The following is a 59,032-nucleotide window of genomic DNA, read 5'->3' on the forward strand; positions in this document are numbered from 1 at the left end:
CTGTAACACTGGATAGGAAAAAGATCCTTTGTCAATAAGATGACTTACCTCATGTATAAGAACTGTTGCTCCCTGATATGCAGCTATCAGTTCAGGACAGGGCTTAGTGTCACCAGAGTAGAGAAGCTTCCAACCTGGAATAGTTTGTTTTTTATCAGTAAAGACCTGGAATAGTTTTTCCAACGGTGTTGACTCTATCTGCTGCCTTCAGGACAACACCAAATGCCTGTGGAAAATGCACAACAGGCACACTGACCAGAGACCCCAAACCTGCTTCATCAAGAACCTTCTTCAAGTTCTTTAGGAGCTCAAAGCTCATACCAGAGTCAACTGGACTGCTAGGTCTCTTCCAAAAGCTCTGCATGGGGCTGCCTCTTGCAAACAAGGTTGTCTCAATATTTTGCACTGCAACACCTTGTCCAGCTCTGCTATTTAAGTTTTCAACATCAGTTCCTGAAGCGAAGTTATTTTGATTAGATTCAAGAGCCTCCTTGAAGGCATCCAACGAAGCTTCTGTTGTGTGCCTGCAGTCAAGGAACTGCACATCTAGATCCTCAAGTTATTGGTATGCATCCACAAATCTTTTAAGCTGCCTTGGCCCAATAACAAGTAATGGTTCATGAGCAACTTCCTTAACAACTCTCGACGAAGAGCAAGTATTCTTGCTAGACTAGTATGATGATCAGCATGAATATGAGAAATCCAAATAAATTTCAATCTTCTCACAGCATTGCCAGCACCCTTTACACCATATCTGTACACGAGTTTCATAGGACATCTCTATCTATTAAAAAAGAAACAAAAGAAAATATAATAGTAGGTGTTGCTGCCTGGAATGGCATGTACGCCTACATCAGTAGGCAAATGAAACATTATAGAGAATAGGAATCACCACCTCTTTAGTTGACCCAGTGTCCCTTCACGGCTTCACCAGTCCAACAGTAAACTTCCTTTTGAGAAAAGATTAATATAGACTGAACTAACATTGCGGTATTTGGATGGCTGTGAAGAACCGGTTCCCAGAAGAATAATTTCCATGTCCTCTCGTGTGATATTCTCCAGATAACTAGGAACAGTTTGATCATTCTTAATTTCATCCATGCCAGTGGCATCAAGACATGGGATCTACTCCCTTGTTGTCATTTCACCTCTTTCTTCTGATATCTTATCAGGTTTAGATGCATTCTCGTTTATCCATGGTTCTTCAATCATAACTACATCATCCTGCACAGGTGACAGTCTTTTTGATTCTTGGGACTTGCGCCATATCTGGCTAATTTGTTCTGCAGCATCTGTGATCTCAGGAATCTCTGAGATAAGTTCATCAATGATCTCTGACGGTGTCAATGAGCTTGGAATTACAGATTTATCCAACCCAAGCTGTGCATAAGGGCGCAAAGTAAACTGTAGTAGCATACAAAGATAGGGGTATAAGTTAGAAGGAAAAAGTATGTAATATTAAATAAACAAACACATGTGATATGTTTATGAATTTTTAACACAAGTTACACAACAAAGAGTAAGGTTTTTGATCCAAAATGACCACAAATAACCTGAAAAATGGAGTTATCTCCCAAAAAGTGATCAGAAGAATTAACCAACGGTTACTGCCTGTTACTTCACCCTCTTAGTGAAAGCCAGTTAACAATGGCTAGTTACTCATTCTGTATTAACCCTCTTAACAAAGGCAGCAATACTGGCAAATTACTCTATTATGAAATGATTAGGCTGGTACTTCACCAATAGTAGCACAATTCTCATCATGGTGGCAATGCTTAAACAAAGTTCATAAGAAAATATACAAAGGAAATTTATGACTGTACGTGTCAAGAATCAAGACTCATAATTAGCTACAAGTGTTATATGTAACACAACACAAAAGAGTTAAAGTATATTGTAATAACGAATAAACTTTAAGATTCTTGAAACAAATTGAACCTCAAACTAGGGATAAAATCATAAAAATGCTGATGTTTATGTATTCTGAGCATAGAGGGGCCAAGAAGTGCTTAATCCAAAGGAGATTTGCAGATCAATTAGAAGATCGAGCTAATTAGTATGAATCTCCAGAATTTAACAGTTCACTAATTTCATACCTTTAGAAGATTTTCAGCAGAAATGCCTTCACAAAGCTTTGGAACAGAACCCTGGAAAGAAGAAATCAACTGCTCAATAGCCCTGAACATGTTAAAAGTAACGATCAACTCCTAACCATACAACGTAATCCGGGAACCAGTTTGGTATGGTAATCTTACTTAAATGAGAAACCACATAATTACCTCATTTAAAGCAAAAGTGTCTGGTTCAAAGTTGTTAAGGTGCTGAAGAGACCAAAAACCAGGAGCTGGAAAGAACTGAGGACACAGGTAATTAAGCCTTGCTGAAACTCTTGCACTAGATTTTAGAATTGGAACTTCCAAGTTCTTTCTGCAAATAGGAATAAGAAACCCCATAACAAGTTTGCAAAGGAAAAAATGATGATTACTTGCAACGAATTTGATTAGTAATACTGAAAAATGAATAAGTTCTCACATTTCATGTCCAGCGATGAAAATGTTGGGCCCCACCAAATCTGTTCATCCATTTCTGGTAATAAGGAGTCTTTGTAACAAAAGATGGACTCAGGTGAATTACACAATTTACAGATTTAACACCATCCATTTTGTCATCCAGAGAATCAGCATAGTAAGAACTTAGAGAATGTAAAGACAACAACTCTTGTAAATGAGATAATGTAGGGCAGCCGACAAGGGGTACAATTGGGCCAGGAACCGAAGGACCAAGCACATCACTTGGATGAACCTGCATAACCAGGCAAATGAAGCCATATGTTAGAAAAAAATATAATTTGAACATTGGCTGAACAACCATGTACTGGTATGTCCTTCATGTGTGTGCAAGTGCCAGGATATTAACAATAGTTTGATCTAACCCACCATAATATTTTGACGATCTGACATGACTGAGTTCCCGAGTTGTAGTTCACGATATTTTGGACCAGGTTTCAATCCAAGGGCCACAGCTTTTGCTGGGTCAAACTTCCCCTTATTTCAGGCAACTCACAAACATAAATTACAGAAACATCACCAGGCTTCAAAACTGGTAGAACTTTTCTATATGGACTTTTTGGATGTGGCAAAAAGGGTTTTGTAAACTGATCCTTTTTCTCCTGCAGACCTACAGAAGGATTCAATAAAGTGGAATCTTCACTCATGACTTGATGCCCTTCAAAGCAACTTGAACATAGGAGAACTGCAGATATCTTAACAACCTCATCATCAATGAGAACAATGGGGCCTGTAAACTTCCCCATATCAGAAACTGCAGCTCCTTTGGCACTTGGTGCTGGCCCGAAACTACGGGTGTGAACCATGGCAGCATTTGGAATAAATGAACGCATAGCATCAACTAAATATTTGAGATCAGAGGGGCCCCATATGTTAACCTTCAAAACAACAAAGCCATAGGTTATAGTTCTATGATTGCATATAAAGCATAGTACCCAATATTTGTTCCAAAGAATGGTTCAGAAAAAGCTAAATAATACACAAGTTAGAAGTTAGAATGATGATGGGTATTTTATGCATCTCAATTTAAGTTAACTTACAGACATTCATTCCTCTCCCATGCAAGCCAAAGTCAGTAGAAGACCTGTGATAGTACAAGATTACAGGTAAGGAACTATCCGGATAATCATGTTTTACTTCCAACTAAATGTGAAACAAAATATGAATATTTAATTAAATAAAATATGCATATTGAGGCTACAGTTTTTTCTGCTTTATTTGAGACTTAATCATGAGAAAGAACCCAGCCTAAGGTTCTTCTAAGTGCAATGTGGAACCTGAGGAGCATATTGGTCTGCTTTTAATCTGTAAATTGGACCCATTATATCAATCATAGCAAAAGTGAGGCCTTTAAATCCAGCGTGTGGTGGAATTAATAGAAGCTTGCATTGTAGGTCTATCCATATAGCAACTTCCTTCCAGATACTTGAGAAGCCCTTTGGGAGAGCCCAATGTCATATGGAACCCAATAGTAGAGAGATTACACTAGTAGATAACTGGCTTGAAGAAGGGTTACTTATTGAAGGGAGACAAACATACTCTATTTAAAACAGAAATTTGTTATTTTCCTGTCTAAGATTTATAACTCTTTTCCATCCATTACCTCTCAAAAAAAATCTGAATATCCAGAGAGGGAAAGAAAAGGAAACATGTAGATGGAGAAATCCCAATATTTTTTGGACAGTCATAGCAAGCAAATATGGGCATGACGCATGGGTGAGAATTCCTACCAACAACAAAATTTTGCGGTTCTATGATTCATTGTTCCATCTTCAGTTCTCCTTGGATTTTAATATGCATATTTCTTTTGTGGTGGACCAGGGAACAAGCTATGACTTTTAGAAGATAAAAGGTGCCTTTGCCAACACTTCAGCTAGCGTTTATTCTTTCCTATTTTTGTACCACATGACCATAGATAGAAGTGAGTCAGTCCAGGAAATACTTTGAATTGTAGCCATGAAGTATAATGGACCCTCTTTTCAGGCTTCATATGAATGATTAAGAAACTGACTCCTCATGGACTTCTTGGTTTGACTGCAACAAGTTCTAATATGCACGGAGATAATAGAAAGGTGTGGAGCATCGATCCAGAAGGAACTTCTCCTATTAAATCATGCTATCTAACTCTTATTGGTGGGAGAAGCTGTCTTTCAGTCTTCCCATGGAGTTGATATCAACGCTGAGATACCTGCTGAAATATCTTTCATGCTATCTAACTCTTATTGGTGGAAAAACATATTCTTCCCATTGAAATGGATGATATGGTCCATATGGAAACCAACAATACAACTAAGATATCCTTTTTTCTTTTTTGGATGGTGTTTGTGGATAGGGAAAATCTATGATGCGGAAAAAACATGGTATGGGAAGAGTTTTGACCAATCAAAACCCACCCATGAATTTTGATAAATAAAACCTTGATTGCTACCACGTTTATGATTCTAGTTGACTGGTCAGAAAATTTTCAGATACCATATCTTTCCCATATCATAGTCAAACCCTTGTGGATAAATCTCTAACAACAGGTCATCTCACATCCGGGAAGAGAGATTCATAGAATATGTGCTCATTATTCCACTCCTATCTTACCTTCTCCTTGCTTGCAACTATTCTATACATATATGTGAACCTTGTATAAAACCTTTTTTGGGGGACAAGTAGTCATCATGAGAAACAAGCCTTCATTTGTTCAAGAATGTACAGCAAAGAGCTTTAGTAGGAAAGGCTGTATCCTCTAAAACTTCGCTCCCATTGGATCTGTTGGATATTTGGAAGGAAAGGAGCACTTGTGTTTGTAAAGGCAAGATCCATTGATGATAAGGTTACAGAGAAAGTTGAGCACATATGCAATTTTGGTTCTCCATTTTGAAGGACTTCAGATTCCAGAGGCCTGAGTCTCAAAAAATTGTAACAATCCGCACAGTATCATATTTTCTTAAAATGATGTTAAGCTTTACATAAAAATTGATATGGCACTGAATAGAATGGAATGACAGAACAAAATTCATGCAGTCAACCCCATACAATTGGGACAAGGCTTAGATAATGGTGATGATGATGAGACAGCTGTACATGCTTGTACATTAAGGACATAAGAAAATCTGAAGATTCTTAGTTATGCCCTTCTTCTGAGTACAATAAAGAATTCTGATCAGATAATGAAGTAAAATACATCATAGAAAGCTCATTTGTACTGACCTGGAAGTCCACCTGCAGTTTCTGAGCATACGCTGGAAAGGAACATGTGATCAATCTGAAGACATTAAGAGAACACTATCAGGACGCATTTCCACAATTTATTAAGAAAAGCTTCTATCAATACAAGAAGGAACAGTGAGCAAACAAAAGATATACCATACCTTTGAGGCTTTGATAACTTAATCTTATGCTCAGTACAGAACCGCTGCAACCCCTGGAACAAGAAGAAACCATTCAGAAATAGAACATCATTACAAGGTTCTTGCAGAGTTATAGTCAATACCAGCTTTTGAAATGCTTAGAGGTTAAAACTTTCTTGAATAATTTTGATTTTTGAATAAGCCGTTTGGTGAAACGAACGTATTAAATAAAAGAGAAGAAATGATAACCTACATTTCTTCTAGTACAAGAGAAAAGAGCTACACAAAATGGAGCACAGCCTCTCAATTCCTTGCAGATAATTTGTAACTAACAATTTACTACTATGGGGAAGAAGAAGTGGAGCTGGTGAGAAATGAGATTTCTTAGATAAAGGAGGAAGACAAGAACAATTTTTTTTATGATTTTCCACCTCAACAGAATTTAGGAATTTGTCATCATGATATAAAAGACTAAAAGTAGAGCCGATTCCTAGTTTTTCCTCGTTGAAAAAGAAAAAAAAAAAAGGAAAAGAAAATCTTAGTGTTTCTTCAACATACCTCTACTGCATTAAATATAAATCTCGGCTTGTCAAAAAATAGTAGAACTGATGGCTATGTATCCTGAGTATCCATCCCAGTACCTAAAATCTGTGAAAATAAAAACCAGAGATGGCTAGATAAGAATTAAAAGCAAGGAAAAGGATAAGGAAAAGAGCAAACCATTAGCACAGCCAAGGATACAGGTCCTTCGTTTCTACAAATAAAACGGAAATATTGAACAATTTCCAGAGACCAATTATTATGACATAAGGTTTGAAAATTTTGGAAATAAACGCAAGCCCAGATGCCATGAACCAAGACCAGAGAAATACCAAACTCAAAATATGAGAACTTTTCATAAAACAAGTATTCTCTCTGTTCTTAGCCTCTCGGAGGGTACTATTGCCTCTAGTCCTGGGCGGAGGAACCTTTCGTTCTCTTCTGATAGAAGAAGAGGAGACAGTGACGAGATAGAGAGGTTTTTGAAGGGTTTTGGGCTTGCGCAGAAAAGAAGAAGAGAATGAAAGCTTGAAGGGAAAGGAAAGAGGAGATGAGTAACCGCTCGGAAAGAAAAGTCTGAATGTTCCAATTTGAGACATTAATCCATCATTTTCCAATTGGGTGGGGCGTTTTCAGCGAGTTGGGCGTGAACCCGCCAACTAGAAAACACCATGTCATCAACTTAAAAAGTAAGGAAATTTGTGTAAAACTCACCATCAATTTTCATCATTTCTCTCAAAGTCTTAAATTCAATACATCATTTCATCATTTCTCTTAAAGTCTTAAATTCAATACATCATTTCATCGTTTCTCTAAAACTCACCGCGTGCCACTAACTTGACGTTAAACAGATTATCGGATATATTATCATTTTAACTTTCATAGAAAAAAAAGTTTAAAAAAAAAATTAATATAAAATATATAAAAAAAATTATAAAAAATTATAAATAAAATAAAAAAATATTTTCAAATTATAAAAACTATAGAAATTGAAAAATAAAATCAAAAAATAAAAATTGTAAAAAAAACATAAAAAAATTATAAAAAACCACAAAAATTGTAAATAAATAACAAAAATAGAAGAAACTTTATAGATTGTAGAAAATAGGAAAATATAAAATAACAGAAATTATAAAAACACTGAAAATTATAACAAAACACTAAAAATGCAAAAAAAAAAACAAGAAAATTGAAAATTGAAAAAGACTATTTTTCTTCTAATTCATTATTCAAGGGTAATTTGATAATGAAAATAAGGTGAGTTTAAGAAAATAAAAATTTACACATGATGAATTTTAGACATTTTAAAAAATTGTGATGAATTTAAGAGAAATATTAAAAAAATCATGATAAATTTTGGACAATTTCTCAAAAAATAATTAACATTAACAGCAATTACATGTTAAGTGGAGCAATCCAATTGAACCAGCGCCTCCTGTAACCACAGTCCGACTTATTTTAATTTGCCGAACAATTTCCACCTGATTGGGAGCAACGATGGCGAGGGGATCGAATTCGATTGTTCACAGTTGGATCAGTTCTTTCAAGCTGCTGGGTACCTCGAATCCAACGAATCACAGTCCACGCTGACGATATTGGCACGGCTCAATCAGCGACTGCAATTCCCAATAGGAAAGGCGCTTCAGAGAGCTGCGTTTCACTTCAACAAGGAAGCTCTCCGTTCACTTCTTTTTTTTATCAGATTCATACAAAAACTCGTATCTTTCGAGTATAACTTAAACCCTTTAAAGAGAGAAACTAAAAAAGAAACAATTAAGTTAATCCAAAACATTGCTTTCTTTCTATCCCTTATTTAGCTAAAATATCAAACTATTTTAACTCTCCGTTCGTTTTTCACCGGCTCCAACCTGATCAACTGTTCACTGCAATCAATATCCCCTTAGATCTTTGGAAGTTTATAAAAGAAGCAAAAAAAAAACGATCACATTATAAGAAAATTAAAAACCCATAAGAAATCCAATAACAAAAAGAAAATAAAAAAGAAGATGAAATTTAGGTAAAAAAAAAAAAAGAAAAAGGCGATGGGAGTGACTGGAGTCAAAGTAGTGAATCGATATAAGAGAAGGGAAATCTGAACCTCGTCTTTACCCACAATGAACCGGTGTCTTCGGTGGAATGTTGGAGCCAAAAATGAAAGACGAGAGAGAGGGAGACGACGGACAACGATGAACCCAAAAAGTGAACCGAATCGAGAAAATCGAATAGGAAAATGTGGTTAATCAACCAATCGGTTCAGTTTCGGTTTGGTATTTTTAAAAAATTGAAGCATTGGTTCAGTTCTTGGTTAATTTATAAAAAAACCGGAGATTAGTCGAACCGACCAGTATATATATTCGTATGTATATTATATATATATTTTTAATACATATCACATATTTTCTATATATATATATATAAATATATATTCATTATATATACATATATATAAATATATACATATATTGTATTTATAATAATTTATTTATAAATATATTATATATTTTTATAATATTTATAATATATTATATATCATTTATATTTATAATATAATATTATATATCTATAAAATATATATTATAAATATAAAAAACTGAAAAACCAAAGAATTGAACCAGTCAAAAATTGAAACTGACAGACTGGTTAACTAGTGGTACTGGTTTGGTTTGCAAAAATTGCCCATGCTTCGGTTAACCGAACCGTGGACACCCCTACTAATGGTTGTAGAGATGCCGCAATGTGGTTGTTTCATTAGAATTTCATTGGCAAGCTTGAGTTCTACACTTTGGTAATGGAACCGATTGACGTTGATTGATAACTTCTTATTGATTTCTTACCGTCGCCGGTGGAAGTCACGTTCATGGACGTCGGTGTGCAATGAGATCACCGGTCGGAAGCTTCTGGATTAGGGCTCGACAGAGGAGAGAAGAACATGGGAGGGAGTTCGAAAATCCCAAAATGATTCAAAAAATTGGTTTTGTCCTTTTGTGTCCGGTTCAACCAAATTGCTTCACCTAACGATAGAATTCCATTAACGTTAATCATATTTTAAGTTGATGACGTGGTCATTTTTGATTGGCAGGTTAATGGTTGTGAACTCGTTTTCAGCCCTAAAAGCGTTAGAACATGGAGAGAGAGTGTGTGTGTGTTCCACACAGTATAGAGTACTTGACCAACACTAAGAGGGTGTTTGGAACCGTGGGCATTTATTCAATAAACGCTGCCAGCCTGCCACATAGGCGCCATTTCAGCAATTCCCCTCTCATGCCCTTCTGTCCACATCGAGAATAGAAAAATGTGACTTTAGTTTTTGTGCACGCCTACCGCTTGGGGAAATTATTTTTTAAAGCTTCCCCCAACGATTAGGCGTTTTTTCACTGTAATGCTAATGTGGTGCCTAGTGGCACCAAGTTGTCATAAACTATTGTAATCATTACCTTTATCGGTTTTGCAAGCAAATAAAGTACAAACATTGAATGGAAAAAACACCCACGGTTCCAAACACATACTAATTTGTGGGCATGTATGGATGGATCGTTTATTTGTACTTTTTTGCTTTAAACGTTTATTTATACTTTTTTCACTTTAAATGTTTTTTGTTTTTGTTGTTTGGTTGGTTTCATTTTAAATGTTTTTTACTCTCAACCTCATATTATCCATTAAAGTGTGCCACATCAACATTTGGTTTCAAAAAATGATGGGGCATTGGGGGAAACAAGAATTTAGTGTTTCCCCAAAAGCCCCATGCACAAAATTCAAAGTGTTTCAGTTTTTTACCATTCTATTTGATAAACGGTGAAAGTGTGAAACCAAACAATTGTTTCATTTTGTTTTATATGCAATAAACGCCAATGCTTATGTGACACTAATGTGGTGGCATTTTTTCAATAAACGACCATGAAACCAAACACAACATAAGTATATGTTTGGCATGGCTTCAATTTATTAAATAAACATTTGTATTTGATTTGTCATTAAAACCGAGAAAGTGATTGATAAATGTTTTTCTAAGATTTATTAATAATTAGACACCAGTAGGCACTACATCAGCAAAACAGTGAATAAACACTTAGAGGGTATTTGGAACCGTGGGTGTTTATTAAATAAATGATATCACATAGGCGCCATTTCAGCATTTCCCCACATAGGGACTTGCAAAAGTAGGCTTTGATTTATGTATGCGCCTACCATTGGGGGAAGCTTCATTTTAGCGCTTCCCCCCAATGATTAGGTGTTTATTCACTGTTTTGTTGATGAGGCACCTAATGGCACCTAAGTGTCAATAAATGGGTTCATTATTGTTTTTTTCGGTTTTCCAAATAAATCAATTACAAAACGTTTAGTCAATAAATGCTCACGATTCCAAACTCATACTTAACTATTGTGGGAAGTGTTAAAATAAACCTTTCCCCAATGGTTGGTACACACATGAATTAAGACCAACTTTTATCAATACTTATACATATAAATCTACATAATGAGATAAATACTGATTTGATGATGACATGACACCATTTATCAAATGAACAGAAACACTGCAACAACCGTGGATGGGTGGTCCACAATTCCAAACCATCGATGATGCCTCCAATTTTAAACCGATCCATTTGGTGGCCACAACTCACAAGCCGTTTGATCAACAGCCTTAAATGAAATTTGAGCCATATCAAACGGACGTATGATGCTTGGAAGTTTCCTTCAGTTTTAGCCTGTGATTGACGTGGAAAGCCACGTATATATGAATTTCAACCCTCGGCAGCCTGTTGGGCCCTTATCAGGTTGCCTGATTTGAATAATTTCAACAATTGGGCTTGGGCTAAGATTTGACAAATTCCCAATCGAATTCAACCCTGTAGCCGTAATTGGGATACTGCTAATTAGGGTTGTTCATGGGTCGGGTTGGGTCGGTTTACTACAATTCTTCTAACCGACCCGACTTGGTCGGGTTACCTGACATAGAAACCGAAACCAACCCAGTGTTAAGCAAACCCGACCTGGTCAATTTGAGTTGGGTTGGGTCGATTTGGGTCGGTTTCGGTTCTAAGTTCATCCCTGTGATAAAATCTTGCTAATTTTAAAAACATTCATAAATTGAACATCATTTCAACCATCTCCTATGATAAAATTTAAATGAAAAGTTAATCACAAAAGTTGTTCATTAATCACTATTGACTAATCCAAAGTTTCTTGCAACCATTCAAAAACTAGGTGGCCTAATGGGCTTTGGAACTTCATGTTTGAACTAAGTCGGTTCGGTTCGGGTCAATTTTGTTTTTCTTGTGTGAAAACCGAAACCGACCCAAATCATCGATTTAGGAATTTGCACAACTCGAAACCGACCCGTGCTGATGAAAACCTGACCGACTCGGGTTGAGTCAGTTCGGGTTAGTCAGTTTGGTCGGGTTGGGCCTTCTTATGAACAACCCTACTGCTAATTATGACCCCCAAAGAGGGGCTCCTAACACTCAACATTTTCCCTCGGCCCCACAGGCATCCCACACCACATCCCAATCATGTATTGGGAACATCTCCCAATAACAATTATGGAAGACCGGATCTGCTCCTCACACCTGGTGCCTCACAGGCGCCTCACACTCATATTCTATCATGCATTGGGAACATTTTAAGTACTTATTAGTTATTATTCACGAGAGATGTTCCCAATACACAGTGGATGTGCCTGTGAGGCACCCATTTGTGAGGAGCAGATCCCATCATGTTTCCAATGCACATTGAAATGTGCATCTAAGGTGCAGGTGCAAACTCCCGTGCATTGTAAACTTTCCTGTATTTGTGAAGGGGATATGTTTTCAGTGGGAAGAAAATGTACCTTGTAATGCTAGTGGGGTGCAGATGTGGATATTCCACAGCATGCACCCCACTAGGGAGTTCAAAGTCAGCCCTCACAAGATTGCCCCCCACAATGTCCCACAGCATATCCCCATCGTGTAACAGGAACATCTCTCGATGATATACTAGAAATGATGATGTCATCATCGGGAGATGTTCCCAATACAAGGGGGGAATGTGTTGTGGGGGGGGGGGAGGGGGAAGGTGATTTGGTCTCCCCACTAGGGGACGCCCCATAGCACATCCTCACTTTGTATTGGGAACACCTTACGATGACAAGTATAAGAAATGATGAGACATCATCAGAAGATGTTTCCAATACAAGGTTGGGATGTGCTGTGGGGCATTGTGGGGCGCAGATGTGAACTCAAAGCCTGCCTATAGATGATTTGAATCCACATGTCCCTCATTGTATACTTGCTACAAGTAAATTGGAAGGCCTTAATAGATGGTGCGATGGAGTGTCAATCATATTAAAATTTAGGGTTGCAAATGGATTGAATCCAATTGGATAAAAGTAGATCTATGACTTGTTTATATTTGAAATCCAATAATATCATATCTTTGTATTTATATCATCTTTAAATCTAATTTGGACAGCAATTGGATATACTATAAATAAATTAGGGAAAATTCCTAATCAGTATCTTGAATTTTGGGGGTTGTTTTAAGTCAGTCCCCAAATTTTAAAACATGTCTCTGTAATATCTGTAACTTTCAGAATGTGTTTGATGGGTCCCTATCGTTAACGTTAGTGAAATGGCATAAATACCCATCAGGTGTCATCTAATTTTTTTTATTTGTCACTTTCACATAAACCGGTTTAAATAAAACTCTTTCCGTTTAAATCTTGGTTCTAATAAATTATGTTGTCGTTTCACCTTGATTCTAAGCAATCTTATTTTCTGGCTTATGGAATGATAGATTACTGGTTATTACCGATGATAAATCTTTGAACGAACAACAGCATAATCAATTTAATCTAAGTCCTATCCACGGAAGTGTTGTTAATCGTAGCAATATTTTTCTTCACCCGCTTCATATTTCCAACCTTTGGGTTAAAATTGAGGGTGGTGTCGCATCCCCGAATAAGCGGAATCCTCACAAATAGGCGTCTCACAGGCACATCTATCGTGCACCGGCAACATCTCTTGTGAATAAAGACTAATAACTACGGGAGATGTTCTCAATGCATGGTAGGATGTGCGTGTGAGGTGCCAGGTGTGAGGAGCAGATCCGGTCTCATCCCTGAAACAAGGAAGCAGCATAGTCATAGGAGCAGGTGGCAACTTCTTCATAATCAGAGGTGCCGAGCTAGAGAAGGTGCTAATTCCCATAGATTTGAACACTACAACGGCCGTTAGATTGGTGGGCCTCTGGATGACAACTACCGGACACAATAATGTTGTCACCACGGTTTTTAAAAATGAACCGGTGGTCAAACCGGTCAGGGGTCTGGTTACCGGTTAGAACAGTCAGACCGTTCAACCCGAATGGTCGGCCCGTTTTGACAAAAAAATAAAAAATTGGAAAACAGTCAACCGTTCGAACGATTAACCGGCTGGTTCAGCGGTTTGCTAACCAAAATCAACAGTTTTGAGGGAAAAAGCGGTTTTGGAGGAAAACGGAACCAGTCAGGTAACTGGTTCCCGATTTTTCCGGTCCGGTCTGGTTTTGAAAACAGTGGTTGTCACCACCTGGACTTTACATATGTTGTTCACGCAATAATGCAAATGGTTGTTCACATATCCAAATGGATGGTCCAACCATCCAGTCCGAACGGATGATTCGTTCTGACAAAAAATTAAAAAAATGATCAAAAACCATTATTCGGGTTGATAGTTCGCTGATTCAACTGCTTGGATTAGTGGTTTGCTGACCAAATCAACGGTTTTGACTAAAAAGAGGTTTTGAGGAAAAACGAAACTGATCAAATGACCGGTTTCCGATTTTTCCACTCCAGTCCGGTTTTGAAAACATTGTATCAAAAGGAAGGAAATGTCGTGAAATACATCACCCGATCCAAAGGAACAACAAAGGTGGGTAGATAAAATAGCCCAGACTTAATTGACATTTGGACTTGACATGTCTGTGAACAACCACCTGCTCCCATTCTTCATGCAGACAAAATAGCCCAGACGCTACTCCTTTGATTATTTGAAACTTTTGACCCTAATCGAGTTTGGCCTTTGGTTGGTTGAAGATGAACTGTCTAGGCTCTCATTGGGCATGTAATCATTTACCAATAAGAGCTCTCATTTACGTTGACAATTAGGGGTGTCAATTGGATTGGATTTGGTCCAATCCGATTCAGTCCAATGTGAATTCATTATAAATGGGCAAGTCCAATCCAATCCAATAAATATTTTGGACCGATCCAATTTGTTCAAAAATGTTTTAATTTAGATTGATTTTAACCCAAACCTAGTCCATTGATGCTTATATTCTTATCTTCTATCAATGGACCAGATATTGTCTAAATCCAACCCAATCCAATATAAATTCATTATAGATGGACCAGGTCCAATGCAATTCAATAAATACTTTGGACCATTCCAGACTGGTCCAATTCAATATATCTTTTTGGTTCTTCCAATCCATCCAAATTGATTTTGGTTTGGACGGGGTCCAATCCAAAACCAGTCCATTAACACCCCTACTTTGGTTAATATATATTATATTTATCTCAATCTTTTAAAACCCAATTTTCTATATGGATTCAGACCATAAGCATTAATCCTAGGTAGATAAATTGATAAATCATAACCTAAGTCTGTTTAATTTGCTAAGGGATTTGTGTTATCTATATTTATATATACATATTAAGTAGATGCGTGCCACAATCAAAGCCTAAGCTTTCTCCTTTATCATGACCGAGAACTCTCAGCCCCTCTTCATTTTAGCCTTTCTTGCTTTCTCATGAAGCCACCTCATCAATCTCTTCTCCCTCTCTCATTTTGACGTGTCAAGAGGCTTGGCCCATCCTTCTTTCCTCTACTTTTATCCCTTTAAACATCTCTTCCTAAAACCATTCCTAAAATTTCTCTCTACCAAAATCTAATCTAATTATCCAAATGACACCGCTATTCCCCACTTTCTCCTAAATTATCTCTAATTCCTATTTATCTTATCCCCTACTTTTTATCTATATCTATCAAAAGAAAGTTTGAATTAAAAAAATTAAGAATTATTTAAATATTATAATAAAATTATGTAATAACTTTAAAATATTTATTAAAAATACAAAAAATTACCATAGATTTAAGGAAAAATTCCCAATAGGTACCCTATACTTTAGGCTGAGTACCAATTTAGTACCTGAACTTTAAAATGTGACAATCTAGTACCCGGACTTTCATTTTGCGATGATTCGACGTTAACCAGCTGTTAAGTGGCATGCAAAAAGACAAAAATGCCCTTCAAGTATCATCTAATTTTCTTTATCAACCATCCAGTAAAACCAGACCGACAATGTCGCCTATTCATCGTCTCACCTCTTCTCTTCGACGGAAAAACCTTTTCAAACAGTTTTCTCATGCTATCTCTTCACAGAGAATGATAATTTCTGGTTTTGGTTTAGGTACAGGGATTTCGCTCTTTGTTCTTTCAGTTATTTTGCTCAGCAATCCATTTATTAAGGGCTCTGTGTTCAACCCAATATTTCAAGGGTTTAACAACATCACAGGTAATTCTTCTCTTATTTTGTGGTCATTCTCGTTTTCAAACATTCCTACTCTTTCTTCTTTATCTTCTCCTTCTTCTTCTTCTCCTTCAGCATCCGAAAACTCCACTGATGTATTACAGACGGGTGTTTCCTTAATCCATGTACCCGCCTTACACTGGTAACCCTCCTTCAGGAGGCAGCAATGGTGGTGGTCTTATTGCCTAATTGAGATGATTCATTTTCATCCATCAGAAATTGGTCAAATAACATAAAATTCGATAATCAATTATGCACTTTCCCAGAAAAAGTTACCAACAAAACAGGAATCAATAAAACTTAAACAAAGTCACTAAAACGAAGGATGATGCCATGAAAAAGAAAATTGTCAGTCACTTGAATCGTATCGGAACCGTAATCGTGAAACACAATAAATGACAAGATACTCATATGAGGGATGAAATGATTACATGATTTAGCCAATTTGTAGAACGTCGCAGCTTTTTCGTATAAATCTGCGGCATTTTCGTATTTATTGCCGAACAAATTCCAGCTACCGATCTTCTTCTCTGTTTTTTTCTCAAACTCCTCTCCTTTTACAATTTGATCATCTCCCTTCCCAATGTCCTCCGCCATTTTCTTTCTGATCTCTCGTGTCCCAACTCGCAAAAGCGAGAAGGAGATGGCAGTAGAACGAATGTGGGCTGTGATGTCCATTTATTAGAGAGAGACGACGAGAACATTTCTTTAAAAGGCTGTGACGGGTCCTCTTCGGAGGACGAAAAATCCTCCACCTTCAACCAGTCCGACATGCTCGATCAACGCGTTGAAACTAGGGTTGTGCTTGGATGTTCTTGGTAGGTTGGTATACGTTAGATTAAAGAACCCAGTAGAAAATGCTTGCTGTCCAGTGCTTGGAGGTTTGCTGGAGCTTGAAGTAGCTGTTTACTTCTTTTATTTTATTGAGAAAGAAGATGATGAACAGTGTCTAAGGGTAATTTTGATATTTTAAAAGTCTTAAATCTAGTATGAAGTCACATGGTATACATAACTAACGGTCATTAAGGGTAGATACTAGATTGTCGCAAACTGAAAGTTTGGGTACTAGATTGTCGCATTTTAAAGTTCGAGTACTAAATTAGCACTCGGCCTAAAGTACAAGGTACCTATCGGGAACTTTCCCTAGATTTAATAATATTCATATTATTAATAATTTTATACTTTTATGAAATTCAAAACGAAATTATGTACTAACAATATAAATTGTTAAATTTAAATATTATTCAAATAATAAAAATTTAAAATAAAAAAATATTATTTAAAAATTTCAATAAATAAATAACAAAATATTAAAATAGATAAATATTATATAACAAAATATTTAATATAGTGTAATCGCTCTAAAATAAATAAATTTAAATAATGAAAAATTTTAAATATTTACATTTTATTTAAATATTTAAATAACTAAATATTTTAAATAATAAAATGTTTAACATAACTAAATTTTAAATAGCTAAAATAACGAAATTATGTAATAAACTTAAAAATTTTATTAAAAGTGGGAAATTGTTATAATATATTTCATAATATTTGAATTAATAATAATTTTATATTTTACAAAATTATGTAATAATAGTATAACATAATTTTATGGATTATGAAATTCAACAAATAAGTAACTAAATAATGATATTATTTAAATAGATAAATAATATTGTAAATAACTAATTTTAAATAATAAATAAATCATATTTTAAATATCATTTAAAAGCAAATAAAATAGATTGAATAAAGAAATTATGTAATAACCTTAAAAATGTTATCAAAATCTTGGAAGCCATAGACTGTTTGGCTGAAAGCACATATTTCCGCGCAAAGTTGAGACGAAAAAAGGCGAGAAACTCCAATTCTAATTTCCCGAAATAAGCTTGAATCGAGCTTCTTGTATCTTTTTGGGGTACAGTCTTTTAGCGGCTAGATCATTCTCCAACCAAACAGAAGAATATGAAAATGTGTACTACCAGGCTTCTAGGCAGCCGACAGCCCACATTGAAAGACGCACCAAATGGGGCCTATGTTATTATTAGTAAGCACTTGGGTAGTTCAGCTTGCCGAGCAAATCAATTTTTTGAATTTTAATCTTTAGGTTACACTGCTTTTGTATATATTAAACGTTTTAGTTTTCTGACTATCATTGGAACTTTGTTTGGTTTGAAAGAAAAGAGAAGGGGAGGGAAGGTTTCCCTAGAAGGAAGGATGCTCTACCCCTAACCTTCTATCCCTTGCCCTTGGGAAAGACCAAAAATGGTGATAGCCAAAATTTTCTCAATTTTCTTCCTGATAAAAGCCTTGCAAATATAAACTACAAACTATTCTCCTGCAATTTATAATCTTATGGTACGAACATGGTGATCAAGGGCCAAGCTGGGCTTAGCTATAGACTTGGGCATAGGTTTGGGCCTGATTTCGAGTCTGTGTATTATATAAAATATTATATATATATATATTATGCCATATATTATATATAAAATCTATTTTATACATTATATAAATATAAAATATTACATATAATATGAATTATAGGTTTGATATTATAATATTTATATATAAAATATACAATATAACATAAAATAATATATATTAATATGTATAAAATATATGTAAACTGGGTTGGGTGTGAAGTATTGAGCCCAAAAATTTACATGCCTAATACAAGTTTAGTCCAGATTGGGCTAAGCACAAAACCTAAGCCCAAACCCAGAATTTTGAGGCTGAAAGTGATCACCCATTCACCCCTAGGTAACGTGACTTATTTCTAAATTTAAACATTTTAGACCATGTAAAATTTTGATGTGGGAGGGGGGGGGGGTTATATTTAGGGGTGAACAAACGGTTTTGTTTGGTTTAAAACTGAAATTTCCAAAACCAAACTAATATAATTGGAAATCGAACCGAAACCAAAGCTTGGTTAAACCGAACAAATCGAACCAAATTTTGTTTTTTTGTTTTTTTCGGTTAATTCGATTGTTTCAATTAAATTGAACTTCAAATAGGTGGGTCATTTATAAAGACCTGTTATAACTTCAAAAAATTGAACATAAATATCAATTTGCAAAGAATCGTTATCAGTATTCATTGCTTTATAATTTCTATGATATGAGGAAATAATTAGAAATTTAGAAAATTACTAATATCAACTTTTTGATTAATTCTCAGTTTGACAGCTGAACTGGGAAGAGAGGAAGACGAACTGACGAAGGGGAAGGGGATTTGCATTTTTTTGAATACGCTAGTGCGCCCATTTTATTAAGATTTAGGAAATCACTAATTTACGTATAAAAGTTTGATTTTTTTATTAACCTAACTGCTAAATACAATAATTAAAACCGAAACCAAACTTCTAAGAAATTGATGTTTGTAACCGAACTGAACTGAATACTCAAATTAACCAACCTAAAAAGCACCGAACCCAAAATTTCGGTTTAGTTATTCGGTTTTAACTGAAGTATGCTCACCCCTAGATATATTCTCGGAGGGAGAAGAGAGCATGTGACTCTAGACAATGGGCTCTCAGATTGAGGATTGGCTGGAAGGTGCATGCACCGACTACATATTCCTACATTTTTGACCATAGAAGCCTTCTAAGGAAGTATATGACTTGACCCCTAAAATAGGAAAATGAAGTAAATGCAAGGTGATAGCTCTTGCACGTGGAGGCCACTGACTTACTGACCCAATTTTTAATATAAGGACAAGAGTAAGGATTCGCCCCATGAATACAGAAAAAGGAAAGTTCTTGTCCAAAGCGCTGATAGTTGATGCTACAATTAAATCATATTAACTTTTAATTATTGCTTTTTAAATTTTGATTCCAGCCATGGTTTCCAAAGTCAGAAAGTCGGAAGCCATAAACCTACTACTATTCTTGTTTCATAGATCAAGTTAAAATATTTAATTAGAAGCTAAGACATTGTCGGGTTAGAATTTGATAGATTAATATTAGGATATGTTCGATTTACAGTTAGAAGCAGAATCAGAATCCCTTGGATTTGAAATCAGAATGGTCTATTCTTTTCACCTATTTGATTTATATTAGAATTGGAATTAAAAACATAAACGGATGGAGTGAATTCTCATTCTTAGGGAAGGGGGAGAGAATGACCATTTCTTCAAATGAAGGACACCATTTCATCAAAAATGGGGATGAAATTTTGATTCTACCCAACCAAACACTTGGGAGTTGTAATATCCCAATTCCGAACCCCTATTTTCAGATGTTGATCTTTCATAGTTGATATTAATGCTCCTGCATCTGAAATATAATAAATAGAAGATTAGAATTGATACGAAATCTCTACTCTTTAATTAGATATAAGAGTCCCTGCCATCCAAGGAAAATCAGAAAAAAGAAAAGATGACAAACTACATATATACGAAGAATTGGGTGACCAGAAATTAAAGAATATTATCAAGTTGACATGTGATGTTTGGAAATCTCTGAAAGACTGAAACCCAACAGCCGTGTCCGGGTGGAGGAATTTTGACATTTAGAAATCTCTGAAAGACATCTAGTATGTCTTCAGAGTGTTGATCATATGCACATGAATGGTGGGCTTGTTGTCATTTAGAAATACTGAAACCATAGAACATGGCCAATTTGACATCTGGGTGGAGGAATTTTGACTTAAATTTCTGAGGACGATTCATGAGCGCTGAGCTTAAATGAACACAGGGATAATGGTTGGAATCTTCTCAATGGAAGTTTCTTTCTTACATCATTCAGCTAATCTGGGACTGAGGAATGAAAACTCCAACTGGTAATAGTTGGCAGTTGATATTAAAAGCACAAAATATTCTGTGTTTGTTGTAGATCACTTGGTTTTCTGAAAATATAAGAGGTCAATGAGCAGAATGTTTCAACAGAATACCAACCAAAGTATTTTATTATAATATTAGTAAGTAAACCCATATGCAATTAATGGATAGGGTTAAATGAAATTTTGGTTGATAAATTTGGGTTTTGACATCAATTTGGCTTGAAGTTAGGGTGGTCAATGTTTCGGGTTGATACCAAGTGGCCTTTAACCCAATTCAAATTTTGTTTTTACTTTGTTGGAGAGACCTAAAAGGGGTTAAGACCTAAAAAATAATAGTATGTGCACACGTGCTTTGCCCGTGGCAATTCTAGATGATGATAATGCTAATAATAATATATCCAAACTTTCTTTTATAAATTTTATGCATTTTTTTATTTTTTATTATTAATCGGATGCAAATTGCAAAATCCAAATCTAATTATGTAAACATTTCATCCAATATATGTGATAATCAAATTGGGTTGTAAAGTTTTAAGTATCATTAACATGCCTACTTGCTTGGCTAAACTATTCTTTTTGTAGTGTTTTATCATTTTGGTGTATTTTTTTCTTTTGTTCATTTATAAAAAAAATGTAAGATTTAAATAGAGGTAATTGAATGAAGTGAAAAGTAGTAGTTCAATTTACAATTTAAACCTTATAATTAAATAGTGACTAAATTAAAAAATGAATATTTTAGTCAAAAGAAAGTTCCAAAATCTTATCAATATTTTTAATAATAATGTAAATATAGAATTATAGATGTGTTCAATTTTTTTCTATATTTTTTTTTTTATATTTTTGTGTGCAAAAATAATTTTGATATATCACACTTACTTTTTGTTTAATATGATACATATATGATATTATACATGTGCATGAATGTTTTTTTTACAAAATTAATGTATATTTATATTTTATTAATTTTTATTATTTTTTTATGATATTAAAGGTTAACACGTTTAACCCAAAACTTAAACTATTTTTTATTATTTTTAATATTTCATTTTTGGTCAATTCTAAATTATGTATTTCATTTTCATTATCAATAAAATAATTCTTGATTATTACACTTATTTTTTAATTTGAATAATAGAAATATCATAATTGAAGTTACATTTTCAACTCTTATCATTAGAGATTGACTAATTACACAATTATTGGCATTTTAGTAACCATTAAAATTGACATTAAAGCTATAACAAAATGGCTTTTATACCCTTTTTCAAACAAAGAAGTAGAAGGTAAGTTTAGTCTAGAAAATGGGAGTTAATAATTTAAGTATAAGACTTAATGATGGGGGATTAAATGAGGTGGTAAGTAATAATTGAAGTTACATTTTCAACCCTTATCATTAGAGATAGATTACATACACAATTATGGGTATTTTAGTAGCCATTAAAGCTGACACTAAAGTTGTAATAAAATGACTTTTAATTTATACCCTTTCTCAAACAAAGAAGTAGAGGGTTATTTTAGTAAAAAAAAAGTTTCACATTGCATTCACACTTTTATATAGTATACATATAGATAAGAGAAATTTAATGGGTTAGTGGAGATGCTACAAACATTGACTACTTGGGGGTAGGAGTAGTCATAAAAATCTAAAAAACCAAAAATCCAAACTGAAACCAACAATATCCAAAGTGAGAAATCTGGGAAGTTGAACCGATTGGTTTGGTGTTGGTTCTTTTTTCCAGAGATTTGATTTTTTTCAGAGTTGTGAGTATTGAAGATTAATGTGTACATGCTTGGTTTATCAAAGTTGCGAGTATTGAAGATTAATGTGTGCTTGGTTTATCAGAGTTGTGAATATTGAATATTAATGTGTTCAATAACACAAATGTTATTACAGATCTTTGTTTTGCTGGTGATGAAATATTAATTGGTTGTTTTCCTTAATTTTGGGAAAGATGATTTTTTTTTTCTATTTGCATAAAAATCACAATAATAAACCAAAAAACTGCAGCCGAACCGGTTAATCGATTAATTCAGTTCGGGTATTTTCATAATTAAAAGTTTCGGTTCATGTAGCACCTAAAGAGAGAGAGAGAGATAGGAATTATCTTATTAAAGAGAACAATGATGGATTTTATTAATTAAAGATAAACTTAAAAAAAAAAAATTATTTTAACTTTTTATATCTTTAATAAATTTAATTTAAAAAAAAAAACACATGTATGGTATACGAAAGCATTGAGCAAGAGGAATCTCGGACTCTCTCTTTCCTCTATATCATTCATGTAACAGGTATAGATTTAGACATGTAGTATTAATATACTTAGGTGGCTGGGTAACTGCTTCCTCGAAATAAGGATGGCTGACTTGTTCAATATCATCGTGACAAAATAATGCAGACGGTGGCACTACATATAATTTTAATTATTTCAAGTATGAACTAACATTGCTTCAAAAATCAAAACCAAATGCAATTGAACACAATAATGTCAATTTACCTCATTGCATTTGCATCTTTCTCGCTCTCTCCTCTTTTGACTTGATAAATTAATCAATTTAAAATAATTTCCCCATTGTTTTTTAGTATTGAACGTTATATCGAGTCTAGTGACACATATATATAATTCAATATTTTAGTAATTCCAACTCTGAAGTCAACCTACTCTATTCACCGCGTAGCTTTGAGCCTATGAGAGAACACTCATCAATAATATTTTACACTGCTTTGGCCTTTGGGCTCGGGTTTTGGTTTTGATTTCATTCAAAATTTAACAAAATCTCAACTCTATTCCACTCAAATTGCACGCCAATGTATTTTATTTGATTGATTTTTAGTTTTTTATAGACACTGAATATCAAGAAAAAATGATTAAACAAGATCTTATCTGGGAGAGTAATTCATCAAAGACAACTAAGACCCATGGTTTTGGTTTGATTTTTTATATATTTAATAATTTAATTTAAAAATAAATAACAACATATGTGAAAAATGGAATATAAATCAGTCTTTAACTACCTGTTTTGGTTATGTGTCTATTGTCTTTTGCCAAACAAGATGACCTCAGCCTATCAGCTTATTTTGCAACCCTTAATATTATAGCCTAATAAGACATGTGCATCAAATTGATAGCTTCAGCCCTTCACCATCTATATTATATATATATATATATATATATATATATATATATATATATATATATATATATATATGAAGAAAGGTATATCACGTCAGGGCCCTCTCCTTTCAACTATATCATTTATTTATTTATTTTCTGCTTTTTTTTCTCTTTTATATTTAAAAAATTAATATAATGTGCAATTCACAATTGTTTGCGTCAAATGGGTTCTCCTTTACAAAAAAATATGTTTTCCTGACGCATTCATCCATGTTTCTTCACAAGACATCTCATTTTCCAATGATCATTTCTCCATGCCTCTACTAGGTAATACTATCATTCCAAGTTATTCATTTAGCAGTATTGATAAAACCGAGGAGTTTGATCCTCAAAATGAACAAAGCAAATTTGACAATTATGGAGTTCGGATCTGCTCCTCACAGCATGTCCTATCCACACATTGGGAATATCTCCCGTGTTTGTGTTTGTATTTATTATTCATGGGGAAATATTCCTAAAATATGGTCGGATGTAGCTGTAAGGCCAATGTGAGGAGCGCTCTATGAGAAACGGATCAAGAAAGACTTAAAATTGCCACGATGAGAATCCAATGGTCCCAAACTATTGAAAATTGGCTTTTTTACTGGGTTTTGGGACAAGACGGGCTATATCGTCCTCTATATTGTTTAATTTCCCTTTGATAATGGCTCCACTTGGAATAAAGTTGGAGTTTTGAAAAGAAAATAATTGATATTAAGCTTGGGAATTAAAAGCCTATAAATGATTCACAATTAGGGGTAGATTCGAGCCGAGCCGAGTCAAATAGTATCAGGTTTGAGCTTGATTTTGAGAAAAAATATTTTATAAAAAAAAGTTATATATAAAAATATTCTTTATTTGATATTTAAAAAATAAAAAATTATAATAATTAATAATTATAATATTTTTATTATATATAATACTTTTTATAATTTTATTATATATATTAAATATCAAATATATATTCGAGTCGGTTCGCGAACCTCACGAGCCGAGTTCTAATAGGATCGAGCTCGACTCATTTAATAATCAAGCCAATGAATTAGACTCGAGTTCGAGCTCAAACTCAATTGAAACCAAACCGAACCAAACTTTTCCCAAACCGTGAAAAAGAGGCAAATATGGCTTTCCAAACCGTCTAACTGATGAATTGATTCCGATAATTCCCTTGTCTATATCAATGGCATGCATATATAACCACTGTTCCAACTCTGGCTGTGGACTTTTGTTGAGGTTACTCTGGTAGTAGTGGTCATCAGCCACTGGTTTTATTCTCTGAAAAGAAATGAATGTGGGGTGAGACCGTGAGAACCGACTCCCTTGCTGCAAATTTGCAACGTGGCAGAGGTTGAAGTTGAACTCGTGAATTTCTTTTGTCCCACGAAAATCTATCGCCTCACTCTTTCTTATTAAATGCTCCTTCCTATATAACCAATTATCAATATATGATGGATGGTGATGGCTTTCAAAAACAAAAATAGCGATGGTGATGGAATAGACTTTAGCCCTGCTGCCATGCACTAGAATTGGTGTAAATATTTAACATTTTTATTTTTGAAAATCTTTTGAACCCATCAAATTTCTCTTTCTTGGGTTTTCTTTTTCTTTCTTTCTTTCTTTTTTTTTTTTTTATGAGTGGTTGTAGTTTTGCAAGAAGAGATATGAAGATGTAGATGGCATGTCTATTCCTTTAGAACTTGTTAGAGATTGATAACATATTCATGGACCTTGCCTAATAGTTTACGCCCTGTTTGTTTGCCAGAATTTAATGGGGGTAAATTGGTCACAATCCCTGTATCAATTATTTGGGTGATTGACTTGGAAGGTGGGTAATCAACTTATCTGCGCTAAAATAATGACTCCTCCCTTTTGCCTTTCCTTTTATCTGAGTAATTTGTAGCACAAGAACGTTGGAATCTATTTTATTCAGGTAAGTTTTATCTAGGAAATGCTTGCCCAAGTAAATTCACGTACCTATGTAAGTCAAAACCAATGAGGCCTTATGCTTTTATGTTGAACATTTCTTTCACATAGAATTGGAATATGTTTGATCAAATGGTCTATTATTCGATTCTCGCCGCTCCTATTATAATTAATTAAGTTATAGCACAAGATATAAGTGGGTCTATGATTATTCATGCTTCAAGTCCAATAAGCTTTTACATAAGATGGTGATGGAGAGCTTTAACCTTTATTTTTAATTATAAAATTCTTTCTCAATTTTCTCATCGCTGTGCTTGACATGAACATCCCAATTTGATTTATAATTTAAATATTTTCATTTACTTTGTCCTAAAAGAGGAAAAAAAGAAAAAAAAAATGAATTCATCATACATAAATAAAGCCGAAAAAAGAATTAAATATTGCTGAGTTTGGATTATATGAGCCCATTTAAAAGTCATGTCTGCAATTATTTGTTTTACGTATTATAAATTTATAATAATTAAGCATTACCACGGAGGCAGACATCGATCTCTTATGGGCTTTATTTTTGTAGGCCCACAGGTAGGACCACTCATTGAATGAATCCACATTAATGTTAAGAATCCCTACGTCACAATTTCAAAAGAAACAAAACTCTAGTCGATGGAGACAAATAAAAAGAATAGGTCACTCACGGCTTAGAGAAATAAAAGGTTGGAGACTGGATCTACTCCTCACAAATGGGGCGCCTCACAGGCACCTCACACACACATCTCCCATACTTTCTAGTATTTATTGGTTATTATTCATAGGAAATGTTTCTAATGCACGATGGATCTGCTCACAGGATGTGCCTGTGAGCAGATCCTGTCACAAAAAATTAGGTCAATGTAGTGCTGATTTGCTGTCGTCCTCTTCTGTCTTCTTCGCTTTTCATTTTAGATTCCATTCATTGATGTTCCACCGTTGTCATAGTATTGAGATGATACAACAAAATCAAAACCTTTGATTTATTGAAGACCTTCATTTGCTCATTTATCCAAATCTTGAAAAAGGGCAACACTACACATAAGTGAGATATAAATAGGAATTGTGGGGATTTTTAAGGCATAGGGGACCATGGTTGCCACCCCTGGTCCCAAGTGTCCCGTGGATACAAAAAAAAAAAGGCATAAGGCTTTAGTTTGGATTCAATCTAGAAATAATAGCTGAAATTTAGCTTCACTCATAGGCCATATGTTTGAGTTAAGTTCACCTTGAACTTTACAATGAGCCAAGCTTTATATAAAAACATTAAAATTATACATATAACAATTATTTCTTACTACCATTCAAACATTTATTTCTTACTACCATTCAAACATGTATATTGGGCTCAAACTCAATTCAAAATTCAATTTGGACCAAGCTTTTTTCACGAGCTGATCTTAAATGGCTCATGAATAGATTGATTCATGTCCACCTTTAGGTGTTGCGATGCTGCGATGCACACCAACTTCAAGCTTGGGTCTAGTTTGGTTGGTAGTTTTTGAATTGATCTGACTCAACCATAGCCAATGGACTTCAAAAGTTTGATACTGATTTCACTCTAAATCTGGTTATCTCAAGTTTGGATGTTAGAACTTACACCCAATTAATAATCAGATGAGATACAAATTTAATCCCATTCGATCTAATTAAAATTATTATTTTATGTATATAAGCAGTATCCATATGTTATGTATAATTATATAAAATTTATAATTAATAAATTTAATATTTAATATTTATATATATTAATATACATATATAAATTAAAAATAATTAGGTTTTCTTAAAACTTTTTTAATTTTGCAAGTATTTTAAACCTAATAAAATAATTGCGAATTAAACACAATCCAACATAATAAATAGATATGAATGTGGATATATATTTCAAAATTAGATAAGAATATTAACATAAAAGTTTTATAATTGGATGTAGAAACAGATATAGATGCGGATGCAGTTAGATCCGATCCGAATATGCTTACTTTTACATCCTTACACCATACTGGACCCCAAATGCCACTTTAAATAATACAGCTGCATCATCAGCACAGCACATGTGAGGACGGTGTGAGGTTGCATTGGGAATATCACCATGGGAGATGTTCCCAATACAAGGTGATAGTGTTCTGTAGTTAGGGATGTGGGAGCAGGTTGTAGGTAACAAGATCGGGCGTAATTTGCTTGACACATGCAATGACGTAATCTACGATGGGGTTGCTTTGATCAATCAATTATTATCATTTTATATTTTTCTTCCCTTTATATATTTAATCCTTTTGATTCATTGGGGCTACAACCAATGGTTTTACAGTTGGGAATCGGGATTTGGGATCACTTATTAGACACTTTGTGGGAATTGCCTCGATCTACACCATTTACATCCAAGGGGACCATTGAATGTTTGTAGGTTGAGGCGCACCCAATGTTTCCCCCTCCACAAGGTCAGCACTCGGCAGTCAAGTCCCCCCCACCCCCCCCTCTTGGTGGGACCCACGTCCTCGTATATAAGCTCTATATGTTGTCCAAACTCTAGTGTCGTTTCTCTGTTTCTACCTCGCCGGAATAATGCTCGCTGGAAGCCTATAAGATTCCGGATTTTTCCATGAACCAATTTGGCTCGCTCATCGTGTTTTTCTTCTTCTTCTTCTTGTTTTGCGATGTCCAAGCCCAAAACGGAACGCGAGCGGATGCATCACCGCCAGATGCTGTCTCAGCGTTCCATCCCAGCCTTGCTGTCGTCGTTGGGATCCTCTCCGCCATGCTCTCACTGACGTTTCTTTTTATCGCTTACGCGAAATTCTTTCTAAAGGGTGAGGATTCCAGTGCAGTGGATCAGGATGACGACGAAGACGACCTCGATCACCGCCAGCACCGAGGGCTATTTCGAACAAGGTCCAGGTTCTCTGGAATCGATAAAACCGTAATCGAATCGCTTCCATTCTTCAGATTTTCATCCCTCAAGGGGTTCAAGGAAGGCCTCGAATGCGTCGTCTGTCTGTCGAAATTCGAAGATACCGAGATACTTCGGTTGCTTCCCAAGTGTAAACATGCGTTTCATATCGAATGTGTGGACAAGTGGCTCGAGAACCACTCGACCTGCCCACTGTGCAGACACAAGGTTGATCCCGAGGACCTTACTCTTTTCACATATTCCAATAGTTTGAGATTATTGGGAGGCCCGCCAGAGCTGATGGAGGATCCTAATGTCGAGCTCTTCGTCTGCATAGAGCAAGACAATCAAGGGTCGTCCAGGTTCAGCGTCGGAAGCAGCTTGCGGAAGATAGATAGTGATAAGAAGGACAACGAGTTGCCGCTGCAAGTAGGAGGAAATGCCGATGATGGTGTTGTGGGTGGTGAGGATGATCGTAAGCCGTTGCATGATAAGTTCAAGCATAAGATCATCGTCTCCGACGTCGTCTTCAAGAACAGATGGAGTGATGTCAGTTCCTCCGACCTGATGTTCTTGAATTCAGAGATGCTTAGCCTCATGTCGAGCAACCGATTCTCTTCTTTTCTCTCCCCGAATAGTCAACGATTCATGGCCGCACCGTCAGCTTTCGAAGATGGGTCTCCGAAAACTGAGCATATAATCGAAATCAAGGAGGATATGGAGAGGAAGAGATTGCTGGAGAGTGAGATCATCAGTAGAATTAGCACAAGCCATTCAGTGTCCGACACATCTGAGCTTCCTTCCACTTTGGATCCCGAAGCCAATATTACGTCGAGGTTCTTGAATAATCCATCTGAGAAGAGATCAATGTCGGAGATAATAAACCTCTCCAGGTTTAAGAATAGAACCAAAGAATCATCCGTCGTTGGAAACAATGAAAAAGAGGAGAGGAGGAGACGGCTTTGGATTCCCATTGCGAGACGGACAGTCCAGTGGTTTGCCAGTAGAGAAAGGTCGTCGCAACAGCAATCTGATCAATATAACACAAGATCGACAGCCTTCGAAATTATGAAGTTCCAGAAATAAAATTCTCATTCTGTAAATGGTGGGTTTGCTATTTTTCAGCAGCCATTGACGTGTGCTTCGAAGTCCGTCGAGCGCCGCGATGGTGATTTCACTTTCACACTTAACAAGATGGTGAGTCGGAAATTCGGTTAGGGAGAAATAACAAACACAGACTTAATTAATATCATGTAGTAGTACTGTTCAGTCAAATACATAAATGGAAGTATATGATTTTCATTTGGTTCATTCTTTCATTTCGTCAGGTTAAACTGCTTCATCTTTCATTCATTCATGGAGTATATTCTCTTTCTTTTTTCAGACGGCTGTAGTTGTGGTTGGGCTTCATTTCCAAATAATCAAGTAAAAGAGATTGATTTATACATACGACCCAGATCATTATTTTCATCAACTTAACAAAATATTAGGTAAAATTAGATAAACAATTCATCGCGTATATCATTATTTGTTGTGTTACTGCATAAATTCTCTTCTCTTCCATGTGTTTGTGCTTGATGGACAATTAATTAATTGTATTTAAAAATAAACGAACATGTGATTTTTCCAAGAATTATCCTCTAGGAGATCCAACGAATCAAGCAGATAGAATCCCACTCACACGATGAACTTAACTCACAGCCTCACAGGATAAATGATAAGTACAAGACACTCGCTCACTACAAGTTTTTCTGTCTTAGGTGATGTTTCGAATTGTTTTGGTATCATTTATGCGATGTATACTGATTTTTGAGAAATATATTCTGAGTCATTATTTGGTACTGATTTTCTAGGGCCGATCATTTTTGTATTAGAGTTATTATTCAATGCCTGGATGTTATCTCATCCTCAAAAATTCAACATCAACTAGAAATCATGAAATCATAAAAAATAAAAAATGGTAATCCCCAAAAATGGTTGATTTCAATAAATCAATTTTTGGCCGATTTCCTTAAAATCACCAAAATCAACCAATTAAACAGAAATTTCAACGCCAATTCCTCCCAATGATATGGCTGTGATTTTCAAGAAATCATCAACGATGCCAAACATCACCTTAAAAGCAGGCTATTTTAATCTTCTCGATGCTTCATCAACCCATAGGGCTAGGGGTGGACTCGAGCCAAGCTGAGCCAAATAGTACAAGGCTCGAGCTCGGCTCGCCAAGGTAGTATAAGGCTCGAGCTCGAGCTCGAGCTAGAACCTTGAGTTCAAGCTCGGCTCGAGTAAAAAACTCATAAGCTTGAGCTCGGCTCGGCTCGGCTCGAGCTTGATTTGAGAAAAAAATGTTTTATAAAAATAAAAAATTATATATAAAAAATATTTGATATTTGATATTTAAAAAATTAAGAATTATAATATTTTTATTATATATATTATTTTCTATAATTTTATCCTCACGATCCGAGCTCTATTAGGCTCAAGCTCGACTCGTTTATTAATCGAGCCTATAAATTGGGCTCGAACTCGGCTTGAAGCTCGGTTGAAATCGAGCCGAGCCAAGCTTTTCACAAGTAGAGCTCGATTTGAGAAAAAAATGTTTTACAAAAATAAAAAAAATATATACATATATAAATATTTTTGATTTGATATTTTAAAAATTAAGAATTATAATATTTTTATTATATATATTATTTTCTATAATTTTATTATACATATTCGAACTCGGCTCGCGAGCCTCACGAGCCGAGCTCTATAAGGCTCGAGCTCGACTCGTTTATTAATTGAGCTTGTAAATTGGGCTCGAGTTTGGCACGAAGCTCGGTTGAATCCGAGCCGATTCGAGCTTTTCACGAGTCAAGCTCGAGTAGCTCGCGAAGAGCTTGGCTCGTGGCCATCCCTACATATGGCTAGTAAGTCATCAAATCAAATTATTTGAATCCAAATAAGATCTTGTAGGAGTTGGATTTAGATACCTCCCTCGATCTTAATAAATCAGTAGAGGTGTATCGGTTTAGTCCTTTTTGTAATTTCAGTTATATATACATTTATTACATATATTATTCATTAAAAAATTAGGTCCCTTAAACTTGTAAATAGGTGAATCAAATACTCAAAGATACGATATAATACACCATCATTAACAGACTGAATTCGAATATACCCAATCTGATCTACCATGACTCAATCCAGTCCATTAGTTATGAAATATTATATATGATATTATAATATTATATGTATATTCTATATATATTGTATTTTATTTATATAATATATAAAATATAGAATATAATATTATTTGATTGGTCAAAATTCTTTACATACTATATCTTTCCCACATCATAGATTTTCCCATATATTATTTTTATTATATCATCAAGTGTTTTTTTTTATTATAAGTCAAATTGAATCAGATTCGAGTTGGATATCCCATAAGATAGTTGAATTCAAATTCGAACCGCATAATTTTAAAAATCCGTGTTAGACAGTTTTATGCCCTTAGCTCCAATCAGAATGATGTACCTTATAAATTTATTGTAAATGAATAAAGTATATATTTGATTTATGTTCCTGTGGTGTGTTTCTGTGTAATACCCTTAAACTGGACACTTATGAGACTCGTGTTAGTTTAGAATGTTCACAGCCTTTGGATAAGTCTGGGGAGATTTATCCTGCCAAGACTAACACTGGTGTGCTGCCAAATGTTAGGGTGGCCTGTCTCAGCCGCCAGGGTGAGACCCAAGGCACATGCAGTGTAGGATTAATTGAATTTTTGAACTGGACCAGATTTCCAGTATTGCCCTGGACCTTGGAGATTGATGGGCAAAACTGGAAAGTTACACCTGACCCTTAGACTCGATTATGATACTGCACTAGGTGTCGGATTGGGCTGTCTTTGATATGCCAATCAGTGAGATCCTTAGCGGGGGTCAAAACTTGGGTATGTTGGGACAGTCCGAGAATTCATCTGAGTGGGTGATCATAGTGACAGGATCAGCCCCTTTGTTGGACAAAGGTAATGATCAGGGATGCACTATCTCTGATGGAAACCAAGACTGTCGACAACCGATTTCAATCGTTGAGATTTGTTTTGCAAAATATATTTTATATGAGATATAAAAGTATATATATTACGGTTTCTAAACGTTTGCAAAAGGTTTTAAATCCCGGGATCCATGCGGGTAGAGAGTGCAACACTGTTCTTTGCAGCCGAGGGAGAGGTCATCTCTTATCGGACAGTGTTTGATCATTATGGGCTGAGAGGTTAAGTGTAAGGTCATTGAGGGTAATACCTGATGGGCTAATCTTGCATTTGCCCACAGTCCCTGGGTGTTACAAGGTGGCTTGGCCCAGGGACCACTTAGGGTAAGTGTTGGGCCCATAGAGCCCATGTGATGGGTTTTAGGGGGTGCACTGTCCATAATAGTGTATTCGGTCAGGCCTTGTAATGAAGGCTGGGCTGAACCCATGTGGCTGATGTGTAGATCAATGTTTGGGTCGCACACCTTACAAGGAAGCCCAACTAGGTAGCAGTTTGGAAGGCTAAGTGAGCACATATCCTTATTGGGCCTAAAGCCCATTTCGAACTGTGTTGATTTGATCAGTTAAATGAGGGGCGGATTCTGAGATTAGATTAGCAGATTTAGAAACCTCCTATTGGGATTAGGAAAGAGCTGATCTAATCTGCAAATAAGATAAGGGTTTACCCTTATCACTTAAAGGGAATTCTGATCCAAATATGATTTGGATCAACAACTCCTAATGGGATTAAGAGCTGATCCCTTTAAGCTTATAAAAGGAGGAGGGGGCGATAGCCTTTGAAGATATTCATATTCACATTCTCTTCAGAGCTGAAATCACAGAAGAAAGAATTCAGCACGTCTGCGAAAATTCTTTCTTGCCGCCTCCTTCCTGTTGCCGCCATATCTGCCAGTTCGATCTCCTATTCTCAGTGGGAGTGATCAAGATTAGATCTTGATAACAGTTCTTTGTTAAAGGACTGATTGGAAGTTGTGCTCACGTGCCGTCCAACTGATTTTTGCGAAGGATCTGGTTCTTTTGAAGAATGTTGCTGATTCTGCTCCATCTTACACTGTGCCATATTCAGTGGACGCAGTCTTTGGTTCCTTCCTTGGGCGTGAACACCTCCATTGGGAGATATTGTTTCTCCGTATCAGGTATATCCCTCTCATAATATTTTTGTTCAGATCTGGTTCGGTTCTTGATTCAATATTGAGCATTGAAAAATGTTTTTTCTAAAATAGGGAATACAATTCCCAGTAGGATGGAAAGAAATATTTTGAAATTCGCCCATTCTATTCTGCAAGATTCGGGCATCCATACGATGGATCTCTCATCATTTCAATCCGATGGATCCTTATCAGTTTTGGATCAATCAAATTTTTTATCAAATTGGATTGGATATGCCCTTTATTGAATCTGATCCCATCCTTGCCCCTGTCAACTCAAGGTTGTATCCCCATAGACCCATTTCCGAACTTGTCTAAAATCTCAACCTAGTTTCTTTATAGAATGGAACTGAACGACCCAACGATATTCACTGAAGCAAGTAACAGGTCAACAGCTCCCACACTCTATGGGGAGTTTAGATCTGCTCTTCACAGAGCGCATCTCACATCGATCTCATAGCATATCCTAGCTGCACATTGAAAACATCTCCCGTACTTATATTTATTATTTATGGGTTGGATGTAGCTGTGAGGAGCAAATCCAAATACGTCGATGGGTTATTGGGATCTGAACCTAATTCTTGATAAGCATAATTTGCTTAGAGGAATAAAAGTCCAGAGATAACTGATTACTACCCAATGGAGTTGACATTTGAGTAGGCTAGTTGAGCAAGAACCTGTTGTAAAGAAAGAGATTGGCTTGGTCAGTGCAATGTCCGTTTGAACAGCCTTTACAGTCTTTTTGCATTGGGAACGTTGCAAGAGACTGTTGGAGCAGTATGAGCACGGACTTGCACTGACCGAAATTGAACTCGTCGTAAATATGTTAAGGGGTGGGTCTTGCCTGCAGGCTGCAGCAGCCATGGTCAACCCCCAACTCGATTAGCTTACTTCAGTTTTAATAAGAGAGAAGCTGGTAAAGCAAATGGCGTAAGAAGTGAGCCTTCTCTCGCTGTCTTTAGTGGAAGAGTCGGGCATGAATCATGTAATTTGAGACTGAACTGTGTAATAAGTAAAACCAAATCCGCCAGTCCTCACTCTTCATGCATCTCAAGAAATTTTCATGTAATTAATTAGTCTAAAAACTAATCGAGAGAGTTATTATGTTAATGGCAATTATTATTCTAATATTGGATTGGAGGCCCACCAGACCAGATATCCACTTGTTAAATTTGTCTCTGCTATTTGTCTTATCTATATCACTGTTTTTGTATCTGTTTGGTTGGTGATGAGTTGTTGTCCATGTCGCAATATATTACTTGTTTGGTAATTGATATTTTATGGTACTTCGTCATCCAATTAACAAACTCTCGTCATATCTCGTATTCCAACTAAAACGGCCCCCCAACTAAATCCCATGGATATGACCCAATATCCAAGGTATGGAGTCACAATTGTTGTTTCATTATTTGCACGGAAGACAGAATCTTACGTCATGTTTGGAGTGCTTAAAAATAAGTATTTATTCAAAACAATTGTTTATTTAAGTTATTAAGTACTTATTGGTATTTTGAAAATAAGTATTTATTTTAAAAATATGGGCTTATTTTTTAAGTCCAAATTTTCAGCTTTTTTTAAGTGTTTATGTAATAAATATTTATTCAATTTATTTTTCTTCCAATTAAAATCATCACTAGTTGAATTTTAAAATACCACTTATAAAATTATCTCTATTTAAATTTTATAAAAGTACTTTTGTGAAAGCATTTTTATAAAAATACTTTCATAAAAGTGTTTTTATAAAAGTGCTTTCAAAGGGTATATTTTGAAAATTTGAAAAAATAAAGGACAAAATAGTCACAAATGTTTATTAGAGAAAAAGACTACCAAACACCCAATATAAAATTAGTGCTTATTTTAAAAAATAAGCACTTGAAAAAATGAAGGACAAAATAGTCACAAATGTTTATTAGAGAAAAAGACTACCAAACACCCAATATAAAATTAGTGCTTATTTTAAAAAATAAGCACTTGAAAAAGTTGGGTGCCAAATACAAATAAGTGCTTATTTGAATAAGCACTCCCAAACATGACCTTAAACTCACATGAATGAGATCAGATCTTCTCCTCAGAGAACACACCTTACACTAATCTCACAGTGCCTCGCATTTGTGCGTTGAAAACATCTCCTGTACATGATGTTATCATTCATGAGAAGATATTCCCAACGCATGGCTGTGATGCACTGTGAAGATGGTGTGAGGCGTGCTCTATGAGGAATAGATCCGAACTCCACATGACTAAGGGGCCTTTGGTTAACAGCTTAAATGTTGCTTGTTGAAATGAAAACTGCTTTGTATTAGATTTTATGGGGACTTTATATATAGTCCTTAGTAATAATTTTAAATATTTTATTATATAATTATTTTATCCATTAAATGGTAAAGCAATAAGTCGTTCAGTTTGTCAACTTCAGATGTAGTGGCTTTGAAGCTCTGGTTCAGCTACTTTGGGAGTGAGCTGAAGATTCAGATAATTAAGCTGCTTTAGCTACTTTAGAGCACTCCAGATACGTTATTGAAAGAGGTTGAAGTAGGCATCCCTTCAATGGTTGACTGAGACTGACATGCCATTTGGGCTCTGCAAAATTTTCACCACTATATTTTCATGTGGGGCCCACTTTGAGAAAGCCAAAAGCTGCTGCACTTCATCCCTCCCAATCGGGTAGTTTGAGTAGGGCTGTCAATGAACTCTAATAGTGATTTGGGTCAAGGTTCAAAGTATCGACATAGGCCGATATGTTGATATGACATATCAACTTGTATTGGTATTTTTTTAGGTCTTATTTATTTTTTTTGAAATCGGTTTAGAGGAATCGATCTAAGGCCCGACTACCTTCTAAACTAGTGTCTAACCTGATACAACCCCTAGAGGGGCATATCGGGAAACCATCGGCACGATACGTATCAATCGATATGGGCTGATATTTATTGATACTTTGAACCTTAATTTGGATTTTAGAACTTGTAGATTTTACCCTATCCAAATAAAAATTATTATTATTATATATAAAATATAATTATATTATACAATTATATAAGTTTTATAATTGATAAATTTAATACTTTATATTTATATATACTTATTATACATAAGTTAAAAGTAATTAATTATTGTAAAACTTTTTTTTTGACATTTTGAGAACAATATGGTGGATGGGGATTAAATCCAAATCGATACCTTCCAAAGATTTGATAATTGGATCGAATCGATGTAGATGTAGTTGATCTCATCCAAATCTAATCTAATTACTAGTGTTTTTGAGTCATCGTTGACCTGGATGGTCAGACCTTTCGGCCTAGGAAGTGTTTAAGCAATCGGTTATGTTTCACCCTTAACCTAGCTCTTGACCAAAAACTGTTGACTTGGTCACCGACCCATTGACCCAAGCGGTTGAACTGTTGACCCGTACAATGCAGACAACGGTTTTTGATCACTTTTTATTTTAATAATTATTATTATTATTTTTTTATTTTTAAGTTAGAACAGGTCATCCGTTCGAACCAGACGATCGCACCACTAACCCAAAAACCGGTGGTCAAATTAGTTCTTTAAAACCTTGCTAATTACTGCCCTAACTAATGGTGGCTTTTATGGATGATGTGGTTTATTTTGATTGGCTCAAACCAGCCTAAGTGTTCAAGCAATCGGTTATGTTTCACCCTTAACCTAGCCCTTGACCAAAAACTGTTGACTTGATTAGCGACCCATTGACCCAAGCAGTTGAACTGTCGACCCGTACAATGCAGACAACAGTTTTTGATCACTTTTTATTTTAATTATTATTATTTTTTTATTTTTAAGTTAGAACAGGTCATCCGTTTGAACCAGACGGTTGCACCACTAACCCGAAAAGCGGTGGTCAAATTAGTTCTTTAAAACCTTGCTAATTACTACCCTAACTAACGATGGCTTTTATGAATGATGTGGTTTATTTTGATTGGCTCAAACCAGCCTAAGTGTTCAAGCAATCGGTTATCTTTCACCCTTAACCTAGCCCTTGACAAAAAACTGTTGACTTGATCAGTGATTCATTGACCCAAGCGGTTGAACTGTCGACCCGTACAATGCAGACAACGGTTTTTGATCACTTTTTATTTTAATTATTATTTTTTTTATTTTTAAGTTAGAACAGGTCATCCGTTCGAACCAGACGGTTGCACCACTAACCCGAAAAGCGGTGGTCAAATTAGTTCTTTAAAACCTTGCTAATTAATGCCCTAACTAACGGTGGCTTTTATGGATGATGTGGTTTATTTTGATTGGCTCAAACCAGCCTAAGTTGTTCAGTTTGGGTATTGCCAATCCTGCTGAATGGCGATACAGTGATACTGTACCATTGTTATTAAGGGTTAGTTTGGAAGGAATATAAATACAAATTTATTCAATATAAACATATACAAAATAATACAAAAATACAAGGTTTTGCACTCTGTATATTTGTATTTGTACTCCTTTCAAACTGAGCCTTAAACTCAAGGAATATAAATACAATTATGTAGAGTGCAAAATATTATATTTTGTATGTAATTATATTGTACATATTCTTATTTGTACTTTTTACAAACTGAGCCTACGTAAGACGGTTAACTTTTCCTTCATATCAAACACAATCTAAAATAACATTGTTCGATGAGAGCCTATACGTGATTAAGGGTGTTAATGGACCGGTTTTGAATTGGACCCCATCCAGTCTAAAATCAATTTAGACGGATTGGACGGACCAACAAGACATTGGATTGGACCAATCTGGTCCAAAATATTTATTAGATTGGTTTGGATCTAGCCTGTTCGTAACAAATTTATATTGGATTGGGTTGGATTAAGCGAATATCTAGTTCATTGATATAAGATAAGAATATATATGTCAATGAACTGGGTTTGGGTTGAAACCAATCTAAATCAAAATAAATTTGAATAGATTAGACAGTCCATACATTGAATTGGACCGATCCAAATTGGTCTAAAACATTCAGTGGATTGAATTGGACCTGATCCATTTATAATGGACTCACATTTGACTGGATCGAATTGGATCAAATCCATTCCAATTGACACCCCTATACTTGATCAGTCGAAGTTCGTCTTTGTATTTAACGTACATTGAGAGGAAGCTAGCTTGCTATTAATCCTAGAAAGGATACATGCCCTCACTTTCAGAGCTCTACCCTTCTTCCTGAAACGTAGCTCATCATCCACACGACTGACTACTCATGCTATTCTGAGGACTACTTCCTTTTTTCTTTCTCTCATCCTGCAATTCCAGCTTTCTCAGACGGTGCCTCGCCAGCATCAGCCCTAGACCAACAACAAAGGTGGACATTAGACAGCCTGCTCCAATTGATATCAAGGCCAGGAATGAATCGGCATCAGCCCTCCGGTCTCTTCCTCCTCTTCTTTCTTCTTCAGTCACATGGATTTAGATTAGATTCGACTAACAGACCAATATAGAGTTCATGCTTAACCACTAACAGAGATTATGAAAAGTTCACCGGGGTTGTCATCGTGTGAACTGTTCTGTTCAAATGGTCGCCACCGTCCAGTGCCGTAGTTCACAGTTCACAGTTCAGGAGGAGGGTAAAAGGGTTCACAGTCCGCCACCCTCCAACTTCTTCTTCAAAAGCTAACCGGTTGAGGAAGAAAGAGACATGTCGTTGGTTTTGGAACTCAACCAGATCTTAATAAAATTGAAATACCTATTAGAAAAAAATGAAATATCATTTGGAGTATAAGACTGCCGTTAGTATGGACTCCCGTAAGTTTTACAATTAAAAGGGTTTAGGCTGCGTGGAGGTTTTTTATTGGTTTGGACTAGCAAGAAGCTGGTCCAAGAGACTAGCAGATGCGGATTCACCAACACCCATCTAGTCCCCTTGCCACGTGGCAAGATCACCCATTTGGCTGCTATATATGCTGCAGCCATGAATGACACGGACACCCACATCGCTTTGTGGGCCACCACCAGCAGTTTCACCGTTGATTTCCGTCTGAACGGGATGTTGCTCACTAGGACGATGACAATGCCGAGGGACGAGAACAATGCCACATTGTTGCGAGTTCGGATCGTCTGTCCCCTAGGGACAGCCATCCAATACTTTTCGACCACGTTATATTCGCCCACTTACTTCGAATCTAACGGAAAATATATGCTAACGGGCGGTGTGGACTTGAGTATTTATCAAATTTGTTTAACCCATAGGACTTTCTCTCTTTTCATTCCATCAATCCCAAATCCCACCGCCGAGAGTTCTCTTCTTCTCCCTCCCCTCTCCACCCACGACCCCTTCACCGCCGCCGAGAGTTATTTTCATTCCATCTAGCCGCTGCAAGTCTCTCTCCCCACCGATATGCTGCGCCGCGACGCGAATCGCAATCCTCTCCCGCCGCTGCAACCCTCTCCGGTGCTGTACTCTGGCCACTTCAAGAACCCTCTTTGCCGCTATAACCCTTGCCTGTGCAACTCTCGTGGTTCTTGTTCCGAATAGATTCGACGACTAAAAACTGAAAAGGAAGATTCAGTAATCGAATGTAGAGATGGCAAAGATTAAACCTTGTATTTGCTCTGTAGATATTAATTTGTATTTGTACTCTTCCCAAACAGAGCCTTTTTAATAATTTCTGAGTTTACGGGCGTTTCTTCTTAGAGAGAGTAAGCAATCAGATTTAGGAATCTCATAAATTTATTCACTTGATATCCATTTGTGTTTGATCAGATCTTGAGAATATATAGAAAAAGACTTTCCATTAATCCTAAGTCTGAGCCATACACATACAGAATAAATTTTAACTACCAACCATTCAAAGCACTCACATCCGAAGAAGTTGCAGGAAAAATGAAAGAATGGTAAGCCCTACCTTTCACCACTAATATAGAGTGCGTAGCTACATGTGATTCAAGCTTCCAACTAACAAGAGCTTATTCCAAGATGAAATTTGAACCAAGTTGCACCAACATAACGATATGATATATTTTGTTGATGATAGAACTCATCATGATTTTGAGTACTACGCAAAAATGCATGTTGCATGATCTCTATCTATCGTTCAATATGAACAGAAAGAGAAAGTTCTAATTTCTAAACTGAGGTAAGCTCTTTATCTTCTGCACATGATGTCTTTTTTCCTTTTTTTTTTCTTTTCATATTTTATCTCTTGTCATATACTACACTGTGATCGATCAGTTAGATCTTATCCGAATATATATGCCCGATGGATCGACTTCATTCCTTGGGAAGCTCGTGACGAAGAACCCAGGAATTTTGTACTTGAACTTTTCAGTACTAAAGAAGACCATTCAATAGGCAAGAAAGCTGGAATTATTAGATGAAACTAGTTGGCTACTTCCCAGAACCCAATGTTTAATTTAATGGTGTTCAGATCTCTGCAGGCTTGGTAATTAGATGGTTTGAATGATGAAGGACCACGAGAGTTGTAGCGGCGGCGAAGAGGGTTTTTGAAGTGGTCGGAGTATAGCATCGTAGAGGGTTGCAGCGGTGGGAGAGGGTTGCAATTCGCGTCGCGATGTAGCGTGTCCTGGGGAGAGAGAAGAAGAGAGAGAGAAAGCAGCTCAGATGCAATGGAAAGAACTATCGGCGGCGGAATTTGGGAACGATGGAATGAAAAGAGAGGAGGTCCGAAGCATTAAACAAATTTGATAAATACTTAAGTCCACACCGTCCGTTAGCATACATTTTCCGTTAGTTTCGAAGTGAGTGGGCGAACATGACGTGGTCGAAAAGTATTGGATGGGACAGACGATCCGAACTCCATTGTTGCAGAGCAGGTATACCTTGAAAGGGATTTCCTTTGCCTTTGTTGCCTTCCCATATTGATCATGGACACCGTCGGGAAGGTTTACTCCACCGGAAAATGCCACCGCCGCTATTAAAACGGCCACCACCGTTATGGTGTTCCGAACGTTGCGTAGGCTCTCATTGTGCAGCTCTAGTTGCTTTTCTCGGGATAATGGATTGGTGACGCCGCCCGCGATGCAAATTCGCAGGAGAATCCAAACTCTTCTTCGACCATGAAGATGCTCCGCTGAAGCTATTCTGGTGAGATATCCCCGAGTTGTCATTGGCGACACGCTGTACCTCTGGCGATCCTGGTGGCAATTGATAGCATCTTTTACCGCCAGCACATCTTGTAATGTAGGTATAAGCGCCAGAGCACCAGAGTTTCTGTTACCAGTGGACTCAACGACATCAAGAGCCGTGAATCCCTTGTGGTTAAGAGCATTTATGTCAATGCTTGTCTTAGTGACTAGATACGTAACCATCTGGTATCCGACCCGAGCCATTGAATAAACAAATTAAGGAAACCAAAGTCTTTAGTTACGATTTGTCTGGGCTTAAACTCAATACAGACCAATTAACCATGGAAGAGAACTTACTGCTTTTAGTTTTCCAGCCAGAAGCAATGTGTAAAATGGTGTTTCCGTCGTTGTCCGGCAAGTTTACAAGGTCGGTGATGTCGAGGATCTCCACCAAGTACCTGATCGCCTCGTACTGGTTATTCTTGACGCCCAGATGTAAAACTGTTTCGTTAGCATCTTGGCCTATTCCAGGCTTGTGAAAAGGATTTCGTCAATGACATTGAGGGTCTGTTTGGTTAGCTGTCGGAATGAGAATGGAATCGGAATCAAAATCCTTTGAAATTGGAATGTCTATTCCTATAATTTGTTTGGTTCAGACAGGAATGAAAATGAGAATTAAAATAAGTAGGAATGAGATTTCATTCCAAGGGAGGGGCAGGGAATGGCCATTCCCTCAAATAGGGAAATGCCATTCTAGTAAAAATGAAAATGAAATTCTGATTTTGTCCAATCAAACAGTTGGAATCGAAATGGACCATTCCAATTCCGATTCCAATTCTGAACCCCTATTCCTACGAACCAACCAAACGGGGCCTAACTCTTCCTTTGATTGCAGTTTGCAGCGGAATGGGAGGCCTTCTTCCCTCCTTGTCTTGCAAGGATGAGAGGTCAGGGTGAAGCTTTAAAAGCTCTATGGTTACCTCTAAATGACCTTTGCTGCATGGTGCAAAGGAGAACATCCATGTAAATCCCTTTTGCATGCAAAAAATCAGGGCGTACATTTAGTATTTCCTTTACAAATCTCTGCAGCCATGTAGTGATACAATAATAACGGCCTGTTTGTTGTATTGGTATACCCTGCGGGGGTAAATTGGTTAAACAGTTAATTGACTATATCCTGCGTTTTTTACAATGCTATATTGGATCTGGTAAGCGAATTTTTCATAGAGTATGAAAAACCCGGATAACCAATACCCTCTTGGAGGATGGATAAGTTTGCATATCTACCCTTTGAAAGTTCTGTTCCCCTCCTTTACCCAAATAAGTGAAAACAAACGGGGTGTAAGAGATAATTAAAAAATAGTTTATGTTTGTTGGACTATATATGGGCCCCTTTACGTACAATAATTCTGGGCCCAACAAGGGGGGAGGGGGGGAAGCTTTAAAATGGGCCTAAGCACTGGTCCATACATTCTTTGAAAGTTTGAATTAAAGACCCGTATCACTAGCAAGTCAAATGGTGATAGAAGATGAAACATGTTAGAGCAAGTACCCTTTAGCCCTTATATGAGGATTAAGGAGATAAGAGTTGTTCCTCCACTTACCTACATGCCCCGCTGATGCTGCAACGTGAAGGGAAGTAGTTGTTGTTCCTCCATCCTCTTCCAGCAATAGCAGCCATCTGTAACTCAACAGATGCTCCACTACACTGAGCTGCCCATGGCTACAGGGCACAGAGAGCACGCTCTCGCCATCGCCGTTCAGCCGGCCGGGCAGCAACCCAAGGTTCCGTCTCCAACAGCAGCCCTATCAAATTAACGTGTCCTTTACGACATGCTTCGTACAATGGGGTTTCGCCCTTCTCGTTCTCTTCCCACACCATCTTCGGCCCTAGCTTGATGATCTCCGAAGCCAGCTCCAGACGTCCGAACCTAGCCGCTATGTGTAAACATTGTTCTATAGGGTTCATGTCTTTGGGTGGGCAGTGAAGCTTACTGAAAAATGAAGTATGAAACCAAAGTGCAGCTTGACAATTTTTTAGAAACTCTCTCTCTCTCTCTCTGTGCGTGTATGACGACATGCCTGACCTCAAAGCGTAGTTTGTCGTCTTCGTTTGCATGATTCAGTAAAATTTCAGTCGAACAGGACCAACGACCAAACCAGCCCAAGCTTGCAAAGACCCTTAATCCTGTCCAGAGAAGGTTTAACTAAAGTATGACGGTATGACCCACCAAATCTAACTGCCTGCATTTTTTCAAGAAATAAACCTTCTTCATGTTTAAATGAAGTTGTCTTTTTGTACGGTTTGGGTAGTTGAAACTTGGAAAGGAAAATGAACGCTTTTCTCCTTGCTTCCAAGGAGTCCAATCATTGATGCGTCCTGATTCCCTCAATAAATACTCTATTGTTACAAAATAAAATATTTCAAGTCTCCAATTAATATAATTATATTCCATCATCATCATAATTGAATAATGTGAATTTAACATTCAATGAATAATGAATCCTCATCATGCTTTTTAGTTTATATTTTGTTGTCTTCTAAGCTGAATTACAACGTTACAACAAAGTCTACTAAACGCTTCAACCAAGTCTATGCCATTGAAAATGGAGAAATAATGAGTAATATATTTAGGGTTCGTTTAGTTTACATCAAAATCAAAATCAGATTGGTTTTTGATGAGGGTGGATTTGGTCCTCCAATGACATTGTGATACATGACACCTCAGAACAAGTAGGTGATACCCAGAATCACTTAGGCAACAACTTGCCAAGTTGATGGTGTCCAACTTTGTGGTCTGGCCCAGGCGCCGACTTGGCACATGCACTGACCTGGCGACCTGTGAGTCGTGCTCGTCGACAAATTCGACATGCATACCCCACGATCCTTGGAGGATGGCCCTCGTTCCGGAAGATGGTCAACGTGCATGGCAATTACCTCCAAGGATCTCGGATCAGTTAGACATGACCTCCCAGAGATCTCGGGGGCGGTACGTGAGCAAGGCCTATATAAAGGCACCAACCCTAGTGACAGTAGGGGGGCAAGTGAGAAGCAAGTAAGTCTCTAAAGAGCAACGAAACTCATCAATCCAGCTCATCACCTAGGCAGCCCGACACCTCACAGGCAGTTCACCACTTTGTCAGCTCGACACCTCATAGGCAGCTCGACACTATAATTAGCTCGCCACCTAGCCTGCCCAGCTCGACTCAGCTCGGTAGCCAAAGTTCTCCACTTCGGCCTGAGTCATCGGCCACTTGGAAGCAGACCAAATGACGAGGTACTACAAAAAATTGATTCTTCAGGTTCAATTTTAAAAATATAGCCACGATTCGGTTAATTAAACTATATACGAGTACCCTACCCAAAGCCAACCTACTGTTCGACACATTATTCACTAACTGTATATAGTGGTCTGTGATGAGGGCGGATTTGGCCCTCCAATGACATTGTGACACATGACACCTCAAAACAACTAGGTGACACCCAAAACCACTTAGGCAACAACTTGCCAAGTTTATGGTGTCCAACTTGGTGGCTTGGCCCAGGCGCCGACTTGGCACATGCGCCGACCTAGCGACCTACGAGACGTGCTCGCCGACAAATTCGGCATGCATACCCCACGATCCTTGGAGGTTGGTCCTCATTCCGGAAGATGGTCAACGTGCATGGTAGTTACCTCCGAGGATCTCGGACTAGTTAGACACGACCTCCCAGAGATCTCGGGGGCGGTACGTGACCAAGGCCTATATAAAGGCACCAACCCCAATGACAACAGGGGGGCAAGTGAGAAGCAAGCAAGTAAGCAAGTTCTAGCTCTCAGACTTTGTGATTTTTAGCTTGCAGTCTTCTATGAGAGTACTGACTTAAGCATCGAAGCGACCTCGTCGGGTTAGCTACCTCGGGTCCTCTGACATTTTCCTTGCAGGTCTTTAAAGAGCAACGAAGCTCATCAATCCAGCTCGCCACCTAGGCATCTCGACACTTCACAAGCAGCTCGACACTTGGTCAGCTCGGCACCTCACAGGCAGCTCGCCACTTGGTCAGCTTGGCACCTCATAGGCAGCTCGACACTATAGTCAGCTCGCCACCTAGCCTACCCAACTCGACTCAGCTCGGTAGCCAAAGTTCTCCACTTCGGCCTGAGTCATCGACCAGTTGGAAGCAGACCAAATGACGAGGTACTACAAAAAATTGATTCTTCAATTTCTACTAAATTTCTAATAGTATATAGTTCAGACAGGAATTGGAATGAAAATTAAAATCAACTGGAATGGGACATTATTCACAAGGAAGGGGAAGAGAATGGCCATTCCTTCAAATGAGGGAATGGCATTCTAGGGGAATGGAATTCCGATTATCCCAACCAAACAGTTAAAATCGGAATGGCCCATTTGAATTCCAAACCCCTATTCCCGCAAACCAAACTGGTTAAAGTGCCAAAAATGTATTGTAAATTATAATTATTGGTTTTATAGGCTAATAATACCATGGGCTTTTTGTGTGCGCCAGCCTTCAACGAAAGGTCCATGACTTAATTTGACTCTTGCTAAACAACCAAATTAGGCCCAACAAGTAATAAAACAAGATCGTTAATAGTCTTTTAAAAAATTTCCAGAAATGCGGTGCCAAAAATTCTGTAAGAAAGTGATTTTCTGTTCGTGATTTTTTGATATTATCAATTGATAATTTATTTAGGGCAAAAGACTTAAACCTCCCTTGAGGTTTCCGATAAGTAATTATACCTCCCCTTTTTTTGTCGTAGGACTTGAACCTCCCTTGTAATAAAACACCGTTAAGTTTGATGAAATAGATGAAAAGACTTTTTCACCCTCTGTCATTTTTCAAATTTTCAAAGGGAACAACCAATCAAAAGCTGTATTCTTTTTGAGGCCACGGTAAGGCTCGTTCAAATTAACCACGGAATGATTAGAGAACACAATTCCTTCTTGACCATATTGTTTTGAACACTGTAGTGACAGAATCAGTTTAGAGAGAGAGAGAGAGAGGCAAACAGGGAGAAAGAGAACCTCTATCATGCTGCCTAAAGAAAAAAGCTAAACCAAATGAAGAAGCATATCAACGTAATGACATATCTTTGAGAATTAGCTTTTGTTCCATCTATTTTATGGATAAATATAATCAGATAATTTCCCCTTTTAGTTTCACCGATCTCGAAATGATAAACTTGTGGCAAGGGTGTTAAATGGACCGGTTATGGATGGATTCAATGGACCAACAAGACATATTGGATTGGATTGCACCTGGTCCGGTCATAATAAATTTATATTGGATTGGGTTGGGTTATGCCAATATCTGGTCTATTGATATAAAATAATAATATAGGTGTCAATGAAATGGGTTTGGGTTAAAACCAATCTAAATTAAAATGAATTTGAATAGATTGGACGGTCCAAACATTGAATTGGACCGATCCTAAATATTCATTGGATTGGATTGGCCCTGGTCCATTTTGTAATGGACTTACATTGGACTGAATCGGATTGAACCAATTCCAGTCCAATTGACACCTCATAAGTCATAACTTGCCTGTACATCTAAAGATTTGTTTTCTTTACTCTTGCCTAGGAATTACGAGATCAAATCAGACCCCCACAAGATTTCCCTCCACAACGTTACACAGAACATCCCTGCCGTGTATTAGGAACATCTCCCGATGATAATACAAAAAATGATGATGTCATCATCAGTAGACCTGTTCATGGGCTGGCCTGGCCCCCGGGCCAAAAAGCCCAGCCCGCATAAAATTCGAGCCGAGCTCGGGCTTTGCCAAAATAGCTTAGCCCGAGCCCGACCCGACCTGACCTATAGTTAAACCTAAGTAAAAGCCCTATGTGATGTCCATTTGAATAAATTTTTTGATTTAAGAAGGTTGTTGATTAACTTGTAGCCCCATTGTTCATTTAAATAGGAGAAAAACATCTGAATTAAAATAGATAATGTCCATTTGAATAGGAAAAAAATCGAATTTCTTTTATTAGGTCAGGCTTTGGGCTCGGGCTTCGGGCTTTTTATCAGGGCTGGCTCGAGCCCAAGTTGTAAGCCCGTTGGTGGGGCCGGGCTCGGGCTCGGGCTCGGGTCGGGCCTAACATTTTTCTATTAATAAAGAGTAAAAGCCCGGCCCGAGCCTGGCCCATAAACAGGTCTAATCATCAGGAGATGTTCCCAATACATGGCGGGGATGTTCTGTGGGACGTTGTGGGGGGCAATCTCGTGAGGAGCTGATTTGAACTCATGAATTACAAATTCGTCCAGCATAAACTTGTGCAATTATGGATGGCAGAAAGTCTTTTTCAGCTTTCCCTCTTCTCAAAAAACGTTCCCTACATATCTACCGATATACATGTGCTTTATTTTCTTCTTCCATTTCCTATTATCAAGAGGGAGATCGGATCTGCTCCTCATATAGGGCGCCTCACATCAACCTCACACACACATCTTATCATGCATTATGAACATTTCTTATACTTATAAATTATTATTCACGGGAAATATTCCCAACGCACAGTAGATGTACTTGTAAAGCGCCCCTTTCGAGCTTTTGCTGGAAATAGGGCTGTAATTAAAAGACTGGCCAGTGTCTCAAACTTAGGAAGTACTAAGCCCATATTTGGTCCTGTTAGAAAATTTAAAATACATCGATCTTTACTTTATTTTTTTTCCTTCTTTAGCCCTAGTTTGTTTGCAATTTCATTTGTAATGGTGAAAAACCATAAAAAGTGCAAATGAATTGAATACAAATATTCATTCATTTTTATTTTTATTTTTACTCTGTTTTGTTTGTTTGCAGGTGCCAATTAAGTGAAACAAAAACCTAAATGAAATAAAGCAAAATCCAAAGCAAAAGTGAATTAGAATTTAAGCATTTTCAGTTGTAACCACATACATTATACTAACACAAACGAAATTGTATTGTAAACAAACAGAGGCTTAAATGATGCAAATATGATAAATGAAAATTTCATACCATAAAAAAGCTTATTAAAAATAAAATCTAAATAAGGAAAAATCCGGAGATATATATTATTAATGAATAAAAACTTACTAAAAACCGCATTTAACCGCTTAAGCTTTTAAATTGAACGATTTTTTGAGATGGTATCAGATATTTTTTCACGGTCTTGGCTTTATACCATGCGTTTTTTTTTTTTTTTTTGTGGATAGAAAAAGCAGAAGTTTTTCGGTGCCACCATATTTGAACTTGTTTTGAAATCAGGCCACTAATAATTGAGGCCTCAAAATGTTGAAAATCCTTCAATTTCTGGAAGGTGGGGACATGAAAATGTATCTCTAATATGATCTATGGCTAGCTGGACATGTACCCTTTTGAATATTTGTCTTCTACCCCAACTCCATCAGGATGGAGCCAGAAACTAAGATCATGAGAATCACCTAAAGCAACTCTTGATGTTGACTTCTTTCTTTATAATAATAATAATAATAATAATAATAATAATAATAATTATTAATTATTATTATTATTATTATTATTATTATTTACAGGGAGATAACTATAAAATCTGAAAAGAAAGGATGATGCTCAGGAAAAACAAAATATGTGCCAATGAAGATTTCATAGAAATATAGACACAAAAGTTAAGCAGAAAGGGAGAGGATGAAAAGATTTTATTGCCACGAGGAGATAGAAGACAAGAGCTAGCATTTTGGGCCAATAAATTGCCAGGAATCTCATATTTAGGGGAAAAGGACCTCAACTAAATGGGTCCCATAAATTGAAGCAATCTTAGATTTTTATTATATGCAGTTCTAGGGAGCGTTATTCAATGTGAATTGTTTTTCAAAATTCTGATTTGAAAACAATCAGTTCTTAAAATAGGAACATATAACATATGCTCTTGTTTGTATATGTTGTTCTTGTTTTCAAAACTGATGAAACAAAAAATATGTTTTTAAATTTTTAATTCATAAAATATGTTTTCATCTAATTATTTAATATTATGATTCACAAATTAACAGCAAATATGACTTTAAATAGAATGGATTGATGTAATCGATTTCATGTAGTTGAGATAAAGCATGAATGATGATAATAATTATATTATAAAACTTGTTTTATTTTTGAAAATTATAATTTTGATGATTTCAAAAAACATGTATCAAATAAAAGCACTTAGAGTTTGCTTTTCAACTGATTTGACAATTTCAAAAACAAAAACAGGATGTTATCGTCAGTAAGTTAGGAGGGCCCCAGACAGCAAATATGGGTGCAGTAGCCCCACAGCCCATGTCATCCCAACAAAGAAAAAGTGGGGAAATGGGCAGCCTGGATGGATGGGCCAGAAGGAGAGATGGTTCTGAGCATGAGACAGAAACCACAGAATAACCTTGTTAAGTTTAATCAGGGACTCGGGCCAATTAGTGTAGAGTGTACCATCTATTGACTATTGTAAGGTCCGTCCGTTCACTCCCCCTTTAATTTACCAGTGCATCATAGTCATTATTTGCATATTCCAAAATATACAGACACCAGTACTAGCATCAATTTTGCAAGCTAAGAGTTGGCCCACAAGAAAAGAAAATGAAAAAAGATGTCCACCCAAAACAAGCACAGATGATGCAAGAGAAAGTGGGAAATCAAGAAAATCAAATGATCACAAGAGGATGGCTCACAGCTGCACTGCACGATGCACATCACTAGTTTTCATCCACTGTCGTTGAACTTGAAAACCAACATTTACTACACAAGGCTTTACAGCTACGTACAGGCCAAAATGAAAGCAGCAGATCACTACTGATCACAAAGAATAAAAGGAATAGAAGAGCAGAAGCTTCTAATCCTTCTATTATTACAAATTAAGACAATGGATTGGAACAGCAAGAATTGATTTCAATCTTGTAACTCAATCAAATTGGATTTAGAATTCGCTACTGGAGATAGGAGCATGGTCAGTGCTCATGAACACATTGCCATAGATGAGGCCGGCCAAGCCTCCGCCAATGAGGGGACCAACCCAGTAGATCCAGTTGCCCTTGAAGTCTCCGCTCGCCACGGCGGGGCCGAAGGATCGAGCAGGGTTCATGGAGCCACCAGAGAAGGGCCCGGCTGCCAAGATGTTGGCACCCACGATGAACCCAATGGCGATAGGGGCGATGATGCCCAAGGAGCCCTTCTTAGGGTCGGCAGCCGTGGCGTAAACCGTGTAGACCAGAGCGAAGGTGATCACAATCTCGAAAACAACACCTTCAAAGGCTCCAACTCCCGCTGCAACACCGTGGGTGGGAATTGTCTGGAAATAAAAACAGGTGGGTCAGATATTCAGATGGCTTCTCTAAGAACAATTAATTAATCCACGTTCAATCTCTCTCTCTCTCTCTCTCTCTCTCTCTGTTTATGTTTTAATCTTACCAAGCCTCCTGTGACTGCCTTGAGGAGGAAGCATGCTACAATGGCTCCAACAAGCTGAGCAATCCAGTAGAAGATTCCTGTGAGGATGGTAATCTGGCCACCGAGAGCCAGCCCGAATGTCACAGCTGGGTTAACATGGCCACCGGAGATGTTAGCGCCAACTGAGACGGCAACAAAGAGGGCGAACCCATGACAGACAGCGATGGCTACAAGTCCAGCAGGGTCGAGGGCGGAGTTTGATGTTAACTTGTCTGCAATTATACACAAGAAGCCACTTCAGTTGCTATTTTTCTTTCTACCAAACTAACTTAATTTTACGTACTTTTAGCAACGAATATATTTAATTAATTATTGACCAAACCCCCTTCCCCCACAAATAACAAAACAAAAGAATAGACAAACAAACAAAGGGAAAGCGTGGATGGATGATATGAAGAACTTCGGCTACAGTTTTGAACCCTAGAGTTGGAGCAAGCCCATGATCACAGACATCGGAAGCTGTAAAAGTACTGTGCAGAAAGTGCAACTTCATACCCTAAACAGCCACAATTTACTCATTGGAACCCAAATATTTAACCCATGATCAGCATGGTTAAGTCCATCTGTCCCTATATATAGTTATTAGGAGACATGAAGATCATCTATCACAAACACTTAAAAGCTCCTGACCACCAATGAATGAAGATAAACAGATTCTTTTGTTTGGGGGGTGGAGAAAAGCACTAACTGTAAGCTATGGCGGAGCCAACTCCAGCGAAGACAAACAGTAAGGTGGAGATGAACTCAGCAAGGTAGGCCTTGAGGGAGCCTACGCTAAAGGAGTCATCAAAGCGCCCGAAAGCGATTCCGGCCATCTCTAAACTCTAGAATGACAGAAAAGAGAGAGAGATAGAGAGATAGAGAGGGCTTGATCACACACATACACACAAGTCTCCAATGGAAAGATGTACATATATATATATATACACACAGAAGTAAGTGAATATAATATAATAATTCAAAAACCAAGTCATAAGAATCACTTGATAGTGGATGAGGAATATGACGTGGATAAAAATCATCTATGTGCATACAATCAGATTGAACAAAGCAAGCCTAGCTGTCATTAACATGGGTGCAGAGGAATTGTCGCGAAGCTCATTAATAATGCGTCCATGTGACCGACCGCTGTTTGGTTTCAAAAAAATAGGGGGAGAGGCCCATATGTGAGGCAAATTATGATAAGGAAAAGGATGGGTGATCGACGCATGACTTTGTTTGGGGCAGTAATTGCACCGACCATGTTTCAAGGACGACCCATTCATCGTTTGGGTGGATTTTTGATTTTTTCTAATTTAGTGGATAGGATTAGCTGGTGGGTTAATGTAAATTAATGGGTTTTTTTTAGCAATATGGGTCTATTTCTTAACATTTTCTTGCTTAATTTAAGCTTGGAAAATGGGGTCATGGGCCTCATGGACGGCTATATATGATCAGAGCTAGATGGATAGAGAGGAATCTTGATTAATCAAGTCTGTTCGGTTGTGAATAATTTTTTATTAATTGTTTTGGAAATCTCTAGATGAGAGAGCTTGGTCTTCCTTGTGTATGTGTCTCTCTAGATCTTATGGGGTTTGATTATTTTATGATCCCGTGGGATATTTGGTTATCCCCTTGTGATGGTTTGTCTTTAGAGATCAACTTGGCAGCTGGGTTTACTTTGTAGTATAGACAAGGCCAAAGGAGTAGTTGTGGATCATTGAACACAAACACCCACACACACCTACACACTCTCACGCCCCGCCACACACAAACATACACAAAAAGAGCACTCTCTCTAGTCCAGTCCATTGAACAGTCTCTTGGGTGCAACTTGTCTCCCTTTGCACAGAGAGAGCACCCAAAAAATCAGCTATCAATATTACTTGAAATGTTCCTTTGTTTTCAAAAGTGAGAAAAGAGTTGTTTTTGAAACTTGGAAAATGATTTTTCAAATGCTAATTTAAATTATAAAATGAACCCTATATATACTTGAGAAAATGAGAAATAGTTGATACTGAAAAATGCATTAATGACTCAATTTCATTTTATGGGAAATTTAAAGATTAACTCACTTTGTAGGGCCTGTTTTCTTGAGAAGACACTCAAGCATACAAATTAAACTACAACAAAAACACCCCTTGGCTAAGGGGTCAAATCTTGTTGGGCAGACTTTGTAGAGCATCCAAAGTAGCTATATCTCTGTTGAGTTCTCTTTACGTTTGTTTGGATGAGTGTGTCTACTTCGTATGTACCAATGAGATGATCCCACATCAAAACGGTGGTCCATTTTCAGATTATAGGGCAAATAAATGATGAACAAGAACTAAGGAATCCTTCATCAAGGTTAGAGCCCACATTAAAGTTAGATGTATTGGATTCTAACAACATTGATGGAGGATTTTGTTTCGTGTTCACAGCTAATTAAGCTTCTCTCTTAATCTGATGTGGACCACCCTTTCATGCTTCTTATGATCGAATTAGGGCCCATTTAATAACAAATGCTGAAGTGGCTGAATTCAAGGTTCAAAGTATGGATATGTGCGATATGCAATTCAAAGGGGGCGATTCACTAAGATTAAAAATGTTTCAATCTTTGAGAATTGACTCAAGGTATCTCTAAGAAGGGTGTTCTTGTTCATAAGTGGCCACGTGTCTTAATAAATCCTCTTATTTGACATACCAATGGATTCAAAAACTGATATCGGTTGAGACACACTAGTATATATTAATTGTGATATTTCGAACCTTGGCTGAACTGAAAAGCTTTGTTGTCTTGTCTTTTGCTAAATAAGTTTTCATGAAGAGGTTGTGGGTTCCTTAATAATTGAAGTTGAAGTTGGATAGATTACTGTACCATTGAATATTTTATCATCTAACTATTATTACTGTACCCTTGAATATTTTATCCACTAAAAGATACAAGTCAGTAAGCCATTCAATTAAGCAATTTTAGAGATTGTCAGCATGCTTATCCCCAAGGCCATTAATATTGCACGAGTTAAAACTGAACTGAAACAATGTCAAAGAGACACAGCTAGCTAACTTAGAGAGAGAGAGAGATCACTGTTTGAAGAACTCTTATTAGAACATTTTTTCCATTGCTTTTCCTTTGTTTACTTAAAACCAAAGCTTTGATGAAGTGAGTAGCTGAACAATAAATGAATAGCTGACAAATTCATTACTCATTTTTTAACAATTGTGAGAAGGTTTTGGTCAAGAGCAGGTTGTTAAAATCATGAGATACAGGAAATCGGGTACAGGGTACTCCAGGTCTATGTATAATTTCATATTTATTTATTTCAATATGGTATCATATGTAGTACAACATCCATTTAGAATTTTGGAGACCCTCCATGTGATAGACTAAAATGGATAAATATGGAAGACTTTATTGTTTCAATAATAATTAAATATGAAAATAATTTGGAATTTTCTTTTTAATTTCAAATATTATGATATTATGATACAAGTAAACTAGCTATCACCACTTGAAGCTTGATCCAGCAGGGTATATATTAATCCTTGTTTTTTCCACATTCCATATTCAATTTTTTTTTTCTTTAAAAATCAAAAACCTTTAGAATCCGTTGGATTTGGGTTACCATGGTCAGTATAAGCAATGTTCACATGGTATTTGGTTGGTGGAGAAGAAGAGGCCAATGTCTTCATCAATACATCATCCTGTATTCATGGCAGATTCAGCCCAAAAACCAGCTCAGCTCCTGCAAATTGGTGCCAGAGCCCTTTCTTCTGTCAAGTTGGCATGATGGCAAATCCAGACTATAGATCAGATAGAAGACCTTATCCAATCCACATCATCATCCCTGTATTATTCACCATTTGTGGAGCCTTTTTCTCCATCTGTATTAGCTGCCAAAAGCCAGCTTCGCCCTTTTGAACTTCTGGACATAAACATTCTCCAGGAATAAAAATAGATGGGAAAATGGGTATAAGAATTCTCAGTGACTTAGACCTCTCGTTCCCAGATAACTCATCCCTACAAAAGTACTGCCAGCCAATTCCTGGTGTGCAAACCGGATATTAGCCAACTTTTGTGGGCCTGAGGACATTGGACAGCTGGTAGTTTCAGTCTTGGGCTCCAATTAGGATCCACACTCTGTTGGCTCGCACCCAATGTGGTTATAGGGCCTACTTAAAAACTGTGTACCATCAAATTACTTTTAAGTTTTAACCAATTCATCTATGCGTTAGGCCCCGTTTCGGACGGCTTCTGAATTTGCAGAGATTTGCACCAATGTTTTTAAAACCGGACGGGATGGGACGGTTGGACCGGAAAAACCGGGAAACGGTCACCTGACCAGTTCTGTTTTCTTCCAAAATCGCTTTTCCCCCCAAAAGTGTTGATTTTGGTCAGCAAACCGCTGAACTGGCTGGTTAACCGTTTGAACCGTTCGAATGGTTTTGACCGGTCATTCGGGTCGAACAGTCGGACCGTTTGAACCGGTAACCAGACCCCTGACCGGTTCAGTCACCAGTTCGTTTTTAAAAACCATGATTTGCATCAACTGAGTGAAACAGCAGGGGTCGAGCCTATATTGTTTTTTCAGATTTTCACCAAACACAGTTTCAGATGTTTCCATGTGGGGTCGAGCACAAAACAGAAGAAACTGCATCTTGAAAGACCTCTCAAACAGACACTTAGTATGTGTTTAGTTTTATTGGCATTTATTGAATAAATGTTTTGTACTTGATGTAGCTGTAAAATCGAGAAAAACAATTAATGAATGCGTTTATGACACATAGGCACCATTAGGCACCACAACAGCAAAAGTACCAATAAACGCTTACCCGTTAGGAGAAACTCCAAAATAAAACTTCCTAAAACGGGAGAAGCGCGCAGAAATCAATATTTGCGTTTGCAAACATCGATAATGAATGTACATAATGAGATCTTTGCTGATGGACACCTATGTAATAACGTTTACTCAATAAACGCCCACAGTTCTAAACACCTTATTAATCTCCAAGATTTTTAAGAGTTTTATTATGCTGGAATATAATCTTTCTGCACCATCCACATTTATGCTTAATAAGTGAGGCATTTTGATGATTTTTCACCCTAAAAAGGAGGCAGAGAGACTCATTCACTTGATGGTTTCTATTAATACCATTTTCATTTCACCATCACTATAATTATGCCACTATTTCTTTATTCTTTCAGGGGAGCGGGTCTGCCCATGAAAATGACCCGAGTATTATGACATGCTTGGTCGGTTGTTATCGATGTTTCCCTGTAAATCCTTTACTCATGGATCAGTCAAGTTTCGGCCCAAAATCCCTTGATATGGCTAGATTGTCCATATCATCTCTTCGTGGGCCTGCCTTTGGCTGAATAATTTAGCCCATGGGCTGGGGTCGAACTCAACTTATTTAGGCCTTGGTGATGCCATTGGTGTTCATGAATCATGATAACAACTTTATATGCATAACGCTCTTTAGTGGTTCATGAATCATGAATCAACCGAAGGCTGACTTGTTTGCTGCTGTGTTAATTGGTTTGTTCCAGCTTTCATGTAAAATCAAATCTCACAATCAGTACTTTGGGAAAAAAAGGAGTTAGGGAGAAGTTACTAATGGTGCATAGCAAGGAATACAAAAAAAAAAAAAAGAATTGGGCTTGTATAATCCATAGGTTTTGATCTCTTGACCCATTTATTAAGAAAGAGAGCATTTGATGCGATTAGCAACCTAAAAAACCAGCATTTGCAATAAATTTAAGGAAAAAATATATGATGCTCGAAAGATATGACCACAGAAAGGATTTGACCAATCAAAACCTCTCATGAGAACCCACTTGATTGGTAACACTTTTTATGATGCTGGTTGATTGATTTTGTATTTTTTTTTCCGGTATTATAGCTTAACCCTAAATTCAACTAATCATATCAACTGTTTTTTTTTTTTTTTGAAATGCGGATATATTCAAATTTCATTGGGGTTTCATGTGACACATGGCCACAGCAAATGTTTTCTCCCTGCAATAGGCCTTATGTATAAGAAAAAATGTTCAACTATGACACCAGAAAAACTTACAGCCAATCAACAAGTATCATAAAAGAGGAGACGTATCAGATAGTATTCATAAAAAATTATCGGAATGCTTTGACTGGTCAAAGTTCTTTCAGTATCATGTCTTTTCGGTTTCATAGATTTTTCACAAAAAAAAAAGAAATGCATTTTATGTTGTCTTTAGTATTATTTTATATATTCTATTTTTTATTAATAGTTTTATGTTGGGTTATTTGCTAAAACACCCCCTATAATTTTATAAATTTACTAAAACCTACCCTAAAGTTTGTGTTTTACTAAAGCATTCCCTATAGTTTGCAATCAATTTATTTAAACGACCTTCCATTAGATGAAAGTGGAAAATAACACTTTTAACCCTAACATCCATTCAAATAAATTTAATGAAAAGAAACAAAAAAGAAATCTATTTTTGCTCTTAGTGAAACATGGACAGCCACTCTATTTTTCTCTATTTGGTCAATTTTATTTTCTATACAAAAAAATGTTAGGAGTACTTTTGGAATAAACAACCATAGATCCATATCCTTGGACATTTTCACTCAGTTTAGGGTACTTTTATAATAAACAACCATGGGTCCATGCCCTTGAACATTTTCCACTTAGGTTAGGTTATCATATTACTATTTTCATATATCAAAACAAATATTTCTTAATTGAAGGTTGATTAAAAAACAGGTTGCAAACTATAAGGTGTGTTTTAATAAAATGCAAACTATAGGATAGATTTAAGTAAATCTATGAAACTATATAGGGGGTGGTCCAGAAAATGACCCTTTTATTTTTATTTTTATCTTGTACCCTTGCACACTTTGTGGTCTGATCCCATCCTGTCCCATTCTATTAAGAGGATGTGGTCAATTGGGATTGGGTTTTAGTTAAACCCCACCCATAAGGTAATTGATGTACTTTTCTTTGCCGTTTAATATTTTGGTGTATTTTTTTTTTCCAAAGTGTGTTACTGTGTTTATTTCTATAAGGTTGCGTTTGGTTTGAAAGAAACAAAAGGGAAACCTATGCAAAGTTGAATAGGTTTTCTTTCGTTTCCCTAACTTTCCTTTCAAACCAAAGCCTATATGAGTGTAAGCTTTCTCAGACTGAACATTTTTTCCCTTTTATTTTTTATTTTTTTTATTTTGTAATAAGCCTCAATTAAAGGAACAAACAAAGAATAAAACAAGCAACCAGCTATAAAGAGAAACAAAAGAAAACACATACACCAATCACCATTCTCTCAGAATGTTCAATCTAAAAGTTTAAGCTGTTAAGTGTGGTCTCTGAATAGGTTTAATTTTAGGGAAGATTCCTGATAGGTACCCTGTACTTTAGGCCGAGTGTCAATTTAGTACAAGAACTTTAAAACGCGACAATCTAGTATCCGAACTTTTGAAATGCGACAATCTAATACCTATCGTTAATGGACCATCAGTTATATATATATATATATCACGTGACCTCACGTGCAATTTAAGACTTTTGAAAATGTTAAAATTACCCTTAAAAATATAACACATATTTCTTAAAAAATGAAACAAAGCCCAAACTCTCAACAATTCATACCGTCGTTTTATGACAAAAACTCAAG

General features: G+C 36.7%; 1 protein-coding gene and 3 pseudogenes across 4 annotated transcripts in view; 1 reads left to right on the forward strand and 3 right to left on the reverse strand.

The window, feature by feature from the left end:
- LOC104595129 (tRNAse Z TRZ4, mitochondrial-like) overlaps window positions 1-7,004 on the reverse strand; it is an 8,099-nt pseudogene extending 1,095 nt beyond the window's left edge. Inside the window, exons 1-10 of the transcript XR_016082897.1 lie at window positions 6,464-7,004; window positions 5,927-5,979; window positions 5,766-5,820; window positions 3,608-3,651; window positions 2,937-3,445; window positions 2,533-2,802; window positions 2,280-2,427; window positions 2,097-2,147; window positions 893-1,404; window positions 49-754 (exon numbers count right to left, since the gene is read on the reverse strand). The product of XR_016082897.1 is annotated as a tRNAse Z TRZ4, mitochondrial-like (transcript). The remainder of the gene's footprint in view (window positions 1-48; window positions 755-892; window positions 1,405-2,096; window positions 2,148-2,279; window positions 2,428-2,532; window positions 2,803-2,936; window positions 3,446-3,607; window positions 3,652-5,765; window positions 5,821-5,926; window positions 5,980-6,463) is intronic.
- A 21,399-nt stretch (window positions 7,005-28,403) lies between these two features.
- On the forward strand, window positions 28,404-30,079 carry LOC104595130 (putative RING-H2 finger protein ATL12 pseudogene; annotated as a pseudogene). The gene has a single exon (XR_016081968.1). The product of XR_016081968.1 is annotated as a putative RING-H2 finger protein ATL12 pseudogene (transcript).
- A 10,992-nt stretch (window positions 30,080-41,071) lies between these two features.
- Window positions 41,072-43,673, reverse strand: LOC104595425 (uncharacterized; annotated as a pseudogene). The gene is made up of 4 exons (XR_016082435.1): window positions 43,597-43,673; window positions 42,856-42,988; window positions 42,350-42,571; window positions 41,072-42,235 (listed from the first exon to the last, which is right to left on the reverse strand). The product of XR_016082435.1 is annotated as an uncharacterized LOC104595425 (transcript).
- A 6,984-nt stretch (window positions 43,674-50,657) lies between these two features.
- Window positions 50,658-52,319, reverse strand: LOC104595131 (aquaporin TIP2-1). The gene is made up of 3 exons (XM_010255726.3): window positions 52,106-52,319; window positions 51,379-51,629; window positions 50,658-51,259 (listed from the first exon to the last, which is right to left on the reverse strand). The coding sequence occupies exons 1-3, from the start codon at window positions 52,230-52,232 to the stop codon at window positions 50,888-50,890; spliced, it is 750 nt and encodes a 249-aa protein (XP_010254028.1). The 5' UTR covers window positions 52,233-52,319; the 3' UTR covers window positions 50,658-50,887.
- Window positions 52,320-59,032: the final 6,713 nt, after the last annotated feature.

Source organism: Nelumbo nucifera, chromosome 2, assembly GCF_055504915.1.
Source record: "Nelumbo nucifera cultivar China Antique chromosome 2, China Antique-T2T, whole genome shotgun sequence".
NCBI classification, from domain to species: domain Eukaryota; kingdom Viridiplantae; phylum Streptophyta; class Magnoliopsida; order Proteales; family Nelumbonaceae; genus Nelumbo; species Nelumbo nucifera.

Coding starts and splice junctions, on each gene's coding strand:
- LOC104595131 (XM_010255726.3), bottom strand. CDS start 52,232: ATGGCCGGAATCGCTTTCGGGCGCTTTGATGACTCCTTTAGCGTAGGC. Junction 51,630..52,105: donor TGGCTCCGCCATAGCTTACA/GTTAGTGCTTTT, acceptor GTATAATTGCAG/ACAAGTTAACATCAAACTCC. Junction 51,260..51,378: donor AGGCAGTCACAGGAGGCTTG/GTAAGATTAAAA, acceptor TTTTATTTCCAG/ACAATTCCCACCCACGGTGT.